Source organism: Podarcis erhardii, assembly GCF_964252035.2.
Source record: "Podarcis erhardii genome assembly, chromosome: 3".
Taxonomy (NCBI): Eukaryota; Metazoa; Chordata; class Lepidosauria; order Squamata; family Lacertidae; genus Podarcis; species Podarcis erhardii.
The window spans coordinates 97,357,749-97,429,837 of record NC_138507.1 but is presented as its reverse complement, the minus strand read 5'-3'; the positions used below and the strand labels follow the sequence as shown (position 1 = coordinate 97,429,837).

At 42.7% G+C, this 72,089-nt stretch overlaps 2 protein-coding genes across 5 annotated transcripts in view; one reads left to right on the top strand and one right to left on the bottom strand.

The window, feature by feature from the left end:
• Positions 1 to 24,738, bottom strand: part of PTPN14 (protein tyrosine phosphatase non-receptor type 14) — a 439,438-nt gene extending 414,700 nt beyond the window's left edge. For 2 of the 3 annotated variants that reach the window (XM_081854527.1, XM_081854528.1), the window contains exon 1: positions 23,980 to 24,733. The gene's annotated coding sequence lies outside the window, so the exon portion shown is untranslated. Of the gene's footprint in view, positions 1 to 23,979 lie in introns of all 3 variants that reach the window. The other variant, XM_081854529.1, reaches the window with a different exon arrangement.
• A 12,592-nt stretch (positions 24,739 to 37,330) lies between these two features.
• CENPF (centromere protein F) lies at positions 37,331 to 69,828 on the top strand. 2 transcript variants are annotated; one of them, XM_081854420.1, is made up of 17 exons: positions 37,331 to 37,487; positions 41,709 to 41,888; positions 42,509 to 42,705; positions 42,962 to 43,071; positions 44,884 to 44,981; positions 45,305 to 45,596; positions 47,011 to 47,213; positions 47,939 to 48,064; positions 49,033 to 49,131; positions 49,862 to 49,984; positions 54,966 to 55,101; positions 55,679 to 58,809; positions 59,981 to 62,143; positions 63,303 to 63,465; positions 63,999 to 64,481; positions 66,486 to 66,679; positions 69,318 to 69,828. In XM_081854420.1, the coding sequence occupies exons 2-17, from the start codon at positions 41,727 to 41,729 to the stop codon at positions 69,513 to 69,515; spliced, it is 7,878 nt and encodes a 2,625-aa protein (XP_081710546.1). In that variant the 5' UTR covers positions 37,331 to 37,487; positions 41,709 to 41,726; the 3' UTR covers positions 69,516 to 69,828. The 2 variants fall into 2 exon arrangements, with proteins under 2 accessions (XP_081710546.1, XP_081710545.1); XM_081854419.1 differs by having other exon boundaries at positions 41,693 to 41,888.
• The last annotated feature ends 2,261 nt before the right edge of the window (positions 69,829 to 72,089 follow it).

The window sequence follows — 72,089 nt, the reverse complement described above, 5'->3', positions numbered from 1 at the left end:
CCCTCCAGTAAGTCTTTAGAAAAAGTTGTATCTAAACCACATGTGACTTTTATTAGTTACAAGAATTCATTTCTATATGTTTCCCTCCCTCGTGTTCAATATGAGAGAAGTGCCATTACATGAGGACTACATGCGCTCTCTAGCACTGGTGATACACCCTTCTGAGAAGTAAACATGTTCCTAGCTGCATAGCTCCACCTTTTCATCTGCATAACCCCCCCCCGGGTCATGTTTTTTGCTAGAGTGTGGCAAAAAGATGGGAACTGTTTTTCACAGGCCTCTCTCTCTCTCTGTCCATCCACACATGCAAGGCAAGCATTTTGTTCCAAACTATACAGCTATTACATTGGAACGAATGGGAGCCATCCACTTCTATCACAGAGAGAAAAGGGCTACACAGTCATTAAGAATCAACTCCCACTCCTATCTGTGTATTTGTTGTGACCCCTAAATGCAGGAGCAATCTGGGTACAGGGTCAATGGCTGCAGAGGAGCTAGCTAAGGAGCCAAACCAGGTGCAGGGCTCTGAGCTCACTGCCAAGAATCAGGGGACCACTGTGCCTGAGGCTGTCGGATAAGAGCCCCAGAAGAACCTCCCGTAACAGGCCAAAGGCTATGCCACTTAAGGTTCTGGAAGTTCTCCACAATGGGGTGGAGCCTAGAAGAGGCTTTAGAAGACTTAAATCTGCTCTCAACCTCTGTTGGAGTTAAGTGGCTCACTCGGAACTATCCGTGGTCCTGCAACACTTGACCTGCTTTGAGGTCTTCTCCATAAGCCTGGACATCCATCCAGAACGCAACAATATTCCTATCATCAGTTCTGCTTCTTGGTCCCCCTACGGGGATTAAAAAGCTGTAATCACATTGGAGGCGTGGGGCTATGCAGACCCAGCCCTGCCCCTTCTCCCTTCTTCCTCACCCAGCCCTACCACATTCAGCAGAATCCTGAACAGAAGCACTTCTCACTGAAGCTCCCATCTATTTTATTATTTAGCAAGACTTACACACCACCACATAAAATAAAAAGTATATGTTGACAGGACAGAGTATAAATTAAATTAAATTAAATAAATAAATAAATAAATAAATAAATAATAGTATAAAATTGTCACTAAAAAATAGCAATAAAAATAGTAGACATCACAAAATATATAGATAAAAACAATAGTTTGAAAACCAAATATATATATATTTTTAAGTACAAGTCTGGATATGGTTTTCTAAACAAAAATATTTTTATCTGCTGTCAAAAACAATACAAAAAAGCACCTGCCTAATATTATAGGCAAAGAGTAGCAGAGAATATGTTCCACCACACTAAACAATCAATTTCCCACAAGTTAAATGTATAGGTAGATACCAGAGGGGAACACTAAACACACCTTGGGGATCAGTTTTTCAAGCACTGCAATCCCATCTCACACTCCACATTTTTTGTGCTTTCTTAAAACCTGAAACCTTTTTGGTTCTTTTTGCTGATATCCATATCGCAACTTTATTCCCTTTATCTACCTAAACCTGTTACCTTATAAGGGGTGGGGGATTAGACTGAGCAGGTTGCCCAATAGGAATTTCCCATGGGAATCTCTCTACATGGGAACAGTAAATATATAAAAGTAAATATTTTGTAGGAAGGAATACTTTTGTTATTCTAAAATGCAGTAACTGGTAACCAAAACAGCAACTCCGCATTACTGGAACGAAACAGAGTTTCTGCATGGCTGCTAACACTTTCCTTAATTTTCTAGCCAGATTCCACCCTGAAAAAATTAAGTCACCTAAAACAGTATATAGCTGAAATAAAGCTAGTTAACAGCCTTTTGTCTGGGGACTGAAGCTCTTTCAGGGGATGGATTTATTTATCTCTTTTACAATTAACCCGGTCATTAACAATCTCTCAGATTAGATAAGGGGCTAATTAGCAACCAAGAGCAGAGGGAGATGGATTCTTTTCCTACAGTTGGATAAATCTTTTACTTTGCCTTTGGGAGGAATGTTACAGTTCCCCACTTAAAAAACCTCAACAACACACACTGCTAATCTCTATGCATTAATTCTCTGAAGTGTGTGAAGATTTGCAACTACCCTCTAGGACCTAGCTAAGAGCGAAAGAGGCAAGGGAGACTGGTCAGTGATAAACTGGGCAGTTGGAAACTTTTCTGTCAACATTTATTTATTATGTAGCATTTAAGGAAGGGCCAGTGTTTATATATGGATCAGTGGTGGCTGTCTGGGCCGGACGGGAGTTGGTAGTCTGAAACATCTGGAGGGCTCCAGGTTGGGAAAGGTGGAGTTAGTCTAACATAATGACTAAGATATTAAGAACAGAAGAGGAAAGGTCTATTGAGTCCAGCATCCTGTTGTCAGAGGCTAACCAGATGGCTGTGGGAAGCCCCCAAAAGGACCTGAACGCAACAGTACACTCCCCACTTGTGATTCCCAGCAAATAGAATTCAAGGGCGTCCTGGCAATAATTTTACCTTCCATGAATTTGTCCTGTGCTTTTTTTTCCTGGGGGGACGCATACCCCTAAACAATTTGTGACTCTAAGTTTGGCAGTATTTCAATACGAGTAGGAAAGTGTTGTTTAGTCATTTAGTCGTGTCCGACTCTTTGTGACCCCATGGACCAGAGCACACCAGGCACTCCTGTCTTCCACTGCCTCCCGCAGATTGGTCAAACTCATGCTGGTAGCTTCAAGAACACTGTCCAACCATCTCGTCCTCTGTCGTCCCCTTCTCCTTGTGCCCTCCATCTTTCCCAACATCAGGGTCTTTTCCAGGGAAGCCACTCAAGTTGGTGGTCATCAATATGTATTGTGGGAGAGAATGCCATAGTTTAACTTCTTTGTGAAGAAGTACTTTCTTTTGTCTCTCCTGAATCTCCAACATTCAGCTTCATTGGATGGCCCCATGTTTTAGTACCGAGAGGGAGGAAAACTTGTACACCTTTTCTCTGAACTAAAAAGCCCCAAAGCTTTCCATATAAGGGAGATGTGCCAGCCCCTTGATTGTTTTAGTTGCCCTTCACTGACTCTACAGTCTCCTTTCTGAGGGAGAGGTGATCAGAATTGCACACATTATTTCAAGTGCCATCTTCTCCAGCCATTAGCCAACTTGGTGGTCTTAAGTAAGCCACTCTCTCAGCCTCATACACTATCCCTTTCCCACTTACAGTGTTTCTCAGTGGGATTCTTTTTGCTACTCAACTTAAGATGAAAAGGGAATGTTATAGAAATTTGGATGAGTTTGTCCAATAAAAGGCAGGTCTGTGGCTTTTTCAGTCTGCAGCAAATATAAAATGCTTGCAGGTCAATTCTCACACGAATCCAAAGTGCAATGAGGGCTTCTCTAACAGTGTTTCAAACCACTTCTAGGAAAGTGAACTATTCCTATAACTCAGAGGTTTTCAACCTTTCTGAGTCCACGGCATTCTTTCTGTGGCACCCCTGTGGGGCTCAGGAGCCGTTATATCACCCCTTGCTTGCAGAACTGGCAGCTTCTCACCCTTTTTCAAATACCCTCCCTTGTGGAGTATTCCCTCAGCCTCCCCTCCTCTACCCTCGCCTTGGGAGTCCTCTGGGTAGCTGTTGCTGCTGCCCCTGGTCTCTGAGCTGCTCCTACCTGCCCCAAAGAGAGGTACCTCCTCACACTGCCCCACAGGGGCCTAGGACTTGTCTGTCCATTCCCAACAGCAAGGGCTGGTGGACCGGCTGGCTGGACTCCCTGGCCTGCTTGCTTGCTTACTCTAAGGCCGCCTCAGCACCTAGCAACCAGTACCCCCTGACCAGCCCCAGAGGCACCATTCTCCTGGGGAGCTTGTAGCCAGGGCTGCTGCAACAAACAGCTGTGCAAGTCATTGGGAGGCAGAGACGCAAGAGGGCATTAAAGGAGAGAGTGAAGGAAAGAGGGATAGAGGTCAGTGTTGCCCGTGGCACCCCTGACCTTCATTCAAGGCCCCCTGGGGTGCCATGACACACTGGTTGAAAACCACTGCTATAACTGAGTTAAGCCAAAGAAAGCCCTTAATATTCAGGCCTGCTATTACATACTTTTCTTGTGTTAGACCATCTGCTTCTGGGTATTAGAACTGGAAAAGAAAGCTGATGGGACTGACCTTGGTAGGGCTTTTTCTTAAGTCGCTTGCGATGATGAAGTGGTGCCATTATTAACTTATTTGCAAAGAGCCTCTTGATTTATAAACTGTGGCCACAGTCCCCATTCCTTATCATTTACTCTCTGTATAGCAATGGCAACATCTGTCTCCACAGATGTGAACCCATGCAAATGAGACATACGGGCTTAGGCTGGCATTGGTTTGATCGTAGGAAGAGCTCCTGGCAGGGGAGCACAATATAAACTGTTCAGCAGTCTGCCCCTCTTAACCTACCGTTGGTTGGAGCCTGGGCACTGTTGGAAACCAGAAGGCTACTTTCTTGGTGGGCCCAGATCCAGCCTAACAGATGGCCAGCCAGGAAGGCATGCCAGAGAAACCAGAATGTGCATCTAATTTGATAATTAAGGGCTGCATTCCCCTCCAGACACAATGAAATGGAAGGCCACACATGACTTCTGGCTTATAGTGAGGACAACAGCCCTCTAGTTCAAAACTGAGCTACTTTTCAACTTGGGGGAGGGGGAGGGATAAGCAGTTCACTGGTCCCCAAGGAAGAATTATGAAGATTACAGCACTTCAAGAAAGGAATGATGAGTTGGGGTGGAGAGCATTAAAACATATACTTTATCCAAAAGCCCATTTTCCATCTGAGGTACCAGTGGATCTTTGCCAAGACGGCGTCTTCACTTAAATTTCATGTTGAATAAAAACATTGGCAAGAACCTAATAAACCTTTTACAGAGATCTAAATTCAGGCTTCCTGTCCAAAAAGTCATGATGCTGCTGGGTTAAAGAGAGAGAGCAAGGAAGCTTTAATATCAGGGGGAATTGCACATCAAATATAGTTTTCTAAATGTTTAAAAATAAATGTGTGTCTTTGACTTATGGTTGCAATGGCTAAAAAACCAAGTACTATGCCTTGGCTTTAATAGGTTTTGAGAGAAGATTTCCAGTGTCATATGTGTAGTGCAAATGTGTCATTCCATGGTTAATAAACCTGGGCTCATGCAGTCCCTCCCCCCCCCCAACCTTTTCAGACCTAACCACGGTGCTGTGTTGCATCTTCACCAGGGTCAGTACTAACCACAGTTAGTTTCAAAACAGAATTTGAAGTAGGTACACTGCATGTTCTAGTTAAAGCTAACCACGTTAAACAGTGCAGATATAACACTATAGCACGGTTAGCCTTAAAAAGGAGAGGAAGAAAATCAGAAGGAAGAGGAACGTGTTAAAGATTAAGAAATTTGGAGTCATTAAGTCTTTATCAGGCCAAAGAGCTTTCCTGCAGCTTAGACTACTTTCCCAGAAGTATGTTTTCAATGTGGAAAAAAACTCTGAGAAATTAAAGATCTTATGTATTCCTGCCAAACGGAAAGTGATTAAAGCAGCCACCTTAGGTTACAGCTTTTTCTCTCTGCAGCCAATGTACAGTTTCTTTCTTCTCAAATGAGCTATATGTTACAGTTTTATAGCTCATTGTTCTGAGGACCTCATTGTAAAATGGCAACTCGTCACTTGCTATTTCTTGGCTATGAAAATATTTACACCATGGAACTCTACAGGCCGCAACAGAATTGCAGCAGGACAGATTCTCATGTTACTTTCAGATATCGTACAAATCCACAGCAACTACTTTTATCGCATCAGTTTTGGGTGGAATTTCATTTGTATGCGTTCTCCTATGATGACAGTGATTAGGATCACACAATGGCAAACCATTTAAAGCCAGTGTTTGTCCTAAGTGTGGTAAATACCAGTTTTCGTCATTGGAGGGTGCTCACAGGTGTGAGCTAGCTACTAAGAAGTGGCATGCTAAAAAAAATCGATGTGGTAACTTGACCATTTCAAAAGCTAATGTAAGAATCAATTTAAAATAAGAAGCAAAACAAGTCATCTCTGAACTCGCCTCAAAGAAATCCATAGCATTTAAGAATTTCTGCTGCTATTCTAATAAAATCCCTGTTTTGTTTAAAAAGTTACAGGTTTGTACATTCTGAAGCAATGGGGGGGGAGAGAGAGAAATTAATGAAATATATAGAAAATCAGGGGTAACACCATTTAGAAGATATAGATTACGGGAGGAATTCGACATCACACTAAAACATTCTGTCAGAGCAAGCATTTCTGCTTGGCCAGTGGAACAACCTCAGCTCTCCTCTCCCCAAACAGTGTTCTGTGGGTTCTCCTGACCCCCACCAGAGCCAAGTGGATTGGGGGACATGGAAGGAAGGAGGGAGCCCCTAAACTACTTCCTTGAATCCAGCCCCATTTTTTCTATATAAAAGAGAGAGAGTGTTCAAACACTGTAGACATTTAGATTCTCTCTCTCTCTCTCTCCCTTGTTGGCATCCACTGCATGAAGAGACAATGGAGTGTGCCTCTGGGGGTGAAATCAAATCGCTGGCACCAAATTGACCTTCCTGTGGTGCAAGACTGGGCAGTGTGTATGGAGGCCCTGGGCTGCCCAGACGACAGGACCTCCCTCTTGGCCTTATTGATGTGGTCCAAAGGAAAGCAGAGAAATACGTTTGGCACCAGCTTGGCTGCAGGAATTGCCAGAAGGAGGCGTACAAGGCACCATCCAACCATCTTAGGGACTCCACTCTGGATTTGTGTAGGGTTTAGTCCTTAGCCTTTTCTTCTCCCAGAGATATCCTGCAAGGCAGCAAACGTATAACAATAACAAAACAAGCAGCCTTTGAAGTTAGTGTTTTCTGTTTATTCCATCCTGATATTCTAGAGTGACTGGATGTCTTCAGGCATGTATCTTTGAGGGCCCTTTTGATTGAAAAACGACTCATAAATTTTAATATTATTAGCATACAACAGCAGGCATAGGTGTCACTACCATTTCCATTTCGAAGTCATTACAGAATCTGAATCCAGAAAACCCTGACCTCGTTAGCACCGGGACACAAAATTTCAAAGATCCATTTCAAAGATGAATAGAGAGTCATTTGTTTTTCCCCACAGAGGTTTTTAAAATGGGAAAAGCCATGGTAAATTTCAACCAGGTTGTTTCCCCAACGTAGGTCTTTGTGAAACTGGCTCTCTCTGATAACCTGCCAGGTTTGGACGATCTTGTGGGCATAACATAAGGCTTTCTTTTATTGAAAAAGCTATCTTTGGAGGACTACAGTCACAGCAAGCATGCTCAGGTGCACAACTGACACTGGCCGTGTTTCACCAAGCTGTCCATTAGGAAAATCAAATGGCTTGTTTGTTTTTAAATGAGCTCTTTCAAATGGATCGTTTGTAAGACAAAGAGAGAGAAATCATTAGAGGCTTCAGATAGTCACAAACTAAAACATTTTCTCCTTTCTGGTTTATTTTTTTCTGAGTGGAGGGCTGAATATGCCCATAGGGAGAATGAATGCTACCTTAACACAGGAAACAACAGAAAAGCCTTAGGAGAAATCAACATTCTGCAACAAGTAATTTTGTCATCTGAAAATTGTGCATGTGAGGTTGCAGGCACATTAAATCCTACTGAAGTCTGGGAAATGAATGCTATGATCCACACTCTTCCAGCCTTAAAAATGTCCTTATCTATAGGTCAGGGAACAATGAGATTCTAGCTTAGTACATTCAAAAGTAGTGGCAATCCTAATGTTGCTATATATGGAAATGTACCAAGTTGTAAAGGCAGGCATGCATTGAAGCTAGTTAGTCTGAAAATTTCTTAAGCAATACAACTTCTCATCAAGGGTATCATAGAGCTTGGAAAAGTACAGAACTAGGGCAACCAAACCAAAATGAGAGATGTTGTACGGACTATTTTATGAGGAAAGATTCCCCCCCCCCCCAAAAAATGGGCATACTCAACATATAGGATTCACTGCCACAGGAAGTAGTGAAGGATTCATTGCCATAGGAAGTAGTGAAGATGGCTTTAAATGGGACTGGACAAGCCCATGGAGGATTAGGATATCAATGGCTACCTGTCCTGATGTCTACAGGCAACCTCCTTGATTGGGTTACAATTCCCAAAATCCCAACCACTGGCTGGAGTGGAAGCATCTGAAGGGCATCATGTTGGAGAATGCTGACCAATCAGTTTATCTCACTTGAACCCTGGTCGGTATAGGAAACATTTGAAAGCTTGGTTGTGGTTTTTCATTTATTGTAATAATTGTCTTTCAGTTGTCAACAACTTTATATGAACAACTTAAGTTAAACATTCCACAGGGCAAGAACAAGTCCATGACTATTCCTGAAGAAGGTCTTTCGAACCCGGCCCTAATTGCCAAACAATTTAAAATATCAGGCCCAGAATAATGTTTGGTGAAGTGTTTTTGATTTCATTCTTATATTTTGGGTTGCCTTGCCACAGAATGCCAAAAGCAAATACTTTGGGATATTCTACCTCTGAACACATTAATGTATACACTGATGGATTAAGAGTGCTTGTAGATATGAATAACCATGATTGCCTTTCTCTGATAGGATGCCCACCAGAAACTTTCAATAGAAACTTGCCATTTTGGAACATAAAACATTTCTTTGGATAATGTGTCGTGTGCCCCCCCCCCCGCATTTCTTTTTCCCTGGCCCATCAGGTCTGCTAACAGCTTTGCTCTTTATGCCAGTAAAAAACATAATAATGCTTTAAACATATTTGAGATGTACAATTAATATTTTGACACAATAAAATGCTTTCGTGTTTGTTGACCGTGCAGAACTATGATTATTCTTAATAGTTTTCCATGAATATTCTTCTCACATCGCACCCAAATTTTCAAAGCAGCTTATCCATGCTTGTTCTCAGAAGGCGGTTATGCATTAGTTTGCCTTTTGCATCAGAAATGAACCTCAGAGTTGTCACCAAGCTGATCATTATTCCGTTGTTGTAACTGACAAGGGGTGGAGGTAATTTGCACTGCCTTTTTGGCTTCCGTCATTAATGTTGACCTCTGTTATTGTGAATATATGCAGGATTTCCCTGGCAGACTTGCAAATGGCAATTTTGGATTTTCAAGCTATGGTGTAATTGGCTGCCATGAGTTAACAACTAGCCATGTCACCTGGTGATCCTTGAAGGTTAAGACCTCTTGACAGCTGCTATTAGCTCTGTGAAATTTGCCATTCAGTTGCTTTCACTTGAAGTTTTGAAGGGCCATGGCCAAGGGGTGGGGCACATGCTCTGGATGCAGAAGTTTCAATCCCTGGCATCTCCAAGTAGAACCCTGGAGAGTTGCTGCTAAGCCACTGTGGACAATGCTGACCCAATGGTCTGTTCTGACATATGTTTAACGTGATGTGTCAGGTTGCATGGTTGTGCTCAACAGAGCAAGAGATGCTACCTGATGCTACAAGACTGTTGAAGGTGTGGCTAACCAGAGGAAAGTGGGAACCCCAATTTAAAACCAAGATTTAAATGGGGAAAGAAGAAAAATCACACTGAAGACTAAAATCACCTGGAAAATATTATTTACCAAACAGCAATGACAGATAGGAAGAAGCTAAAAGGTGGAGAACTCAACAACAGTCATTATACAGGCATAAGAAACAGCCAAGTTTGTTTGGCCATGTTAGACTAACACGGTCCTCTTGTTTTGCTTGGGCCTGTCCAGACCTTTAGTTGAAAATAATCATAATCACTTCAAATTCTGGGCAATTTCCCCCACCACCACCACAACTCTTGTCTCCATGAAAAGGGGAGTTCTATGATAAGACCTAATCTAAGAAACTTGAAGAATGTCAAGTATTTTCCTTGGTCAAAAACACACACAGACAAGCACACAGTTTAACTGATTGCAGCTGACCTTGCTTTTTTGTGCTAGAGATAGGGTCATCACAGGTTAGAGCCCACAGCCCAATGGATAAGCCTAGGAATTCCAAAGAGGAGACAGAACTAAATGAAAACAAAATGCCTTTCATGTTTTTACAGATACCTGCATCCCCACCCAAATTCTGAAGAATAAGCGAACAACAGCCACAAACTAAGGGCCCAGGTAAATCCCAAGCTATCTTTTCTCCTTGCAAGAAAAGATTAAACTTGTATTCCAAAAAGAAGCAGAATAAGGAAATCCTTAAAAAGGAAAAGTCAAGATTAGGTCACACCTTATTTTTCCCCCAAATCTAAAGTGCTTCCTTAAAACATTACCACATGTAAAGCGAGGAGCAAATATATTAGTTGAATAGCTTTGGGACTAGATCTGTGAATCTCAGAGTACCATCAAAAGACATGCACGTGCCAAGATCTTCTCAAAGCCGATTCATCCAAATCTGATGCATCTGTACATTTCTGCTGGTACCCAGAGAGAACACACGGGGTAGTATTCAACACTGCTGCAGTGTGAGCTGTCGGGAGACCCTCCAGATTAGAGGTGGGGGCGTGTGAGGACTGCAGAGGAGGAGGAGAGGAAGAGGAAGTCCTGTTGCTCAGATGAAACTCAATGGACAACCACTGGGTCATGTGGACCCAATATCCACAAGAGCTCCTCATTTGTTTTATTCTGCATATGTGCGCTATATGTGTGCTATATTAATGTAAGGTAAAAGGTAAAGGACGCCTGGACGGTTAAGTGCAGTCAAAGCCGGCATTTGTCCACAGACAGCTTTGCAGGTCATGTGGCCAGCATGACTAAACCGCTTCTGGCGCAACGGAACACCGTGACGGAAACCAGAGTGCACAGAAACACTGTTTACCTTCCCGTCACAGCGGTACCTATTTATCTACTTGCACTGGTGTGCTTTCAAACCACTAGGTTGGCAGGAGCTGCCACAGAGCAACAGGAGCTCACCCAATTGCGGGGATTTGAACCACCAACCTTCTGATCAGCAAGTCCAAGAGGCTCAGTGGTTTAGACCACAGCGCCACCCACTTCCCACGCAGAGCAGCCCTCCCTGTTGAAAAGCCTTATGTTATTAGGGGAACCTCAGGAATGCCTTTGAAGCAGACTATAAAGAGTAGGCATATTCATATAAAGGCCTTCAGGCACCCTAGTCCCAATCCACTTAGAGCTTTAATGGAACTGATCAGTTTACACATAATACAGTAGTTGTTTTTATACTGGAATCTGAAGATTAATTATATAGGATTTGGTCCCAAAAGAGTGAACTTTAAATTAATTTATGTCATGCTCCAATTCCAATTTGGGCAATTCATCCCTTCCCCAACAACTTCCCGTATCTTATTCCACAGGGTTAATGGAGGCCCACCAACCATCCAGAGAGGTTTTTCTGGAGTGAGGGAAGGAAGAAGCAGCAGGAAACTTAAGCCATATTAAAAATAAATTTTAAAAATATTCTTTAGGACTATAGCTTCCATATTACAAAAGGCAGGGAGGGGTGGTCCACCCATTTAGATCAGTAATTTAAGGCATTCTCAAATGTATGGGAAAGAATTAAGCAAAGTTATGGTTCCTTCCCATATGACAATAATTTTCCCAGTGATGGGTCAGATTCCAAAATTAGTCATAATTGTTTTGTGGATGGTCACTTGGCTGCCAAGCATTGCCATAGTGGGCAAAGGCGGAACAAGGAGCTATAGGAAGGCATGTTGCGTGGTGAGTCAATGTAATTCTATCTAGAAGCAAACCCTCTCAACTTCAAATTTGAGGGCTGCTATGCAAGTTAAAGGCCACAATCCTATGCATCATTTATTTGGCAGAAAACCGAAGTTTCTTCCATGTTTGATCTGCTCTTATTGGTCAAGAAGTTTGGGTTTGGTGACTTGCTAGGCTCTGCTTTCCTGAGGCTTACATTCATTGCTTTTCATCCTTTGAGGGTGCTTATGGCGAGAGCTTAGCAAATTGTGGGCTACCTCTCTTCTTTCCATTGCTGCCCTGAACGTTTTGGAAAGATGGTGGGATTTTTAAAAAATGTAACGAATTTACAAAAATAGTAATCCCAGCAGCTCAAAGCAAAATGCTATTCTCCAACCATATTCAATCCCATTGCAGCAGCCCACATGAGAATCCCAAGCCTGCTCCTATTTTAAATAAAACCAACAGAGCTCTACAAATAGGAAGCGGGGGAGAATAAAATAAAAGGGGGGCTTTGGGATCTTTCAAATGGGAACCTGTCAACGCTTAACTGATTTTGTAATGCAAAAAGAAATACTACGTAAGAAAACCTGACACATCTCTCCCCCAGCATTCATCACATTTTTATATCATTTGTGCTATCCTTTTATTATTTACTACCTACTCTAAAAAAAATAGATCTCTTGCATTTCTCTTTATATCAGAGCTGTTCCAAGTGTTCTCACCATTTTCGCTGCCGATCTCTTATGGAGACTATGCCTTCCCCTCTCTGGCCACTTTGACAAGAGGATCCATTACCAAAGAGGTTTTGTTTGTTTGCTTATACCAATCAGTTCATTGCTTAGAGTGCAAATGGCCAGCCTGAGTGATTTCCAGGCATTTCCTGAGTTCTTTTCCTGAGCAGAAACTGCACAATTTGATGCAACAAGCCTGGCAGGAATGTGTCATGTAAGGAAGTGCTCTGGCTACTCAGCCTTGTAAACAGCTGCTTGCCTACTCACTTAAAGAGTTGGTGTTCTTGCAGAAGGGCAACTGCAGTGAAATTAATTGTGGAAATACTAAAGTCCTAGTTTTGGGGGAGGGGTGAAGAGGGCAAGATTGTGGGCAGGTTGTTGAAGCCAAACACCCCATTTTACCCTCCCAAGACCCTGCAAGACCTTAAGGTGGCTCTGCTCCTTCGCTGAAGTGTACGGATGATGCACATTTAAAGAGTGCATTCTCACAAATTAACAGGCAGGGACTTGTAGTTTCTGCAATTCTGTAATCATAGGCATTTTCTCAGTCTTTAGCAGCTGTTGCAGAAGATGCCTCGAGCTCTCAAGTTTCAAGCACCAAGACCCTGCAGGCCAAGCAGTTAGAGATTAATTCATTCCCCTGTTGACAGCAAGCCAGCAGAAGTAACAGCAATCATAATAAAGTCACTTTCTCCAGCCTTCCTCAATTACAAATCCTTTCACCAACGACCTCAATCTAAACCCGGGTGTTTCAAGCCTGACGACGCTTCCAAAGTTCAGAAACAAAAGCAGTTACAGAACTGGTGGCCTTAATCAGTATGGCATGCAAATCTGCATCACAGAGATCAATTTGAATATTATATTCAGAGCACAGGGTTAGACCTTCCCTACTGCACAATTCTGGAATTCTTCATTGCAGAACTCACCAAGCAAAAATCCCTGATGTGATCAGCCTGGGATCACCTCTCCGAATTACAGTGGTACCTTGGGTTACATACGCTTCAAGTTACAGACTCTGCTAACCCAGAAATAGTGCTTCAGGTTAAGAACTTTGCTTCAGGATGAGAACAGAAATCGTGCTTCGGCGGTGCGGTGGCAGCAGGAGGCCCAATTAGCTAAAGTGGTGCTTCAGGTTAAGAACAGTTTCAGGTTAAGAACGGACCTCCGGAACGAATTCAGTACTTAACCCGAGGTACCACTGTATATACAACTTTAAATCAATTCAAGACAGGAGGAGAGGAAATGCGTTATCTAGGGCAGACCATTCCCATTTGTGTTAAATATAAATTGCCCTACATAAAACAAAGGACTTCCAATGAGCGCTAAGTTGCTTAGGGCAAGGATGCAAACTTTACCTATGGATTTCAAATGAGCTCTGTATACAGCAGAGAGAAATGAGAAGGTTACCCTGAATTCATGAAATCATGCTCTTTGAGGAAGCTCCATGGTAGAACAACTGCTTTGCATGCAGAAGGTCCCAGGTGCCATCTCTGGCATCTCCAGATAGGCCTGGGAGAGAAATCGTGGAGAACCATTGCTGAATGGTCCAGTAGGGTGGACCTCCACGTTTTTATGCACATCCTGAAAAGGAGTAAAGGAAGAAAAAGCTAGGAACTCTATCTAACATCTTAGCTGGAGATATCATAACGCAGGTGTAAATGTAAAATAACCATGTCCACCGTCTCAGGGCAAAAATGTCCAAGCCATAGAATCATAGAGTTGGACAGTACCATGAAAGTAATCTAGTCCAACCCATTCAATGCAAGAATCTTTTTGCCCAACATTGGGCTCGAACTCACATCCCTGAGATTGAGTCTCATGCTCTATCGACTGTGCTGTGAAAGAAACAAAAGGTCCTTAATGCCAATAGCATTGTTGCATTCTTATTGCTTGCTTAATCCTGCTACTTCATTAACCCTAGATGCAAGTTGGTCACACTATAATGATATTGTATTCTCCTTGCTTGTCAACATCTGCTGTAACTCAAAAGGGGCTAGATGCTCTGGCCACTTCCATCAAGGAACTGTCCCCTTGTATTCGGAAAAGTACTAAAGAAAGTGTGTCTGTGTTGTAGCACAAATGACAGCGTCAAATGGGAAGGAAATGGTGTTGCAATTCGAAATGGAAACTTACCCAGCTGCACTGTTTTAAACAAAATAATTTAAGTTGCTCCAGGCTGCCCCAATACAGTTCCAGACACGTTCTACTGCAAAAACCAAAGGACATTCTTGGGGAAGAAGAGCCAGAGTTCAGATGCAGAACACATGCTATAAATGCAGAGTCTTGAGTTCCAATCCTCAGCATCTCCAAGCAGAACTGAGAAAGACCCCAGTATGAAACCCTGGAAAGCTGCTGCAGTCAATCTAGACAATGATGAGTCAGGTGGACCAACCATTTGATTCAGTAGTAGTGTATGGATGTCACACTAAACCAAGCATCCCCAAATTCAGTCCTCCAGATGTTTTGGGACTACAGTTCCCATCATCCCTGACCACTGGTCCTGTTAGCTCGGGATGATGGGAGTTGTAGTCCCAAAACATCTGAAGGACCGAGTTTGGGGATGCCTGCGCTAAACTATAGTTTAGTGATATGTAAATGAGCAGACCCTTTCCCCAGGTTTGTGTATCCTGCCCCTCTGGCGCAGTCAGGTGAAGGAGTTTGGACTCTTTCCCTTCCACTTTTTATTAACCACAGTTTGCTGCATCATCCAGACCAACAAACTACGACTAACATGATGTTTAGTGAGTTTCAAACAAAGCTAACTTCAAATAATGGTTGTTGCAGCTGCCTCGATTAAACTGTCACAGTTGCCAATAAGGAACTATAGGATACAGCTATGCGGTTAACCGAGTGAATAATAAAACATACCAGGAGGAAAAGGATGTGTGGTTTATGATTACAACAGGTTCCATGATAGCAACATGAGTATTAATACTTGACAAGGTAGGCCCTTTGATGCTGGGCCATAGTGAACCAAAAAGGTAAAAGTACCTTTTAAACAATTCGCTCTAATTTTAGCTGTTGTGCAAGGATACCTTTCTTCTGCCAGCCCAAAACCAGATCTCATTTAATTCCCAAGGTCTTAAAAGGAAGACAGCTAGTCAATCATTTTGAAAAATGTGAAAGCAGCACACAGACTGGTGCCTTCATTAAGAAATGAATCTGGGCCGCACATTGTCTCTCAGGTGGTTCAGTGTGCAGAAAAGTTTGGCAAGAATTTTAAAAATGTAGCGGTTTGAGTAACACTATACCAAGAGACGACCCCAGTTAGTTTCACAGACTGCAGGAGGGACAAAGTGCCCCCTAAAGTATGCAGGCCCAACCCAATTATGAGAAAAATGTGGCCTCCAAACCAGCGTCTGCCATGGGATCAACTTCATGGGTTCGGGTGTATTTCAAACAAGAAAAACACAACTCTGTGGATCACATTTGTGCCACATTATACCAGCCATTCCTGAGTGATGTCAGCTTAGCCAGACTGCACCAGAAAGTACTTGCCAGCCAACTATCAGAGCCAAATGTCTTTCACAATCCGACTAACCCTACAAAGCCACTGAATCATATCACAACATAGCACACTGCACAAGTTAAGTTGATTTAATCAACTCCAATCCAACACCAAAGCAAAAGTGTGACAAAACTGGCTTGGGTAAACAAATATACACTCCAAGCATGCACTGGCTTCCTGAAAACCATGGTTTGCAGAACAAAACCCAGCACGGTGGACATGCATTCCCTTTCCCTAACTTCATCCCTTCCAGAACACCTTCTCATCTGATCCCTCAGTCCAGAGTTAGGGTTAAACCAGGCATAGGCAAACTCGGCCCTCCAGATGTTTTGGGAATAAAATTCCCATCATGCCTGGCCACTGGTCCTGTTAGCTAGGGATCATGGGAGATGTAGTCCCAAAACATCTGGAGCACCGAGTTTGCCTATGCCTGGGTTGAACCCATGCTTGAAGGTTCACACATAATAGCAAGTTGAGATTAGGCTCACTCAGGCTCATTTTCGCTCAAGCACATTGTGTTAAACCATAGTTTAGTGTGATGTGCAAATGCGGCCACTATGTCTGCGATAGGCCAGGGTTTCTCCCTCCTGTCATTGGTGCTATTTATTGGTGCCACTGTTTCTCAGAAACTGCCACACCCTGCTCCACCACCACCACCACCATTTTTTAAATAAAATAAAAACCCCACAGTCCATTCCAATCCAAGCTGGTAATTATAAGTACCGTATTTTCCCCTCTATAACACGCAGATTTTTTCTCCTAAAAAGGAAGGGGAAATGTCTGTGCGTGTTATAGAGCGAATGTGTGGTCCCTGGAGCCGAAAAATCAGGCAAAAATCAAATTGCGGCACTGCACGCTGCACGGAGAAGCGAAACCTGAAAAGAGGAAGCGGCTGCTTTCCTGCATTCTGCCTCAGGGTCTTACTGCCCACCCTCCTCTGTTTCGTTGCTGTGTTTGCTGAAACGGAACAAAGAGCAGGGAAAGCCCCTCCCCTCCAGGCAAGCAGAGGGGAATTCCTCTCTGTGCTGCTGGGGGAGAGGGAGAGAGAGGGGGGAAGGGAGAGAGAGGGGGGGAGGGAGAGAGAGGGGGGAGGGAGGAAGGGAGGGAGAGGGAGGGAGAGAGAGAGAGAGAGAGAGAGAGAGAGAGAGAGAGAGAGAGGGCTGGCTTGGGTGGGGGGAAACTTTTGCCTTTCTTTCCTCCCTCCCGTTAAATCCCTCTCCTGCATTCTTAGCCAGCTGCTTCTCTGCACACCCCTCTCATGTCCCTTCTTTGTTTTTCCTTCGCTCCCCACTTAAAATGTGGTTACAAAGCATAGATCCACATGGATCCTCAGGATCTTTGCATTGGGTCACCCCAAATTCACCATCAGATCACATAGCATGTCCATGGCTACAGCCTGCCCCCCCAAATCACGCACCCACTGTTGCCTGGGGCTGCAATGGTGCAAAAATGTGGTTACAAAGCATGGATCCACAGGGATTCTCAGGATCTTTGCATTGGGTCACCCCAAATTCACCATCAGATCACATAGCATGTCCATGGCTACAGCCTGCACCAAAAAAATCACGCACCCACTGTTGCCTGGGGCTGCAATGGTGCAAAAACGTGGTTACCAAGCATGGATCCACAGGGATTCTCAGGATCTTTGCATTGGGTCACCCCAAATTCACCATCAGATCGCATAGCATGTCCATAGCTACAGCCTGCACCAAAAAAATCACGCACCGACTGTTGCCTGGGGCTGCAATGGTGCAAAAACATGGTTACAAAGCATGGATCCACAGGGATTCTCAGGATCTTTGCAATGGGTCACCCCAAATTCACCATCAGATCACATAGCATGTCCATGGCTACAGCCTGCACCAAAAAAATCACGCACCCACTGTTGCCTGGGGCTGCAATGGTGCAAAAGGATCCACAGGAATTCTCAGGATTTTTGCATTGGGTCACCCCAAATTCACCATCAGATCACATGTCTGTGGCCACAGCATAAAGCCCAAAAATGATACATCCACTGTTTCATTCAGAATGTTTTTTCCCTTGTTTTCCTCCTCTAAAAACGATGTGCGTGTTATGGTCAGGTGCGTCTTATAGAGCGAAAAATACGGTACCTTGCAATGTCAAGAATTTGAGGTTTGTTTGTTTGTTTGTTTTCCTCTTTTGTTTTCCTCTTTTCCTCTTTTGCTTCTGAGCGATGACTTTTTAGGTTCTGTATCTGAGGGCAGGGACTGTCCTGCATTATTTTATTCATTTGTAAACTGCTCTAGAAGCTTTTCCAGCATGAACGCTTTGAACAAACAAGCAAAATTCATGCACATAGTTCCTTTCTGTTTCGGATTTGTCTATGCCTCTTAGTTATGCCCGGTTTAGACACTTGTGGCTTATGCAACACTGTATATGACCAGATCTGTTTCACAGGAGCCTGTCCCACATTTAAGCAACAACAGTAGAAGAAGCGCATAGCATCTGCTGCCAATTAATGGCCAGCTGAGAAGAGCATTGAGACACATCAACACCAGCTGCCTATTAATTGCTCCCATGAACAATGTTGCGCCTAGGCTATCACTGCTACTATACATGATCAATGAAACAACAGTTTCCTCATTTTAGATTACTTTTTTAAAAAAATGAAACCTCATCACAATCATCACTAAGGCTGTCCTCATTTTTCTGGCATGCTTTAATTCCGCAATCAGGCATTTACTGCAGAATCCAATACATGTTTAAACTTGGAAATAAGTCACACTGTGTTCAATGGAGCTTGCTTCCCAGTAAGTTTACAAAGGATTAAAGCTTTAGCATTGAAGCTCCCATAAGTCTACACAATCTTAAGGATCAGCTTGAATAAGATGTCCAGTTAATTAATTTATTAAATTTATATCCTGCCCTTCCTCCCCCAAGGAGCTCAGGGTAGCAAACAGAAAGTAATGAAACAATAAGGCTGCTTGGACAAGTGAAACCAACCACCTGACTCCTTGATCCTTGCCCATCCTGGTTCATCAAAGCAAGCCGGGAAGTGCTGGGTGATGGTTAAAGAAGCAGTTATTAAACTGCTTCTTTAAAAACCATCTTTGGACCCGGCCAATATGGCCAACTATTGCCCAGTCTCAAATCTTCCACTCTTGGGCAAGGTGATGGAGCGGGTGAACAACTCCAGGCATGCCTGGAAGATACGGACCATTTGGATCCCTTCCAATTGGGATTCAGGCCTCATCATGGGACTGAAACTGCCTTGGTTGTCCTGGTCGATGATCTCCAGCGGACCAGGGACCACAGTGAAAGCTGTTCCCTGCTCCTGCTGGATCTCTCAGCAGCCATTGATACCATCGACAATGACATCCTTCTGGACTGTCTAGAGTAGCTGGGAGCACTGTTATACAGTGATTCTGCTCCTTCCTCCTGGGCTCTGTGCAGAAAGTGGTGTTGGGGAATGAGTGTTCAGACCCCTGGGCTCTCACTTGTGGGGTGCCTCAGAGCTCCGTCTTCTCCCCCATGCTTTTTAACATCTATATGAAGTCGCTGGGAGAGATCATCAGGGAGTTTGGGCTGGGCATTCACCAGTATGTGGATGATACCCAGCTCTACCTCTCCTTCAAATCTGAACCAGTTAAGGCAGTGAAGGTCCTGTGTGAGTGTCTGGAGGCAGTTGGATGATGGATGGCAGATTGAGGTTGAATCCTGACGGGACAGAAGTACTGTTTTGGGGGGACAGGGTGTGGACAAGTGTGGGGGATTCCCTGGTCCTGAACTGTGCCCCTGAACTGTGATGCCCTCCCTGTGGAACACCCTCCCTTCAGATGTCAAGGAAATAAACTGACTTTTAGAATACATCTGAAGGCAGCCCTGTATCGGGAAGTTTTTCATGTTTGATGTTTTAGTACGTTCTGATATATGCTGTGAGCCACCCAGAGTGGCTGGGGAAACCAAGCCAGATGAGCAGGGTATAAAAAATTATTATTATTACTATTATTATTATTATACAACAGCTTTCAATGCCAACACAGCTGCACACTGGGAAGGATCTAAATTTAAAAGGCTTGTTGGAAGAGGGAGGTCTGAAAAGTAAGGCACCAAAAAGACAACAGAGTCTGCATCTGACTAATATTCAAGAGGAGGGAATTCCAAAAGGTAGGTACCACAATACCAAAGTTGCTATTTGGTGATTAGATTATACATCTCAGTTTCTATCATTGCCATCATCCCATAGATATAAATTTATGTTTAACGACTGTTCTGAAATAGGAGACATGGGCCGTAATAGACAAGTCAGAAGAAAATCCTCTTTTATTAAAGCCATCCAGGTTGGCTACCCTCATCACTGCCTCCGGAGAGAGCAAGTTTCACAGTTTAACTACACAAAGAAGTACTTTCTTTTGTCTTCTAAGATTCATCTTCATTGGATGTCCATGAGTTTTAGTGTCTTGATATAGAGAGAAACTTCCCTCTATCCACTTTCTCCAAACAATACATAATTTGATAAAAACTTAGATTATGTTGCCTCTCACTTTTGTGCTAAACTGAAAAGTCCCAAACACCGCAAGCTTTCTTCATAGGGAAGGCGTTCCGTCCCCTTGATTGTTTTGGCTGCCCTTTTCTGAACCTTCCCCAACTCCAGAATATCCTCGTAGATGTGAGATGACGGAACTGTACACAGTCTTCCAAATGCAGTCGCACCTTTGCACTTTTGAGGGGCGGAGGGGGGCCTTGGATTGGGCAAAAGTGTCCTACCACGCAGCCCTGCCCATCTCCATTAGCTGCCCCCCCCCAGTTAGGTGTCATCTGCAAATCTGATGAGCATTCCGTCAATTTGTAACAGTATTTGATGGGAAATTGTGGGAAGAGGAGGTAAATAAACGTAAAAAGAGCCAATATGTAGTGACCGGTGTGTGCAAAGTAGCTGAAGAAAGAGTCTAAGCTGATTTGGATGGAAAAATTGTTGGCTGACTACCCAGCTGTTGTTGGACTACAACTACAACTCCCATCATAGAATCTTAACAGTTGGAAGGAACCCAAGGGTCATCTAGTCCAACCCACTGCTATGCAGAAATCTCAGCTAAAGCATCCATGACAGATGGCCATCCAACCTCTGCTTAAAAACCGCCAAGGGAAGAGAGTCCACAACCTCTCCTGGGGGGGTCTGTTGTTGGACCACAACTCCCATCATCCCCGACCACTGATCCTGCTAGCTAGGGATGATGGGAGTTGTAGTCCAACAACAGCTGAGGACCCAAGTCTGAGAAACAGTGTTCTAAATTTTATTTAAACACACAGATAAGCATATGCAGATGTTATGCACATTTGTGCCTATGGGCCCATTCCCCCAAATCCTTTAAGAGCCAAGCAACTGCTACCCACTAAATTCAATGGGATTTACTTTTGCATATGTGAGCATCAGATTATTGCCTAATATTTATTGAATCCTGTTGATAGGCCTACTTAAAGCCTAATCAAGTATTGCAACTTAATTGGATTGTGAATTGCACTGCCCTCTCTTCTAACACCACTAATTAGCATCCTCATTCAAGTGCTTACTACACAGTGATATCTTGAGATGTTTTGGTCAGGCACTGCATGCTCATTCATGCTCCTCTTGGTATGAAAAGAGCTTCCTCTGCCAGCCACAACACAGAAGTACGTGGGCTTTCAAGCCTCTTCAGAAAATATTTAATTATGTCCATAAAACATGCCTAACCCCGGCCATTTGTTTGTAAGGCCACCAAACCCTGACTTTTCATTTGACCCAAAATTATATTAACATCACTATCATCATCAACAAAATACTTTTTCCGTCTTGCAAAGTAAATAACACAATCCATGTTGTCAGAGTTCAAAAAGATTCACAATTTAGACTGCAATCCTAACTCCACTTGCCAGGGAATAAGCCCCAATGAATAGAACTTTCCTCTGAGTAGCATTGCACTATTAAGACTCCCATAATACACAAGATGGTTTAGCATTCACTCAGAAGTAAGTCCACCTGAGATCAGTGAGACAAATATTACTTATTAATCATTATGACAAGGATGCCTATGAGTACCGGTTGCTGAGAAGCACAAGTGAGAGAGTGCATTTGCACTTGTGCCATGTTTGTGAGTTTTCCATACATGTCTGGCTAACAGAAGAACGTAAGAAGAGCCTGTCCAGCATCCTGTTATCACAGCGGCCAACCAGATGCTTGTGAAAAGCCTGCAAGGAGGGTATTAGCGCAAAAGCACTTTTCCCAGCAGCAGGTATGCAGGGTCATACAGTACTGCTTTGGACAGTGGAGGTAGAATATAGTCATCAGTGTTAATGGCCTTAGCTGGACTAGATGGGCCTGTGGTCTCATATGGCAGAGTTCTTCTTATGTTCTTAAAGCACACTGGAAAACAACGCTATAAATGGGAGCTGGGAGAAGACGCTTACAAAAGGCACCCAGGCCCTCATCCACCATGCCCACAAGCCAGATCCAAAAATCCGTAATGATGGACAATATATTGGGCTTAGTTGCCAGAGACCCCAAAGTTGAGTGATCAGCTTCGGGTAAGTCACCACCCCCTTGCCCAAGTGACCTTACCACACAGCTTGTCTGGTTCACACATCCCTGGCTATCATAGGATGACTACAATATCAAGTGGCGCCTGTATGTATGAGCCATCACTATCATGTTGGCCCAGACACACTGCTTTTCACTTAAACCAGTTCACACATTCCGCAGTCAGGCATCTCTTGCACAATTATCAGTCTCACAATCCAGTGATCCGCATTTATGTGCAAACCAAAAAAAGTCCAGATCTAGACATTCTTTCCAAGGCTACTGCTAAGCATGGCCTGAATACAGTAGATCCACCTCTCATATCCACTAGGGAAATCCAGATGGTGGAGACCACATTATATACATTAGCAACGCAAGTTGTGGACAAAACATTCCAGCATGCAAATGTATGAACTGCCAGCATCAAGCAACAAGTGAAGCTACCTTTGTGCCTTTACTGGTTTCCCTGATGCATCTAGGTGGCCACAATTGAACTAGGTAGACTCTAGGTTTGGTCCACCAAGGCTTTCCTTGCATTCCTAATGGCTAGCGAGCATCTAAGCACGCCAGCTTAGAGCTTGTAAAAGTCCACGCATGACTAGGATCTACAGTGTGTGTGCTTTATTTCTAAAATAAACATTGCAAATATAAAACAAGTCTTCCTATTACATAAACTTTTCGGCATGCACATTTCACAGGAATAAAGACATCACAGGGCGAAATATTTAAAGCAAGACATTCCGTATCTGACACCTTCCCTTCATTATGCGCACCTTTCATTATCCACATTCCAAGAGACTACAAAGAAAGAAACTTGTAATCAAAAGGGCCCTTTTGCCCACAGAGTTCAAAACTAGCAAACCTCATCCCATTTACAATGTTTAAGTGCACACACAGAGAGACCTTATTCTGTGTATATACTGGACCGCCAGTGACTCATCCCTTAAAAGATAGCTTTTAGAAACTTTTTTTTTTTTAGATTAATAGATTTTGTCAGACAAGGAACACAAGCAGACGCCACCACATTCCTTGCTTCTTGACACCGCAGTTTGCCAGCGCTGGGTGACCAGTATAGACTTGACTGGTAACTAACAAAGAGCAAGAAGGTAAATTCACCCAGCAGAGAGTGGGAGGGGAGCTGGCTGAAAGTTGAGCAAAAGATCCACGGAGCAGAGAAGTTCGTTCATCTGTTTACCGGCTTCAAAACAAACAACAGAAAGAAGCAAAGGAATGCGATCCAAACCTGCTTACCTGGGAGCAAGTTCCACTGAACCTAATGAGACTTACTTTCGAGTAGGCATGCACTGTAGGTTACAAAAGTGGTGTTTTGTCTAAAAGGCCCTTTGAGTTTCAGGACTCCCTCTAAATGCAAAGCGTGCACATTAGACAACCCTATTTAAAATCGGGGCGGGGTGGAAGGGGGGAGAGTAAAAGAAGTAGAAGCTTGTCTCAGAAACTGCATGCCAACTGCTCCCACATTTTATAGGCAGACTTTTTCCCCTAACACAAAACACACAGCATCGTCTTATCACAAGATTCCAGCTTCCTGTTTAACGCTATAAACTGCGTCCAAACTCTTCAATTTCGCCCCCCCCCCGCTCCGATCCCTGCACTTACCTGTTTCTTGGGTCACCCAAAAGCAGCTTCTTCTCCCCAACGCGCCTCGTCCGCTGGGATCCCTTCCTTTCTCCGCCTCCAAGAGAAAAAGTAAAGCTTTTATGCAAAGCACACACGCACGCATACAAAACTCCGCGAGGAAGATCCAGCGATGGATGCGCAAAGTTTCCTTCTTCGCCAAAAAATATCCACGCAGCAAGGGGAAGAAAGTTTTAAGTTGATCGCTGCGATAACACTAATAACAATAATTGGAGACGCGGGGGGGGGGCGGTGCTGTGAGAAAAGGGAGAATCTGGATGGTGGCGAAGTTTTGTTGGGGAGTAGCAAACAGAGAGAAAAAGAGAAGGAAAACCGACTCCGCCTTCTCCTCCCCCTTCGCTAAGAAACACACTCGTGCGTCCCAGCGGCGCTGGGGAAAGTTTGGAGAAGTTTGAGAGAGGAGGCATAAAATTCGGGAAGGAGGGCAGGACGGGCGCTGGGACAGGGGGCGGTTAGGGAGCCAGGAGGGTGGGGAAAGGACGTGAGGGAGGAGGGGATTGGAGTCTGGATTATAAAGCGAGGAGGAGCCGGAGTGGCGGTGGGGAAGCGCGCGCGCGCACGGCGCTCTTTCTCTGGCGCGTAACGCGGAGCTGCTTGGAGGAGCAGCCGCCGACCTCGGAGTCACGGCCCAGGAATGCCAAGAATGCGGAGCGGCCGCTGCCACGGCAGGGCAGGAGACGTCGGCGGGGACTTGGCTTTCTTTCCTTCCTTCTTTCTTTCTTTCTTTCTTTCGTCCTCTTTCTTTCTTTCTTTCTCACCTCTTTTCCCTCCCTCCTTTTTATTTTACACAGCTCACACTATACATATATATATATATTCTATACATACATACATACACACATATATATATATATTCTTTCTTTCTTTCTTTCTTTCTTCCTTCCTTCCTTCCTTCCTCTTTCTTTCTTTCTTTCTCACCTCTTTTCCCTCCCTCCTTTTTATTTTACACGGCTCACACTATACATATATATGGCAAATGAATGGAAGAGAGGAGTGTGGAAAGGGGAATTTTTTTAAAAAATGGGCTGCTCTTCCAGCCCAAGCCAAGGATGATGCCTTCCAAGTGCGTCTCTCCCCCGAGGAGGGCAGAGCAGATGCCAAGGGAGGGAGGAGGAGAAGGGAGGCGCCGAGGTGGATCGCGACGCGGGTGGGGATTGCTCTGCAGGGAGGCGCGCTGCAACCGCGGGCACCGTGGGGGAGAGGAGAGCAAAGACCCGATCGCTGGCGAATAAGCCTGGGGTGGAGGGGCGGGGGGGGGGACACACGCACTTCGGATCTGTAAGGGTCCTCCTGCCGCCAAGCAAAAGAACCGGGAAAGTCGCGCTGTGTGTTTTGTGCGTCGCAGACATGGGGAGGGAGGCGCTTCGCTGACTCTTAAGGAAGTTGGGCTTGGAGAAGAGGCGGCCTGGGGGGAAAAGAAGCCGAAAGGGAAGGTGGCGGCTTTTCCCCTCCGCGGGTGGGAGCGAAGTTTGAGAGCTGTGATGGGACTTGGCGGACGAAGCCAGGCTTCGTCTCTCCCCTTTTATGAAAGAGTTCCTTTGAAAACCGCCTCGCAGGCCTGGTTGCAGGGAAAGGCCTTCCCAGTTCTGTCCTTAGCTTGCATTTTAAAAAGGATAGCTTCCAACTCCGGGGAAGGAACTTAAGGCTCCATCTGCACTTTGCATTTAAAGCAGGAGCAGCCGTGGGTGCTGGGAGGTGTTCGGAGACTTCCCAGTCCCCCCACAGAGCTGCGGAGGTGGATCCTTCTTCCCAAGAAACTCGGAGATATTGCCACATGCCCACAAGCTTTTCACAGAAGACATTGGGATATACTTGAAACGCCATTATGTCACATCAATTGCCACTCCGGCCTTTACGTATTGTCAAGGCCTGCTCTGCTTCCTATATACCACGTGGTGGACCATCAACCCACAGGCCTGATCCTGTCCTAGTGGTCTGCTAGCCAGCCTGATGCAATTTGGTGGCAGCCGCCAGGGGTTTAAAAACGGCCCGCCATTTGGACTCTTAATTTCTTCTACTTTAGATAGCCTCAAAAGCTTTTCAGTTGCTTGTCCTTCAGAGGGTTGCAGAGGAAGTTGCCTGTTCATTGTTGTTTCCTCATGAAAATCAAATTTTTTTAAAAAAAGTTTTGTTTTGTTTTGGAACGCAAAATGCTAGCAGAGATGGAATATTTTTTCATCATCATATTGGCTTTTCAACCTCTCTGCCAAGTCCAATGCCACAATAAGGATTTGAATTGCCCATCCCACATTGATTGTGCTATGTTTATTTGCTTTACATGAGCCTGCCCTCAATTCACTTCAAAGTCAAACACAATGGTATTTGTTGCTAGAGAGAAAAACAATTGTATTACAATATGTTAACTGCTCAAAATATACCCCTGCCTGAATGTGCATGATGCTTTAGTGTAGAATTCACATGTTGATATGCACTTACATACATTTCTATGTATGTGCACTTTGGACAAGATGCATCATACACTCACTTACAGTCAGAGAGTTGACTTCTAGAAATTCTGGGGAAGGAGATGAACCTTGAATATTGTTTGTGGTACCCCACCCCCATCCATCCTCCCTCTCCCCACCCCCCACCCCTTTCTTTTTTCTTTCTGTTTTCTTCTCCCCCTAATGCCTCAACAAATGAAACGGATTTGTAAAAATGTTACATGGAAGAAGAAGGAAAAAAAAAAAAATACGAGGCACTACACTTCTGTAAAACAAGAAAATCCTTAATAATAAAAAAAAAGAATATTGTTTGTGGTCACAAGTTTCAGATGCAATTGTAGGCATATACACATGAAAGAAAGCCCTGTTGAAAGTATCGCTACCAAGTGAATATGGTTAGAACAAGAAGTTAGAATCAATAATAGTAGTGCTTTATAGTTACATTAAAGCTATGATGCAGGGTTGAGGAACCACTGGCCATAGCTGTCAACTTACAGATTTGAAAATAAGGGACCAGCAGCCAAAATAAGGGATATTCCGGGCACAGGTATGTTCAACTTCTGAACCCTTCCGAGCCAAAGGCAGAAAGCCCAGCCAGCAGCAAAATGAAGCCTCATCAATAAGGTACAGCAGCGGGACATGGCTCTGGGATAAGGGACTGTCCTGCCAAATAAAGGATGCTTGACAGCTATGCTACTGATCCTCCAGATGTTTGGCCACAACTCTGAAACGGTAATGTGGAATGCCTTGGTATGGTGAGAAGTTTGAGGTGTACATACAGCAATGGCGACTCATACCCAGACCATTCTTTTGGAGGGGGACTGGGACCCTTTAGTTAGCAGCTGCATCTCTTATCGTGGGTTTGGACACCTGCTGATAAGGTGGCTGATGTCTTGTCTAACAGCAGGGCTTCAAGATCAGCCACCAGTTAAAGGAGCGCTGGTGTCTAGTCACTTAGTCCCTGAGAATGTTTAAGTTTGCAAAAAAAATAAAAGGGCCTTGGAAACGCCATGAATCTTAGCATAGATCAAGACTATGGAAGATGGCTATTTCAGGAACCTGCCCATTGTTTCCAGGGCTTCCCAGTGACTAAAGGGATGTAAATTATTAGTTTTTTTGCTTTCCCCTTTGTTCCTTGTTTTCACATCCTACCTGTAAATAAAATATTATCAAGGAACAAACCTGGCATGCTTATTGGTTTGTCCAAATCCAAAAATAATATCTATTCTTGGCAGAACAAACCCCCATTGACCACTGGCTGGAACAAATAGGAGCTGGATTCCAACAATTACCAGAGGACCACAGGTTCACCACCCCTGCCATAATTCATGAAAGTAGTTGTAAACTGGCCTTTGCAGATGTTGCACCAACCATGTTCTTAGAAACCTCATCCCGTACAGTAGATTGAGAGTAAATGAGAGCCACCATTGAGAAAAATTCACAACTGTACTTTATTTTATTTTTAATAATTTTCTTTTTTATAATAATTTTTATTAAGTTTTCCATTTAATAATCCAATCATATCACATTAATTATTCCAAATTATACCAATAGAAGTTAGAATACCAGATATATTGTAAAGAGTTCTCATTCTTTTTTTCAAAGTCACTATTGTCCTTTTCACGCAGTTTGTCCATTAACTTTGCTAACTCTGCATAGTTCATCAACTTTTCTTTCCATTGTACTTTTGATGGTACTTCTCCAGTCTTCCAACTGTACTTTAAAACATACAAAAATTAAAATACCAAGACAAGATTAAAATTAACTCAACTTTCTAAGCATCTGGGTAGGCCACATGTGATAAAACATTTGGCTGTTAACTTATGCCCCCTATGGTCACATCTACACTGTACATTTAAAGCACTTGTATACCACTTTTAACAGTCATGGATTCCCCAAAGAATCCTGGGAGCTGTAGTTTGTTAAGGGTGCTGGTATTTGTAGCTCTGTGAGGGTCCTACATTGCATGGTGTGGATGTACTTTCCTTACCTTGCAAAAACAAATAAATGCTGCTAAAAGCTACAGCAGCTCTGCAGTAATTGTTATATGCATACCTGGTGTTATGTACTTTGCTGAATCCTAGAACAATAGGATCTAGAATACAGCAGTCTGATTGGTCTGCAGGAGCCACCCAATCCAGCTCCAGGTGGAAGTGAATCAGTGACCTGATTGGCCTGCTGGAACAGCCAATCAGGCTCCTGGATGAAGTGAATCAGCAACCTGATTGGCCTACAGGAGCACCCCGGAATTAGCCAATCATGTGGGGCCCATTGTGTAAATAATGTATATATAGCTAGACGTTCTGGGGAAAGCTTCATTCATTGCTACTATGAGTTGAATGAAGAACATGAAATTCACACTCTACTCTGAGAATATTTCACCTGGAATGTACTGAAATCTAGAATGGCCACATGCTCTACCCTTTGTAGAAAATCGCTGGCTGGAAGTGTAATTCAACCACTGTCATGTGTTTAAATGGGACTGTAGAGATTTAATGCCTCCGTGGCATTAAATTCTGGATAACCTTCAGTATACATATTGAAATCTCTCTATGCAGATGGAAACTTTTGAAAAAGGTTCCAAGGTAATATTAACCAGGTTATACTATTTGTTGTGCTGCATAGCACAATGCCCTGGGGAACTTTGCATGTCACACCCTGAGTTGGTAAAAGGAAGGAAGGAAAAGAAGAAACATTCCAGATTTGGGCTGGAACTCCTGCAAGGAACACAGATAAGAAGATAAGACCTGGATAAGCAGGTCTAAGTGTGTGTGAAGCCATCTATCATCTATCTATCTATCTATCTATCTATCTATCTATCTATCTATCTACATCATCTATCTATTCCTAAAGTTCTTTTTTTAATTCAAAAGCAAAAAAATACTATATAAAACATAGAAAAGGGAAAACAAAAAACCCATGCAATATAGAAGGCACAGCAAAGAATAAACAGTCCCAGAGTTCAATTTATATACACTGAAGTTGCCAAAAGTCCATAACTGCCGGTGTGTGTGTTTTTGTAGGTCTTTGCTGGATGCACGTGAAATAAAGTCATGCCAGGTGACGTAAAATTATAGTGGCTTTTCTTTTCCTTATGAAGCTCAGATATTATGTGTAATTTTCTCCACTATTGGTAAAGTCTTAATCGTTCTGTACTTTGTTGGTAAATTATGGCTGTCCAGAGTTTTTTCACTGCCAAGTTTTTGCACAATTTGAAAGTGTGAAATTAAGTCCTTAGACTTGATATCCTTATTATGTCCCATAAGCATAGAAAGCAAAAATAATGCTAGAGTAAATTCACTATTATCACCTGTAATACTAATCAATTCATTTTGTACATAAGAGCAAGCCCTCATACCAGAGTGCATTCACACCAGAGGTGATGATATGTACCTTTAACCCCACATCCCCTCCAAAACACAACTGATCGTGGAGGTAATGAGAACCCATTGCATGTGCGGCCTTTACCACTGATGTAATATTTTTTGAGTGGCCTCTTTAATATTAGCAGAAACCATCTCAGGGTTGCTTGACCTCAATTTGTCCCAATCTTTGTCTTTGATAACGCTTCCCAGATCTTTTCCCCATAGTTTTTTAAACCACCATTTTGGATATTTAACAAGATTTTATATACCGGTAAACCAAAAGCATAATTTGCTCAAGGCTCACCAGTGTTCAAGTGCTCATGTTTTTGTATTGGTATCCTTCAGAATGCAGATGATACAACCTTGATGGCAGAAAGTGAGGAGGAATTAAAGAACCTTTTAATGAGGGTGAAAGAGGAGAGCGCAAAATATGATCTGAAGCTCAACATCAAAAAAACGAAGATCATGGCCACTGGTCCCATCACCTCCTGGCAAATAGAAGGGGAAGAAATGGAGGCAGTGAGAGATTTTACTTTCTTGGGCTCCATGATCACTGCAGATGGCGACAGCAGTCACGAAATTAAAAGACGCCTGCTCCTTGGGAGAAAAGCAATGACAAACCTAGACAGCATCTTAAAAAGCAGAGACATCACCTTGCCAACAAAGGCCTGTATAATTAAAACTATGGTTTTCCCAGTAGTGATGTATGGAAGTGAGAGCTGGACCATAAAGAAGGCTGATCGCCGAAGAATTGATGCTTTTGAACTATGGTGCTGGAGGAGACTCTTGAGAGTCCCATGGACTGCAAGAAGATCAAACCTATCCATTCTGAAGGAAATCAGCCCTGAGTGCTCACTGGAAGGACAGATCGTGAAGCTGAGGCTCCAGTACTTTGACTACCTCATGAGAAGAGAAGACTCCCTGGAAAAGACCCTGATGTTGGGAAAGATTGAGGGCACAAGAAGAAGGGGATGACAGAGGACGAGATGGTTGGACAGTGTTCTCGAAGCTACAAACATGAGTTTGGCCAAACTGCAGGAGGCAGTGGAAGACAGGAGTGCCTGGCGTGCTCTGGTCCATGGGGTTATGAAGAGTCGGACACGACTAAACGACTAAACAACAACAACAACAAAATCCTTCAGAATATGGGAGAGATGGTGCATTTTTAAAAAGGTAATCTTTTTATAGCTGCACAACAACATGTTCTAGAGTGGTAACTGTGTTATTCTGTTGCAGTGAAAATAACACTTTTGCCGAAGCTTAAAGACCAGCCCATTTCTTTATTTATGCCATCATTTACAGTGCTAGAAGTATATATATATTTTTGTTTTTTTATCAATATGTGGCATTTCAAATGCCTACGTATCAGATAAAAAGCATAACAATTTGACTCCGATTTTGTTTTTTTACTTGATACACCGGAGTTTCAAATGTCGCATGTTGATGCAAAAACAAACAAAATTGGTTTGTAGTACTGTAAATTATGGCATAAGCCACAAAACTGGAGGCGGATGCCTACATTTCTATACATGGTCTTTTCACTCTGAAATAAAATCTATCATATATATATATATATATATATATATATATACACACACACACACACACACACACACACACACACACATAGACATATACACTTTCATTTAGCTTTGATTTCCTTGGTAATGGATTGAGAAATGCTGGTATGGGATTTTGAACCAAAACTATCAAATTTTGGTATCTGAAGAAGTGTGCATGCACACGAAAGCTCATACCAAGAACTGACTTAGTTGGTCTTTAAGGTGCTACTGGAAGGAATTTATTTTGTTTTGACTATGGCAGACCAACACGGCTACCTATCTGTATCAAATTTTTAAATGAACAGAGCTTGAGAAAGTAAGGGCTGCTTAATAACACAATTCCCTTGGCATCTTCTGAAGATGCACACCCTTTTATGAGTTAGGGTATGCATCTAAAACTGCAAATTTAAGTGTGTTTCCAATGATGGCTGCAAAACCTATGGGGATATTGGGCATAAATTTCACATCGAGATAAATCCTGCATATTTATGTTATAGATATGGCTCTTAAAAGTGGTTATTTAATCCTGGTGATGTGTGGAATATATAGTGCTTGAAGTAAACATATGAATTATATAAATGTACAAGGCCTTTAATAATTAACTTGATTAATAAATAACTGGATCAGGCTTGGGTACTCTGCATCTCGACTTTGGGTGCAGCAAAAGGTCTTAAACCCGAAAAATTTACTAAGGTCTGGTCCACATAGAGTTGCCAGACCTCCCAGGTTGAGCAGAAGTTTTCATGTTTGCCTGGGTGGCAAGGGGAAGGCTTGAATCTCTAGGTAGATGAGAGCAGCTTCAGTCCCTGCCTTATCCAATGAACACTTAAATGTCTTTGGGGGTTGAAATATACTCCGAGTCGAGAGTGGATTTCATGCTCTTTATTCAGCTCATAGTGGTGAGGAGGAATGGAAGTTCCCCCAGAATGTCTGCTTTATGTACATTATTTATACAATGGGCCCAACGTGATTGGCTAATTCTGGGATTCACCTGTAGCCCAATCGGGTTGCGGATTCACTTCCACCTGCAGCTGGATTGGGTGGCTCCTGTGGACCAATCAGACTGCTGCATTCTGGACCCTATTGTTCTAGGACCAATCAGACTGCTGCCTTTTGGATCCTATTCAACTCAGTACATAACAGGGGTTTTTCTGAACAAGCAGTAATGTATTGTGGCACCTTAAAAAGTACCCAATTGCATAATGGCATACGAACTGGTGAAGAGGAATACAGTGGTACCTTAGGTTAAGAACTTTGCTTCAGGATGAGAACAGAAATCGTGCTCCGGCGGCGCGCCAGCAGCGGGAGGCCACATTAGCTAAAGTGGTGCTTCAGGTTAAGAATAGTTTCAGGTTAAGAACGGACTTCCGGAACGAATTAAGTACTTAACCCAAGGTACCACTGTATAGAGAGTAAGGTCAGAGGAAATTAAATGCACACTTTGGCAATTGCATCATTAATCCACAACAGCAGTTCACAACAAGCATAGGTTGCAAGGTCCTCCGCTCTGCCTTCTCATGTGTTGTACTGCAGTTAATGCTTTAACATGTCATGCTTAATGACATCAGCAGGACCCGCCAACTAGCACTTGTGAGACCCAATGAGATAATGATGTTGCCATTGGCTATGGACCATCTGTGATCACAAAAGTACATGGCAGGTGAGCAGCTATAAAGGTGGGCCTTTTCCTCTTTCCCAACAGAACGTACCAGGCTACAGTTGTGACCTTTCACATTGCCCAGTCTTCTTCCACTTGAAGGAGAGGAAATGGCAGATAGACAGAGGCAATCACCTGGCTGTGGAAAGCAACCTGACAAGGTGAAATACAAGACATAAAGGCAATTTAAAACCAGAAAAAAGTAAAATGATGAACAGTACAAAATACATAAAATGCTCATCCAGCAACATATTAGTAAAGACAAGGCCTACCCACTAAAAGATGAGTACCACTGCTAATTAACCAAAGGCCTAGAAAGGTATTTGCCTGCTGCTGAAACACAAGGATGGTGCCAGGCATATCTCCCTAAGGAGAGCGTTCTACAGACACGGGGGAGCCACAGAAAAGGCCTGTTCTCATGTGGCCACCCTCCACATCACTCTCAGGTGGAGCATATGGAAATAGCCTCTGATGAAGAGTACAGACTGGATCATATGGTTCAAACTACAGTGGTACCTTGGGTTACATATGCTTCAGGTTACATACACTTCAGGTTACAGACTCCGATAACCCAGAAATAGTACCTCGGGTTAAGAACTTTGCTTCAGGATGAGAACAGAAATCGTGCTCTGGCAGCATGGCAGCAGCAGGAGGCCCCATTAGCTAAAGTGGTGCTTCAGATTAAGAACAGTTTCAGGTTAAGAACGGACCTCCAGATTGAATTAAGTTCTAAACCCAAGGTACCACTGTATATGTGTAGGAAGACATAGAATCTCAAGGCACACTTCTCATGTACAGCCATCTTGGGACCAATGTCATGTGTACAAATTCTGGGTGTTGCACAGGCACCAAATATCCTTTCAGAACTCTTAATACACAACATGTACATTAGCAGAAGCTACAGTCAATGGCATTCATGCTGCGCAAGACGGTACCTTTTAAATTTTGTGATGTGACCATAATTAATAAGTAAGTTTATTTTTCCAATGTCTGATGTGCCAACTAATAGTTACATTTAGTAATTGCTCTTTTCTTTTTTTTCTTTTGGAAAAGGAATTTGGATTACACAATGCTGGAAAACAAACCTGTTGTCATGAAGCATGAGCTAACATGTTTTAATACTTTATGGCTTACAGTTGCTAAAGCAGCACACTGAGCCAAATAGTTTTCACTAGGTTATCAACCATAAAAATAAAAAAGACATCAAGCAAGATAACAGACTCAAGTTGTAGACTAAAAGCACCATTGTTTTTTCTCAACATTTTGGAATTTTCTCTCATTTATCCCTGGAGACCGAGATGCTGATGTGTTCTTATTTATAGAGCCATGTTTCCTATTTTTGATTATAATTTTCCCAATAATTCAAGAAAAGTGCTCCAGGCGAGAATTCTCAGACTCCATAGCAGCAGGGCAGGGCCAGTGTGTGTGCGCGTGTGTTTGTGTTATTTAAATCAAAGTTACTTGGAGTGCAATTCTACACATGCCTAATCAGAAGGAAGCACCATTGAGTTCCATGGGCTTTATTCTCAGGTAAGTGGGTATAGAGCACAGATGGAAAATCTCAGGTTCAAAGGGCTAAATGCAGCCTGCCAGCCTCTTTATCTGGTTCTCAAAACTCTATCCGAGCCACGTTCCTTAGACCACAACTCTCACTGGCCCTGCTCTGTGCAGTGGTGGACTTTGGGCTCTCAGATTTCAGCAGCGCCCTGTGTGACGCTAGAATCTGGCGCGCCCCACCTCTCTCACTCCATTCCACAGCATTGTTGTGGTGCCCCCTGCAGCACAGCACTCAGTGTGGCTGCACCGATTGCACTACCCTAAAACCGCCTCTGCTCCTTGGCCTCCTCTAGTGATTTCACCCAGCTAGAATGTGCCCTTGAACTGTGATAACATATATTCCTTGCCTGGATGGAGGCTGGAGAGTGATGAATGTCTGGGCACACCCACCACTGGAATGTGGCCCCTGGAAGGCTATCCACAAAGGAATGTGGCCCTTGACCTGAAAAAGGTTCCCAGCCCCAGGCAAATGAAATAAAATATCTCACGTAATGGTTTCTGATTCTTAGGTGATATAACCCCGCCGCGACCTACACATCCGAAAAAGAAAAAGGCATGAGGTCATTGCTTTTGAAATTATTGCCTTGACTAGCTTACAGACTCAGGTCTTGCAAGTTGGCACTTAAGAGTGCGAACATAAGCAGTTGCTTTTTCAACAGTGATGGGAATACTGATCTTCTGCCTGAGCTGAAGCCTGTTAAGTTCCGTTTAATATATTTTAATGGGATGCTAGCATGGATAATGGGGAAAGGGTCAGTGTAAGAGGTCTGAAGGCCAGTCACAAACTGAAGGGTGAAGGGAAACATAATAACCATTTGCATCTGCCTAAATGTCTATTCAAAAATGAGGATACGTTCACATGAAATGAAAATATGTGTTTAAAAATGTATGTTTGTCAGGGCTGAGGAATGGCCCATACTTCATCATTAGCATTTTGCTTGCATGAATCCTTTTCCTTCCGCAGAGGTGGATAGGATTGATTAAGTGCAGGAATAAGGATTGTAGCCTTATTGCTACACTGATGCCAAAAAGCAAACTATTCCAAACACCATGCTAGAGATGTTCCAGAATGCGGTAATCTTTCAAAACAAGATCTAATATCAGTCATCTGACAAACCTGGTACAGCTAGAGTCCTGATTATACAGCACTCCTAACATTTTTTTATCTAATAAACCCCCCACTGTAGACAGATTTCTGCTTTTCCTGTATAAAAGCAAACAGAATTGTTTTGCCTTTTCCTGTGGAAAAGGGAATCACCTAGTGGCAAGAACAGATAAGGTATTCTGATCTTTGTATTTCAAAAAATCAGGCAAAGCTCATAAATGAAAGGAGCACATTATCAGTTACAGAATAGTTAACATCTTTATTATTGCATACATCCTGGACTTAATTTTAAGTTGAATGACCTGAGAACAGTTGCTTTCAAATATATATGTGCCCCATCTATTCCACCTCCCTGCTCTTGCAGTGGCCAGCCAGATGCCTATGAAAAGCCCATAAGAAGGACCAATAACAACAGCATTCTCCCCATTTCAAAGCACTTATTTCTTCAACTTTAACAATCCCATGACAAGCACAGTTTTAAATCGGGACTTCATATTTCAATCTTACGCATGTTTACTTAGAAGAAGCAAATCCACAATATCTTCATCCTATGCCGAAACCAAACTTAATTACATGTAACTGAACTGAGCCCATCATCTTCCCATTTGCCTCTATATTTATTCATTTCTTATCTACGTTTCCACTTATTTTACGAATTCCTATGCCCCACAAATAACCCAGAGATGCATTTTAAATACAGTGGTACCTCAAGTTAAGTACTTAATTCGTTCCGGAGGTCTGTTCTTAACCTGAAACTGTTCTTAACCTGAAGCACCACTTTAGCTAATGGGGCCTCCTGCTGCCGCCGCGCTGCCGGAGCACGATTTCTGTTCTCATCCTGAAGCAAAGTTCTTAACCCAAGGTACTATTTCTGGGTTAGCGGAGTCTGTAACCTGAAGCGTATGTAACCCGAGGTACCACTGTAAAAGGACACATTCTACTCATGTAAAAACATGCTGATTCCCGGACCGTCTGCGGGCCGGATTGAGAAGGTGATTGGGCCGCATCCAGCCCCGGTCCTTAGGTTGCCTACCTCTGAACTAAATAAAGAAAACAAATCTCTCTGGGTGACACATCACAAAAAAACAACCCTGTGCTCCCCAGTCTCCACTGCTGGTCTCTTCAGCAGTGAGGACTGGGCATAGCAGATCCGCCCAGGCATAAAGAGCAAACAAAGGGGGTTCCAGATTCCGCACAGCCTTTTCGTGATTACTGTCTCTAATCCACGAGAGTTCCTGCCATGCTAAACTGGTTAGTCTTTATTGCTGTGGTGGCTCATCTCTCACCACGCCTCATGTTGTGGACTACAACTCCCATTACCCCTGACCATTCCCCATGCTCGCGGGGGCTGATAGGAGTTGTAGTCCAGAAGGTTTGGCGGGAACCCGCGACGCGGGCTACCCTCGCTTTACAATAACTCCTTTGTTGCCTTTTGTGACACGACTCTGAAAGGAACTCTTGGCGCGTTCGCTGTTGGATAAAAAGAAAGCGCAACGTCGCCTCCCGCCTTTATTTTCCGCCCTCCCAGCCAATGAGGTTTGAAGAGGAAACCCAAACTCGCCACTCAGAAGCGAGGTGTCGTCACACCCGCCGGTGATTCCCTATTGGCTCAACTGAAGAACGCAGGAAAGAGATTGACATTCGGGGCTGGCCAATCGGTGTCCCGGCTTGTCCTCCGCTAACCGCCTGCGTCGGGGAGATGGTGGCAGGTTTGAATCCTCTGTAAGCCCTGAACGAGGAGCGAAGGCGAGATCCTGGGTGTTGCAGCGGGAAACGAAGGTAGGAGAGCGGATCTTCCCGTGGGAGGTGAAGGATGGACTCAGAGAAGAATATATGTCTTGCATTATTATTTTTATATTATGCACAGCTTTCATTGTATAGTTTATGTATCTGTTTATCGTGTGTATGCATGTATGTATAGATATTTATCTATTTGATGTGATGTTCAGAAGTTTAAGCCTCATGAAGTTCCATAGGGCTTACTCCCCAGTAGAAGTTGCATACGTTTGCACTGACGTCCTTCAATAGATTTCTAAAAAGAAAGAAAGAAGGTTGCAGGGAAGACTTAACCATGCAATTCAATACATGTCTGCTCATAAGAAACTCTGGTTGCATCCAGTGGGGCTTCCTCTCAAGTAAGCGGGGGAATAGAATTGCAGCCTTACTTCCAGGTAGGTGTAAAATCTTAAATGAATGGAAATTTTGAAGCGGTGGGAAACTGCTCCCCGCCCCTCTCCACCTGTCTGGGACACACAGTTTTTGGAGGGTTCAAAATGTTGCATTTTGCAGTACTTGTGGGTTTTGTTTTGTTTTTTGTAAGTGCTCTTTACATATCAAAATAATAATATGGCTGAGTCTCCCCAGCCACTCTGGGCGGCTCCCAATGAAGTATTAAAAACTTCCCTGAACAGGGCTGCCTTCAGATGTCTTTTAAAGATAGGATAGCTACTTACTGGTATTTCCTTCACATCTGAAGGGAGGGTGTTCTACAGGGTGGGTGCCACTACCAAGAAGGCCCTCTGTCTGGTTCCCTGTAACCTTACTTCAAAAGCCACTTTGTCATTCCAGGAACATCAAACTAGCTTCCGGGCCCAATTCAAAGTGCTGATTTTGACTATAAGCCTTAAATGGCTCAGGACCGCAATGCCTCAAGGTCCACCTTCTCTCCATATAAACCGTCCCAGACTCTGCATTCATCATCTGAGGCCCTTCTTCATGTGCCTCCTCCATAAGAGGTTTGGATGGTGGCAACACAAGAACAGACCTTCTCTGTAGTGGCTCTTCATCTCTGGAATGCTCTCCCCAGGGAGAAGCCCGACACCTTCATTATATATTTTTACATTAAGGGTTCTGCCTTCTAATACAGTGGTACCTCTGGTTGTGAACGGGATCCGTTCTGGAGGCCTGTTCGCAACATGAAAAGAGCGCAGCCCGCAGCAGCGCATCTGCGGGTTGCGATTCGCCGCTTCTGCGAGTGACGTCATTTTGCGTGAGCGACGAAACCCGGAAGTAACCCTTTCCAGTACTTCCGGGTTGCTGCGGCACGTAACCTGAAAGAACGTAACATGAAGCGGACGTAACATGAGGTATGACTGTAACTGTTTGGCTGGTTACCATAGGTTACCAGAAAAGTGAGTGCTGGTAGAAAGGGAACCTATCTGTTTGTCCAGTCTCCTTAGAGACTGGTATTGAGAGTCATACTGCCTCTGATCCTGGGTGAACCATGTAGACATCATGCCTACTAGAAGCCATTGATAGGCTGATCTCCCATGAATTGGTCAAATCCCCTTTTAGAAGTTGCCTAAGGGACCATTGGTTAGTGGGTCATGCTGCCTTACTCAGAAGAAAAGAAGCATCAGCTTCTTTTTACAGTGTGTTGAGTCCCTCATAGGGAGAATGGCCCTGGGCACCTTTGGAATGAAGGGCAGGTTATAATTGTAATTAATATTAATCATAATACTGAAAAAAGATACAGTGACATACATAATCAAAACAAGATAAGATCATTAAAACATAGTGCCTGGCAATGGCGTACCTGCATAGTGGATCAGCCAAAATATGATGGCGATCGACTCACCTAGGACTGTCTCAGTCATCACAGTCACTGCATCCTTTGCAAGTTAAGCTGCATCTTAGCTGTTCCTGGCCAGGGGATAGGGGTTGTAAGGAGCACTGTAAACCTTAATTTTCTGCCCTTCTGTCAATTCCTTTGGGATGAGTGTTAATTATGCCTGCATTTTTGGTGGTGTAAATTACACTGAGCTCTGTGAACGGGGCCAGTGAAATTGCAGCACAACTTTATTTATCCCTCCGCTTGCCCCCAACACGCTCACTCCCTGCCTTGACAATCCCCCCCCTTTTTGCCCTCCTAATAAGAGGGGCAGCAGAGCTTTCCTTCAGGCTCCATCAATAGATTTGCCAGGGTAGGTCATCCATGCTAGCTTGAGGCCTCTTCAGCTGGGGAGGTACACCACATCATTAAAAAAGAAAATATTTTACCACTTTTCCAATTTTTCTTTCTTTCTTTTTAAAAAAATATTTATTAGAGTTTCCAATTTAGTACAAACATAAAAACCACAAAAAACAAGTAATGCACAGAAAAAATACCAAAATACCAAAAATACACAATTAAAACAAAACAAAACAAAACAAATATAATTCCCATCACTTATTTCCATTACCTTATATCTCGGACCTCCTCTCACCTCCCCCTTTTGTATTCCAGTTCAGATCTTATTTCAGCAAATCCTTATTGTAACTTAATATAACTTATTTTAGCTTATTACTCAACCTTTGCATTACAGCTGGTAACCACTTAATTTCAGTCCAACATCATTCTAGCATTCATTAATTTTACAATATTTCTGTAAGTAGTCTTTAAATTTCCTCCAGTCCTCTTCCGCCGACTCTTTTCCCTGGTCTCGGATTCTGCCGGTCATTTCTGCCAATCCCATGTAATCGATCATCTTCATCTGCCATTCTTCCAGAGTGGGTAAATCTTGTGTCTTCCAGTATTTTCCAATTTTTCACAATCAATAGCCTTGCGGCTACTGTGGTACTATACCGACAAAAATAGAGTGGCTTGCCAAATTATTGGAGTACTACAATATATCCAAAACAATGGGAGAAATTGGAAGGATCTCATAAGAGAAGATAGACAGGGACTGGAAGGTGTTTAAAGGATACTTGCAAAACCATATTGAAAAATCAGAACTCCTGTTAGAATAAACAAGTTCCGTTTTAAATACTGGAATACTAAATAAGATGGATAACAATGTGTAATAGAAAAAGAAGCATGAAATTAGGTTAAAGGTGTGTGAAAGAAAGTAATAGAAGTGGAAAGAAATTGCAATTGAGTAGATTTGAAGTCTAACACAAAGGTGGGGTGAGCGGTGGTGGATGGTGATGGTGGTGGGAAAAGGAATTATCTGTGGGAATAAAAAAGTTCAAAAAAAGGAAAAATAGAAAATAAAATATTTTATTAAGATTTTCCTATAATAAAACTGCAATTACAGGAAATGCAAATGGAATAAGTAAAGTATGGAGTGCTCTTTTAAAAGTCATTTATTGCCCTTACCACCCACAGAGGACAGTAGTTCTTCCCAGCTCCCACCTGAGATCTTTCCTTTCTTCTCCCAGCCTCTCACCCAGGGAGACTAACCTTTCCCTGTCTCTCACTCAGGGTCCTCCATAAACCAACTACTACCTCAATGAGTATGCAGTCTATGGACCTTAATAAAGGCCACAGACATAGGACTCCAAAGGGAGAAGAAAAACAAAAAGTGAAAGAAAAAACAAAAAGTGAAATAGAGAAGAATAAAATAAAAAGAAGAAAATAACAACAACAATTAGTAAAAAAATAAAAATAAAACACACAACCACATCCTGATCTCCCCCATATGGCCCATCTGAAGGTTAGGATTGCAGCATGACTCAAAAATGTTTGCGTACTTGGTTTTTATTTGTATAAACCACTTAAAAATTGGCTTTGACGTTAAGTGGCATATAAATTAGTAATAATAACAGGGCTCAACCCAGGCACCACCTTTCACCTCAGCCTTCAGCTCTGTAGTCTCTGTAGTGAACAAGTAAGACCCCTGCCCCATGTCACCAGCCCACTTTATTTTACACACACACACATACACGTGTATAGCCAGTCAACAGTATAACAAAACAAATAAAAGAAAACATTTCTATATGTAAAAAATTACTTCCACCTATAATGACTTCTCCCCACTTTCTAAATTAGTACATAACTGAGGAATAAGACTCATAGACAAAAAATCTATCCTTTATTTCAATCATATGGACCAGTTTTCCCCAACCTGGTGCCCTTCCAATAATTTGGGCTGATAGGAGTTGTAATCCGAAACATTTAGAGGGCACCAGCTTGGCAAAGGCTAGCAGAGAAATATTTGTGGACGCTCAAAAGGGCAATGCCTTTAAGGTCATTATTTTTCTTTTCTTCCCCCCTTTTTGTGAAGCCTCCTGTTCCTTAAGGGGTCGGAATCTGACGAGATGAGCTGGGCTGTGGAAGAGTGGAAGGAAGGCCTTTCCACAAGAGCCCTTCACAAGATTCAAGAACTTGAAAGTCAACTTGAGAAGCTGAAAAAAGAGCGGCAGCAAAGGCAGTTTCAGCTGGAGTCTCTGGAGGCTGCTTTGCAAAAGCAGAAGCAGAAGGTAGTATAACTATATAGATATAAATATAGCACCAATTTAGGGGACAATCTGATATTGCTAGTATATTCTCATAATTTTTTCATTGCTTCAATTAAAAAGGCACATACTGGAAATATGTAGTATTTCTGCTTCTAGCAGGTTTTTACTTTTCGACCAGTTTAATGACTAGAAGCTGAGAGGGGAAGAGCCACAGTGGCCAGAATCACAATGGATGTCATATATTATCCTTGGGCGCAACTTAAAAAGGACAACACTATAATTTATGTACAAGGACACTACACTGGCTAGCTTTGGTTTAACACTTAGATTAGACTTTTCATATTCCACTCCAATGTTATGTTGATATCCCATTGATAAACAGTCCAGAGAAAAATAGTAACTCTTCTCCAGAACTGATTGACGTGGTTTTTCACAGAACAGCAGTGAAAATCATCTTCATCACTTTTAATTTGTATAACGTCTTTCTAACTTACAATACTCAATTTATAAGCTGAAAAAACAAAGAATGTACACCTTATAACAATCTACTGCAATACAAAAAAGTGATAATAAAACATAGCTTTAAAATAAGCAACCTACATCAAGTCATACCGGGTGTGGCTGTGTACTCTTCCGATTAGGTGGAAAATGAAAAAAACGAAGGAGCGACGCTGAAGAGAGAAAACCAGAACCTGATGGAACTCTGTGACAGCCTAGAGAAAACCAGGCAGAAACTTTCTCATGAACTTCAGGTGAAAGAAACACAAATCAGCGTTCAAGAAGGGCAACTCCTCTTGAGCAAGAAACAAACTGAAAGGCTTGAACAAGAACTTAAAAGGTGAGGTTCTACGAGCCAAGTTCCTCCCAACCAGGCGTTAGCCATCTTTGCTCTATTAGATGCAAGGTAATTTGCTTCTAAGTGAGTATGTAAGTAAGTTATTTGAGCTTGGATCACAATGAAATCATGGTTCACTTGTCCCAACGATTTTAATGTGACCTAAGTTCAACTAATTTAGTCTGAATCGAAACTTACATTTCTTATTATTAAGGTAACTTTCTATGCCTTTATTTATTTATTTTTTATTAAAAAATAGATACAAATACGAACTAGAAAAAAGCCAGAAAACCTTTGCTGCTGCAGATATATCTTTCAATAGTACACCACAGAAGAACTTCACTGCTCCTTCAACACCAAGTCACAATGGTATGCTTTGTTTTTATCTTAAGAACTTTATGGATAGAATTCCTACATGTGCCCGTATGTTTTTAAAAGTTAACAATGATGCAGTCCTGCCCACATGGCCAACTGTCATCCATATTGTGTCCTGTTCATTTTGAGGGCAAAGTGCCCAGACAGTGACTGTGTTCACATGTAGTGGTAAACCGAGGTTCTTAAAAAGCAAACCCTTTATTATTAAAATATATATATATAATTGTGCATATACCTAAGCATTTTCAAACTTCCTGGAAAATCAAAAAGCCATTTACAGTAATATTGCGGATTTTATCAAAATGCCACATGAATAAAACCAACCTTATTAATGTAACAAATAATGCTTAAAACTTAGATTTTATCTTTAGTTTCTTCATATCAACATATAATATAATCTATCCCAGTATCTTACGTTTTGAATGCTCTTTTTATGTACAGTATTGCCCAACCGGCCTCCAGACTCCAGTTTTTCTCTATAATTTCCTTGTTTCCTCAACATTATGTCCAGCTTAACAACTGCTTTTTGCTGTCAAATATTTCCATCTTTCCTCGTTTCCAACTATCCTTCCTCACTTTTGCATGCATAATTCTGACGATCATTAAATGTGCAACACTTGGATACCAATGTTCTTCGTTACTCTTTTTCCTTAACACAGTTCAACAAACATAAAATTAGTAAGCCAGGGCTCTTGGCTTAATACACCATATTGTGCTGGTGCATATAAACAGTTGCTCCTGATTTGTTCCTCCTCTGGTGCAAGTGGATGAACAAGCCAGAAGAGGACAGCTTAGCCTTATGCCTGTACAGTGGTACCTTGGGTTAAGAACTTAATTTGTTCTGGAGGTCCGTTCTTAACCTGAAACTGTTCTTAACCTGAGGTACCACTTTAGTTAATGGGGCCTCCTGCTGCCGCCGCACCTCCAGAGCACAATTTCTGTTCGCATCCTGAAGCAAAGTTCTTAACCCGAGGTACTATTTCTGGGTTAGCGGAGTCTGTAACCTGATGCGTCTGTAACCTGAGGTACCACTGTACTTGGGACAAAAGTTTGTTTCACACTAACAAACCATACTTGTTAGCCAGCCTTAACTCATGGTTGGTTTCTTATGGAAAAACAAACCACAACCCCAGGTTCAGACATAACACTAGACTGTCCTCTATACAGTGGTACATCGAGTTACAAACGCCTCAGGTTACAAACTCCGCTAACCTGGAAGAGTTACCTCGAGTTGAGAACTTTGCCCCAGGATGAGAATGGAAATCGTGTGTCGGCAGCGCAGCAGCAGCAAGAGCCCCCATTATGAAAGCACGCCTCTAGTTAAGAACAGTTTCAGGTTTCAGGTTAAGAACGGATTATGTTCGTAACTAGAGGTACCACCTGGTTTGTTTGCCCTAGGGATGGCGAATCTGCAGCCTTCTAGAAATTGTTTGACTGTACCTTCCATCAGTCCTAGCCAGAATGACTAACGGTCAGGGATGAGAGGAATTGTAGTCCAGCAATATTTGGAGGGCCACACATTCTGAACTTCTGGTTTACAAGATGCCATTCTTCTAGTCGTCAGGAAGCTCTTCCTTTTTGCACGCTCTGGTTTCTTAATCCAAGTCCTTTAGCTTGTGTCTGTATGCAGACAGAGCCATTATGTATTGTAAAGGATGCTCCTTACATCAGAATGGCATGATTTGCTAGTATGCCATGTTGAGAAACATCACACTTCAGTATCTTTGTTCTTTTTATAAGGACACACAGAGACGTATAACATTTGCTTCATAAGCTTATTGAGATGTTTATTTTTTGCACGAACAGATTCAAAGTTTGAGGAGCTTCAAGTAAAATACAACAAAGAAACAGAAGAAAGGAGGAGGTTGGAAGCTGAACTGAAGAGCATGAAGTGTCAAGTAATGGTATGAAACAAGGCTTAGAATGCTGTTAACACAAAGAATTGGTTCAGAATAGGAAAGGTGGAGTTTCTCAACCAAAAGAAAGCTAAACAAAATAGTGAAGCAGCCCACAGTTGACTTTCAGATAGCAAAACTGTCATACAGGCTGAAGAATGATGAATGGGTAGAGGTTTTCATTCTCCTCATAAAGAACAGTATGCTAGAGAGTGACCTCTGTTGTTTGTTCCAGCTCTCAGTAGTCAATTCTTTTTCTCTGAAGAATCTTCTGTATTGAGGCCAGTCCAATTAGGTAAGCATTTTTCCCTCTCTTCTTTTGTTTTTAAAAGAAAACAATCCCCTCGCATCCTGAAAGTACTATAAGTCGCAGAGAAATTGCCCGGCAACAGGCTTCCTCCTCTGTGTTCTCATGGCAACAAGAGAAAACGCCAAGCCGGCCTTTATCCAGTAGTCAAGAAACTCCTGTGAGCAGCGGGTCAATGCCATCGCATTTTCCTTGGGAATCTGGGACAACTCCTAGTGACAAAGACCGGAGATCGGCAAAGAAAGAGTTCACCAGCAGCGTCTCAGACAGTTGTAAGGACTCTTCATTCGTTGACAAGATGAAAATCCAGAACCAAGGTATCTCGCAAATATCGTAACAAACTTGAACTCATTCTTGAACTTTGTAGTTAGTTAGCCTCCTGCAACACAATGCAACTGATGTCCTTGCAATGCTGGCACTACAGTAGTATAGTAGTGCTCATTCCAGATTGCAAATGCTGGCCCTCCGGATGTTGGATTCCTGTGGCCCTCCAGATGTTGGATTCCATTTGCCCAGCCACGAGTTGGATATGATGGGAGCTGGAGTCCAACTATATCTGGGGGTCTACTTGTTCTGCATCCCTGAGTTACATGCTTGCACAAGATCAGGACATTAAAAGGTGTCCTGCAAACATTATTATTATTTTTATTATTCTATCTAGAGAACTCCAAAGAATTTAAGTCCCCCCCCCATTTTGTTATAAATATCAATACATTACAAAACAATATATACTTAACATTACCTTACATATATTACATACGAAACATAGAATACATACCTCACCTTCAGAACCCCTTCTACCTACCTACCAACCAAGATGCAAACATACTGTGATTATTGACTTCCAGCCAGTCTCACTGTGTAATTTTGTCACTCATTAAATCTCTGCACATTTCATATTGCTTATTTTGTTTTTCTTTTGTAATAATTACATCTTTTCTCTCGTCTAACTTCTCTATTTATTAGATTTATTTATATATCTGTCAGGAGATTTGTATTTTCTATATAAATTTTGAGATAGTCTTTAAATATTGACCAATCTTTACTGACTCTTTGTATGGTGTTTCCTCTTAATCTCCTAGCTAATTTGCAAGCTATGAGTACTCCATCATTTTTACTAACCAGTCCATTTTTGTGGGAATGTTATTGCTTTTCCAATTTTTGGCTATTAGAATCCTAGCTGCGGTGGTTGCCTATATAAATATGGGTTGGGCAGTTCTTTAAATTTCTCGTGGCATAATACCAAGTAAAAGAGCCTCAGGTTTTTTGTTAATGGAGAATTTAAACATTTTTTAAAATTTCATTTTAAATAACCTCCCAAAATTCTCTTATTTTCTTGCACTCCCAACACATGTGGATAAACGTGCCTATTCCTTCTTTACACCTCCAACACATATTCATGTTATTTTTATATATCTTTGGCAATTTGACCGGGGTTAAGTACTACCTGTATTGCATTTTCATATTTTCTCTTAAATTATTACATAAAAGTGTACCTAATATCTTCCCCCCATAATCCTTCCAAATTACTCATAGGTATATTATGCCAGAATTTAAGTATGATTTTTAAGAGGGTTTCATGGCACATGTGTTTACAAAGCTAAGCTAACAATGCATTTTACAAAATCGTATGCAGAGATGATTTCGATATCTCCCTGTAGAGAAGCAAGCAAACTCTGTCCAAGGTATATGAAGCAACGCTATATTATTCAAACTTTTGTGTATATACAGAGTTAAGATCCAGAATTCAAGAACTGGAACGTAATCTGCAGATTCAAACACAGGATTTGAAATCAACCACGGCTAAACTTCAGGAAACTAAGCTGCAGCTGGAACATATGAAAATGGAGTCGACAGAAAAAGATAAAATTCTGAACAAGAGTAGAAACGAAGTAACTAGAATTAACGCACAACTTGACCAGACCATGAATCTGGTAAGGTTCTTTCCTAAATATTAGACTTTTAAAGAGGCATTTCCCACATGCATGCACAACACTCATTGTATACTTTTGTGGATCTGATATTGGGGAGACATTCATATAATCTGATATCTGCTGAAGCAATGCTTTTCAGTGGACTTCAGTAGTGGTTGATGTGGAGCAGAACCATGGAACCACCCTCCCGACGTTACCTATGCAAGCCTGATGTAGTGGAATTCAACTCTGTTATCCATTATACCATCTAATTAATCTAGTTTGCTGCTTAATATGATTTTAAATTTGGGATTGACTGGCCAACTCTCTTTCTCTTTCTCTTTCTCTCTCCCTCTCCCTCTCTCTCCCCCTCTCCCCCCAACCAACCAACCAAAAAATAAAATAAAATCCTGGCCCTAATTTTAAGTCTTCCATTATGCCATATACTGAAATAAGTTATGGCTATATCTGTTGAGTTGTTGTCTTTGCTAGCAAGAACTGGGAAAAAAAGCATTTTAACAGCAATCCTACCTGAGCAGGTGAAACGTAGTCTTTCCCATTGCTCTGTGAGGGTGACAACTTCCTTACCTCATGCTTCACAATTATTCATCTATAAATCATTCATTCTTATTTGTTTTATTCTAAGATGCTCTACTGTTCCCCCCTTTCCAGCTATAATTTAATTCAGCTCATATTAGTTCCAGATAATTCTAATCCTTGTGATATTGAAATTACTCGTTTTATAGCACACCGCATCCGAGGAAAAGGTGAAAAGGCTTTCAGAGGAGCTGAACTGCCAGAGACAAAATTTTGAAAGAGCCCAACACTCTTTGCAACAGAAAATGAAAGAGAAAGAGAAAGAGTACCAGGAGGTAAAGCCAGGGAAGGGGGAAATTTTCACAAGTGAAAGGGGGGTTGGGGGAGCCCATGGGTCCCTGGAAGGATCCCGCTAATGTTCAGTCCTGCATCGCACTTCCATCAGCCCACAGCCACAGGTGAACAGCCTGTTTATCGGCTTGTTTCTTGATGTCTTGGGCATCTTTCAAAATACCAGGACTATCAAGGTTTAACGAAGATTTGCATTTCTTTTAAGAATGAAGACCAGCAGTAAATCTAAAAATATATATTCCCATTTCAGTCCATGGAAAAAATGCTTCTTTTTACCTTCCAAATAAGCGTGCATAGGATTGCAGCTTTAATCTGCCCTGCTCCTTAATATTTCTTTCGTTCCTGCCACAAGTTGCATACCAGCAGATACATTTGATTTCTCTCCTATGTCCGCCAACGTTGCCTACTTAGGCTAGGATCCACACACCTACGTAAGCTAACATGCAGGGTGTGCAATTTCAGTGGAGTTTTTGCCTTCCCCCCTTTTTTCCCTTTGAACTCCTAACCTTCATGCCATGTCACAAGCTGCTTTTGAAACTCTTCTGGTTTCCAAAGCAATTTGCCATAGGAGGGCAGCTGTTCAAGAAAAACTAAGTCTCTAAAGCCCCACTGGGCTGATGGTACTAGTTTTACAGGCCATAGATGCGATTCAGTGAATTGTATATGCAATTGAATCCTTCCCACCCTTCTTGTCAACAGAATCATAATGAAAAAGACTGAAGTGGAGCAGTAGAAAATATCTATTTATATATTCCAGTTTCCTCATTGTTCCCTTCTTAGTAAAAGGCTCACCAGCAAAAAGACATGCAGGCCTTCAGGGTGCATAGCAACTGGGAAGTTTCACCCATTTTTTCCCCTTTTCCTTCACCACCTGAGATCAGGTCAGGAATATCTGAGAATTTACCACATTCCTGGTTTATAATCATTTTGGTTTTCCCTAACGTTGTTTTAGGAAGCATCTCTCCAGCTCAATCAGGTGAAAATGAAATTGCAAGGGGAACTGCATCAAGCCAAGAACAACTACAATCTTCTTCAAGCAGAACTCGAGAAAGTAGGTAGTTTTAAAACATGGCTGGTAAGGGGGAGGGATCCTAGAACTTTATAGAGTCGGATGGGATCTTGGAGGTGATCTTGTGCAGCTCCCTCAGCGCATGAATCTTTCAAGTCAATGACATTTTTTAAATAATAAAAAAACAAAAAACCATCCAGCCATTGCTGAAATAACTCCAGTAAGGGACAGCTCACCACTTCCTGAGGCTGTTTGGTTCACCAAGAGCTCTTTAATTAATTAATTATTTTTAATTTAGTATTTTTATTACATTTATATCCCACTTTTTTTCTCCAGGGAGCTCAAGGTGGCGCACATACCCCCCCTCTGCATTTTTTCCTCACAGCAACCCTGTGAGGTAGGCTAGGCTGAGAGATAGTGAGTGGCCTGAGGTCACCCAATGAACTTTATGGCCGAGTGGGGATTTGAACCCTGGTCTCCCAGGTCCTGGGCACTAGACCACTCTGGCTCTCTTAATGCTGAGCAGAAATCTGCCTTGGTTCTAGGCCTGTTATCTTAAGCAACAAGTCGGCTCTGTCTTCTGTCTTCTCCCCTTAGTCTTCTCCAGGCTCAACAAACGTTCCTCATAGGTTTCTAGACCTCCTCATCATCCCAGTCACTGACCTCCAAAAACATGCTTCTAAGTGGCCTCTTCTGTGAATCCCCAGCTGCACTGAGAATATTTCCGTCACACGTGGCTGCAAAGTAAAACGTGCCATCTTTCCCCCTTTAGACCAAGTCTGCAAAGCAGCAATTGGAAAAAAAGGTTGATGATTTTTCACACAAGTTGAGTCGAGCGGACCAGGCTACTCAGGCAATGCAGCTGAAGGAAAGCGAACTGAAAAAAGCCTGTGAGGTAAACAGAATTACAGGAATAATTGCATATTTACGACCCATGGCCTGGTGTCGCTGATGTGAATCCCACTTGCCCTTTCAGTTCTGGCAAAGAAGAGATATATTTAGGAGCAGGACAGTGCATGACCCATCGACTGCACAGTTAACAATATCACTGTGACCTGGCCCAGAGCAGTCAGAATGGCTGCCAGCCGCGATCTGCAAGCCAGAGAGAGCACAAGTGTTAGTGGCGAGAGATAATGGAGGTTTTTGCCTTATGACCGTGTATTGACCATCAGCCGATATGTATTTGAACTTGCAAGCTGCAGCGAAGGACTTGGTTAGGTGAAGTGTTCCGTTCCTGCAAACTTGAAATTATTTAGCCACTCCCACTATAGTCCCGTGAAACACAGCCCACAGTTTTCTGTAGGAATCCCCTCCAAACCTCTGGAGAGACTTCGAAAGGTGGCATCCAAGAGGCTTTTGTGAGGTATCTTCTTCCCTCGTTACTGGTGCATTCAGCCAAACGGGGCAAGTTGCAGATCCGTCTGGAAACGCCTGTGACTGCTTCCCATCCAGTGAAATGCAGCAGACTTCATTGCTGCTGCAGAGCCTCCGGTCCACACAATGCCCAGGCTCCCAGACTGGCTGAGGTTTTGCCAGACCCCCGGCTACTTAAGCTGTTATTGGGGAGGGGCTCACTGCAGGGCCCCATCATTAATAAGAGGCTCCGGCAAACGTTAACGGAGCCTACAGCTCCTTGCACCTGTCATCTCAAAAGAGTGATATGCATAGCTGTCAACTTTTCCTTTTTCTTGTGAGGAATCCTATTCGGAATCAGGGAAATTCCCTTTAAAAAAGGGAAACGTTGACAGTTATGGTGATGTGCCTGCTGGTAGCATCACTGGGAGAACTGGGATGTGGGAGGAGAAAAGCCAAGCTGGGGGGGGGGGGGCGGATAAAAGAGTATCTCGTTGCGTCCTTGCGCACAGTTTGATGATGAAGGCCAGAGCTCATGTCTTCTGTCAAAGTCCCATGAGCTTATTGGTCCGGCCCCTAATGATAATCACACAGGATGCAAAGCCCCATTGCTCTCTGCATCCATTTAAGCCACTTGACCGTGATCGTATTCCAGCAGCGCTTTTTAAATCGCCGGCTAATGGTCCTTATGCTTGTGCTTAAAACTGTTAAGGAGCCTTTAACTGCAGGATGCTCATTATGCGCTGCGCATCAAAAAAAAAAAAGTCAGAAAAACCCTGAGCTTTTGCATTTGGGCACTTGTGTGGGAAACGTTGGCGCTGCAGTTTGCCTCTTCTCTTTCTTATGGGAGCTGAGCGGGGGTTGCGGCACGGGGTGTGCGGGGAGGACGGGCGATGAGCAGAAGCAACAACAAGTTTAATCTTGCTCTCGGGCTGATTTGCTTAAATAGCTGGAAATACAGACCTGCTTTGCCAGCAAATTTCCAGCTTATGCTTCCCATCCTGGTTGTCCCTTCTCTTAAATTTGGCTTTGGTGCGTTTGGTGCCCATCTGCTAGTAGTAACTAGATGGATAATTGAGGGCTCGAGACCAACAAAGCCCTGCCAATGCCATCTGTTATCTTAGCGGCTCAGGAGTGGGCGGTATGTGTTTGTACGTGCCATTTTCTTTAGGAACTGGCTTTTTATTTTTGCTTCCCAAGAGAGAGTGAGTTATGATGACAGGGGCCAGTTCTTTTTTCTTCTAATGCTTTCAAGGTTCAGTGCAGAGTGCTCCAAATTGTTTCACACTCCTTCCTGGGGAAGAGTTTAGATGCAAGGCGATCGTGTGTTTAGGATCTACTGTGCAGGAGGGCAGCTAGCTTTTGATTTATCTATCCGCGAGATACCTGCTTTCTGCCGAAAGGACCTGGCCCCGAAGCCTCCATGAGTTCTAACCCTGTCTCTGATAGCAGTTTTAACTCAGAGACCTTTGGCTGCCGAGTTTCCCTCTTCCATTAAGCACTAAAGGGGCCGTGATTGAGTTGTGGTTCTCTGATACGCCCCCCCCCCCTTTTTGACCTGCAAAACCCCCTTGTCCTGGCATAATTTATAACAGGCTAGAGGTTTCCTTACTTAGCATATGCCGCTTGGCAGCTGCTTAGAGTGCACTGCCTGTCAGCTGTAGCCTGCCAGTGTGATAATATTTCTGCTGCCGTTCTCTTGGTGTATAAGAAATGATAGGGCAGTTGTCAACTGATAACTCTCGCTTGATGGAGGAGAAGGTTATTTGCGTTTGTGGAAAAGTGTGGTGGAATTGGGCTACTGGACCAAACATGGCTTCTTTTCAGAAGCCTTCTAAGCCAGAAAGTACATAGCATAAAATGCGTTTTTTGTTTCCCACAGCTGAATTGCTCAGATGTGTGCAGAACCTCTAGATGTCAGGAAGTCGTCATTCTCTTTTGCATCTTTTTTATCTACTTAGTTCAGATAGGGAGAGAGTAGAGGTAAAGGGACCCCTGACAATTAAGTCCAGTCACAAATGACTCTGGGGTTGCAGTTCTCATCTCGCTTTAAAGGCTGTGGGAGCCGGCGTTTGTCCGCAGACAGTTTTTCCGGGTCATATGGCCATACTTGCACTTTGATGTTCTTATCCCATCGCGGGGATTCAAACCGCTGACCTTTCAATTGGCAAGCCCAAGCAGCACAGTGGTTTAACCCACAGGGAGAAGCCTTATATTTCAGTGAATACTGTCTTGAACTATTTGTAAAATTATGGTCCCAATGTTGTGCAGTTGTCTTTGTATTATATATGTAACATTTTTGTGGTTTTTTTCCTGTCTAAAATAATAATAATAATAATAATAATAATAATAATAATAATAATAATAATTATTATTTATTATTTGTACCCGCCCATCTGGCTGGGTTTCCCCAGCCACTCTGGGCGGCTTCCAACAAAGATGAAAAATACACCACATTGAGGACTATAAACCTTTAAATGATTCTAAGCACATTTCAGGGTAACTCTTCTCTCTTTTTTTCTTGGAATACACTGAGGGACATCACTGCATCTGGCAGACATTAGTTGGGATTTACATTTAGAATGGGTGTGTCTTAAGCGGCTAGTGTAGCTTCAAGTTCCTTTCGCATTTTAGAGACGTTAGCCCTACAGACCAGCTTGATACAGTCCAAAGCATGTAGACCATGTCTGGACTGGTAAGGTTTACTCCAATAATTATTTACTTATTATTTAAATAATTTCTGTACTGCTTTGTATTTAAAAAACAAACAAAAGATACCCCCAAAGCGCTACACAACCTAACTTAAAGCATCAAATGAAGCACTGCAAAAGCATCAACATAAAACCTTACAGATGAACGTCAAATACAAAATACAGTGGTGCCTCGCAAGACGAAAATAATCCGTTCCGCGAGTCTCTTCGTCTAGCGGTTTTTTCGCCTTGCGAAGCATCCCTATTAGTAGCTTAGCGGATTAGCGCTCTTAGCGGCTTAGCGGCTTAGCGGCTTAGAAAAAGGGGGGGGGAGGGAAAAGACTCGCAAGACTCGCCCATAGGGAAATTCGTCTTGCAAAGCGCCTCGAAAAACGGAAAACCCTTTCGTCTAGCGGGTTTTTCGTCTTGCGAGGCATTCGTCTTGCGGGGCACCACTGTAACGCATTTCAACCAATGTATTATCAGGAAAAGAAAGCATTTTCTTAAATATGAAAAATACAGTAAAACTCCACTAAACAGCATCATTGGCAACTAAATGAAATAACTGGAATAGAAGCTGTGCCTACACTCCTAACCACCCCTCACACCGTGGCAACCTCTCCAAAATACACCCTTAGCAGTCCTCCTAGTCTCACTCATGTATTCCCACCAGGCATACAGATAACAAAGCTAATTCCCAGCCAACCATTTATTACAAAGCAAACATCTGGTCTACAAAAATACATAGCAGCATTAAGCATAATTGACAACCAGCTCATTCACCCACCTCAGACTAAGGCCATATAGTATATAAAGAGCAACACTTCCACCCCTCCTTCTTGTCTCTCTCCAGTGCAGGGTTCGGTTCAGTCTCTCACGCTGAACGGTATTAAGCAGCTCTGAAACGCACAAGTGCATGAGAATCGAGACAGTTGCTCGGGGCGGCAAAAATGCAGTTCTAGCTACTGCCCAATAATAATACATCACACACTTACTCCTACCGGATAATGCATTCAACAATTCAAAATTAAAGGGGTTGGCGCCCTCACGGCGATCCCTAAAGGCCTTCATTTCAGCAGCCCTCTTATCTTGGTCTGTGGGCTGGGAGGCAAGTCAATTAGCCACAGCCGTTTCCACTCTTCTCCTGATGATGGGACTGTGTGGGCCAGACGACCTGAAAAGGTATAGCCGGCTAGATAATTGCAACGTTCTTACATGTAAAATGCCTGAATTATATGTTTGGGCTTGGATGGTAGGCTATACATCCAGAAAGAAAAGAAAGTATGGTTCAAGGTCACTGTTGTGCCTGGAATCACATTGGAGACTTCATCTCCCTTGATATTTTTCCTAGTAAAGCCTTCTCAGCAGTTGTTTTTGTTTTATTTCTTACTGGACCCTCTATTTGCAATTTAATAGTTCCCTGCAAGCAGTGGCTATACTTTAGCAAGCTGGAGTTGTCTATGCATGCTCTCCTCCTTTTCTCAGCACATTGATCCTACTTCCATTATGTCTGAAAGCAAGGAACTGTGGTTTGAAGGTCAGCTTATTAACCAGGATCTTAAACAATGGGTAGTAAACCGACATTAAACCATAGTCCCCCATTTTGGGCATAATGGGGGAAGTGTGGTTTAAGCTTCTGAGAACTAGTACAAAAGGAAGGGATTGGCTACCCAAGATTGCTGAGCAAGGGGAGAAGACCCGCTGCTAGTTCCTGGCTTGGTAAACTATGGTTTAGCAAACTCGGAATGTCTCAGCTGGCCCAGTGAGTCAAAGAACCTTAGCCAAAGGTAGCCAATTCTTTAACTGTCACTTGTTTAATTCTTTCTGTCCAAGGAAACAAAGAAGCAAAATGGCCTCCTTCACTGCCAGTCGGCTCAACAGTTGCAAGAAATCTGTCAGTTAAAAGAAGAGCTCTGTGTAACCAAACGACTTCTGCAGCAGAATCAAAACGTCATTGAAGATATGAAAAGTGAGTCACCAATTTTTATTGGTTTCCTTCCCATTCCAAACCTTATTTTGTGTTTTGAGGTCCCTCTGTATAGCATATACTGAGTTAAATCTTGTTTAGCATGTTGTAAGCAGCTTGGGCGACCATTGTAGTTTTCGATAACTGGATAAAATAATAATAATAATAATAATAATAATAATAATAATAATAATAATAATAATAATTTTTATTTATATCCCACCCTCCCCAGCCAAAGCCGGGCTGAGAGCGGCTAACAACAATAAAAGTAACACAGTTTACATAAAATCAAAATCAATTAATTGAAATGCATTCTAAAGTCAATTCATTCTAAAATCAATTCAAAATCAAATTAATGGCAACCATTGGGCTAGAGTTCTATGCAATATGCATTATGTTTTGCAGTGTACAGGGAAAAAGATAAGATCCAGGTGTGTCTGTGTAAACTTTAATTCACCAGATGAGAACAAGTGGGATAAAATAGATAAAATAAACGAATAACACTAATAAAGAGAATAAAGGAATCTTACTTTTTGCAAATTAAATACTTCCCCTTTTCTTTCAATCACTTGGATTGCAGAAAAAAATTGCTCTCTGGAAAAAGAGTTAAAACTACTTGAAGAGAATCTGAGCAAACAAGAGAATCCTCTCACTTTGGAGAAAATGAAACTTGCTATTTCTGAATTGGAAAACCAACGAGATTCTCTCCAGCAGCTTCTGAAGCACAAAGAAAACACCATTGAAGAGCTCACTATAAAACTGGAAGATCTGGAAGCTTTGCAGAAAGTTCTTACAGAGTGTGAAGAACTTAAAAAAGAGGTTGAGGTTCTTTCCCAGTGGAAAAAAGAAAGTGGGCAAGTCATAAATGAACTTGTTTTAGAAAAAGAAGATTTGATGAGCAAGATTTGCAGCCTGGAAAGTGCCTTAATGACCGAACAACTTAAAAGTAACGAGAGAGTAAAAGCTTTAGAAGGTACGAATGAAAACCTTTGTGTGGAGATTAGAAATCTCAAAGCTATGGTGGAAGACAAAACAGCAGAGCTAGAAGCAGAAAGAAAAGCCCACAATGACCTTCAGGATAAAACAGCAGCATCTGAGGAAAAACACAGGAAAGAGAGAGAGAACAATTCGCTGAAATTATCTGAGTTCACCAAACAAGTGGATGTTCTACAGAAAACACTGGAGACGGTAGCAGATGAAATGTTGGAAAAGGACAGATGTATGGCCTCTTTGGAAACATCCTTAGCTTCCCACGTGCAGTTAAAATCCAGCCTCCAGAAACAATGTGAGGAGCTGGTCCAAGCCAGAGATGAGACAGAAAGAAAACTGGCTGCAGCAGAGCAAAGGCATAAAGATTTTGTTAGGGAGAAGGAAAAGCGCATAAGTGAGTTGGAAGCAGCTGTTTCTGAAAAGCAGGACTTGGTCACTAGGACTTTACAGGCTCTCGAGGAGAAAAGCAAGACATTGCAAGCACTGATCGCAGAATCAGATAGGCAGCAAGCAGAGATTCTGGATTTAAGAAGCAGTAACTCTTTCCTTGAGGATACAGTGCAGCAGCTGAAAGTTACACCTCAAACAGTTAGCCACAAGGAACCAGATGCGTTGGCACCAATATCCTTAAATAAAAAGCTAATTGAAGGAGTTAGTGATGAAAATCTCAGCCTTAAGATTGATATCAGTGCCCTAGAGCAAAGAAATCTAGACTTAATGCAGACAAACTTCCATCCGTCCAGAAGCCAGAAGGAGAGGGAGGAAAGCCTCTTGGAGCTGTCAGAAAGACATAGAGAGAAAAGCTTGTTGCTGTCTAAAGCCGAAGAAGAATCAAAAAGGAAATGTGGATCAGTGGAAGCAGAGAATAAGAACTTAGAATGTGCTTTAAAGGAGCAAGCATGCCATTCTGAAGTGGAGAAAGCCACATTTGAAGAGCGGGAGAAGCAGCTCATGAACAAACACGAGGAGCTGAAGTGTAAGGTCATGTCCTTGGAGAAGAAAAATAACGCTTTGCTTCAGCAGCTTGAAAAAATCCAGGCAGTACCTGAAGAACCTGAGATTCTAGGACAGGAAAGGGCAGCACTTAATAAAATGCAGCGTCATAACGATGTGTTGCTGCAAGAGAACGAGGAACTTGTCAAGGAACTGAAAATAAGGGACGAACGTGCAGCTGGTGGCTTTCCTGTGGAGAAGACTTCGCTGGGACAGCTGAGAGGATCTGCGGAAGAAAAGGAGGAGGAACTGAATAAATATCAGGTTCAGCTAGAGCTGCTTCAGATGGACCTTGAGGATAGAGAGGCCTCAGTAGAGAACTATGCTGATCAAGTAAAGCAGCTGGAGAGTGCTCTGAGAACTATGGAAATAAAACTGGAAGAAAACGAAATGGAGAGAGAGAGGCTGAACCACGAACTGCAAGCTCTTAAAGATGTGGAAAATCCGTATTTTGAGCTTACAGAAGGGGTAGGGAACGAGCAATCAGCAACCCATTTCAATGCTGTTTCCAAGGACAACTTTAGCGGACAGATAGATGCCAAGTGTTCGTCAGTCCCTCATGATCTGACGCCCAGCCAAAGTGATTATGTCCGATTAGTAGCCTCCCTACACATGACAATGAGCAAGCTCAATGAGTTGGAGAAAATGTTCGAACACCTGCAGATTGAAAAGTCAACATTAGCATCACAGCTGAAAGACTCTCAATTGAAATGCATCACAGGCGCAATGGCAGAAGAGCTCATCGGCAGAATTAATAATGGAACAGAAGAGAGTGCCGCTTTTTCTGGTGGCTTAATAGATCACAGTAAAATAGCAGCACAATCTGATATTGAGCGAATGCCCTTAATAGCTCTGGAATGTTGTGGTGGACTTGACTGCAAAGGTTTGAAGCCTTCCAGCAAAGAAATTAAAATGCACTTTGACGGGGTCAAGGAAAAAATCTTCTCTTTGAAAAATGAATATAGCAGCTTGCAAGAGCAGCACTCGGGTATGGCCGCCAAAATATCAGAGCTGCAAAGCTATGTTGACATGCTCAAGGAAGAAAATGCTGCACTATCAACCAGCCTCGACCAAGTCACTAATTCTTCCTTCACAATGCAGGTAACCCCTCTTCTAATGAATGAAGAATTTGATTCAGATGGAAAGTTCCCCATGAGATTTCCTTCTTGCAGCAAAATCTCCTCGTGTACAAGTTCAATTCTTATGGAATCTGATATCGACTCTGATCAGTACAGACTGTCAAATGAAATAAGTGACCTAAATAGTAACAAACAGGCTGATCTAGAAAGTACCCCTGAGGAACACAGCCACTTTCTTTCAGAAGGGAATGACAGTGACACATGGGCCTGTATCATGAAGAAGGGGCGTGCCATGCCTGAAAGACGTCATTTAAAAAAGAAAGTCGAACACCTCCTACGTGAGGCTTATGAGAAGTCCTTCAGGATGCTTGAAGACTCATTTGAGTCGCATAAAAATCTTGAAGACGAAGAGATACAAAAGATACAAGAGCTGCTCCTTTCTGTAAGGAAGGAAGTTGATGGTCTCCAAAAGCAAAATATATCGGAAAGCAAACAGTGGCAACAAAAACTTAATGATGTGGTCTTGCAGGTGGCATCTAAATTGCCAGCCGAGAAGAAACATCCTGACCTGTTGCCTCAGGAACTAGAGGAACCACTGCAAGGCCTTGATTTAGGTTCTCAGTCTCTGCTTTGTGTTGACACCGAACACGTAAGTGTGCCTAATTTCTTATCATGCAGTTTTGCATGTATGTTCAATAGATTACTCATGTGTACTGTTTTGGGAGGGAAGGGAGGAAGTCTCTTTAGACTGGGAGCAAAGGCTGTTTAAAAAGCACAGTGACTAACTTCAGATGTTTTGTTGGACTTCAGCTCCCATCATCCCTGACCCTTGGCCATATTGGCTGGGGCTGATGGGAGTTGTAGTTTAACAACATCTGGAGGGCACCATGTTAACTATCCCTGTTTTAAAACTTATTTCTTTCACACATGCACCCAATTTGAAACTATTTTGATAACTTTGAAATGTTGTAGTTCTTATGCTAAGAAATAGTGTGAATCAAGGTACATAAAGATTTGGTTTTGTATCTAAATTCTGAAAGAAGAGCTCATCAACTTACTAATTTTAAAAGCCTCAATTTATGGCCATTATTGCCAGTTAAATTCTGTCCCTCCCTGGCTCCAGCCAAGAGATATGCTCAGAGGGAAAAAGAGTATGCAAAAAAGCAATCTTGTTGAGAATGCCAAGGTTGCTAAATATTAGTTTTTCAGTTCCAGGTTCTTTCATATATTAAATCTAGCAACAACAGCTATGTGTGATTATAACTACAGAGGGCCAATTTATGCATTAGGGAATGACATCAGTAAGTGGGAAGAGCTATGGTGAAATGTTACATAACAGACGAGGTGTCTTCAAGCATTTGCCTGAAAACGTAGCCAGCGGGGCCCACATGCAAGTCCTGCCCCCAATGTCATCATGTGCTCTGCCCCCACCTGCCCAAATTCCCCAGCCTTCCCTGTGTTGGACTAGGAAGGTCTGTGCAGCAATTACATTTGCATTTCTCTGAAAGTGAGTAGAGCTCTCCACACAGTCAGAGCACCCTGCAGAAAACAATTTTCCCAGGTGATCAACAGGAGGGCCCATATTAGAATATTAAGTGTGTTCTTTATCTACCAAAACATTACAAATCGGTTCCCATTTTATTCAGCAGAGGTCATTGGCATTGTTTTTGAAGATGTGTTTATTTATTTTTTTACCACCCTGTACTCCTTTGGGGAGGAAGTATCACAGTTAAATGCAATAAATAAAAGAATAAATAAATAAGTTTGGTAAAAGTGGCTTATTAATTAAAATGACTCTCTTTTTTTCCATCTACTTCTAGCAAGTCCAGATTCCTGCTAAGCAAGCAATTGATCCCTTGGGTCAACTGGAACTGTATGGCATGTCTGCTGAAAGCACAACGTTTGAAGTTGAAAATAGTAAAATATCAGCAAGGGCAGGTGAAGCAAATAGAACAGAAGATGAAGAATCTATTTGCCAAGCAATCGGCATGAAATTTAGAGAAACAGGCCTTCTGGACTTAGACACAGAATCCAGAAATGCAACAGATATATCCATAAGTTCTCCAAACTATCCTTGTGAGTTATCGTTTCTTCCTTCTCAAAACACTGATGCGATGCCTGTGAACACCTTGGAAAGCCAAAGGGCCCCTGAAAAGCCTCTGCTAGAAGTAGAGCAGAGATGTAATAAAATCTCCAAGTCCTTCCCTGACGTGGAGGAAAGCAGTAAAAGAACTGATATTCTACTAATGGAGATCCAAAACCTAAAGTCAGGCCTAGATTCAAAGGACAAAGAGCTGGCTGCAGAGAGAACTGCTTGTGCAGAGTTGGACAAAACAGTTGTAGCACTCAAAAAAGAAAAAGGAGACTTAAATGAGTCATTTAAGTCTGTTACTTTTGATAACCAGCAGTTGTCTTATAGCCTTATGGCTCTTGGAATAGAACTTGAGAAGGTAAAATCTGATATGGAAATGTACAAGGCAAGACTGTCCAATACAACAGAGACTCTGGAAGATTTGGAAATGGACAAGGCCGACTGGACTGAGAGGCTTCTTGAAACTGAAAATGAGCTGAGGAGGATAAAATCTGAGAAAGCAAATATTGAGAACCATGCCTTATCCATGGAGACCGACATTGAGGAGCTTCAGTTAAAGAATGGGCACTTGGAAAAAGAAAACGAAAATAAACTGAAAAGCATTTTTGGCCTTCAAGAGCAGCTTCATATACTCATCACTGAGAGAAACCAATTTAGTCAAGATCTGAGTGCTTTGTTGAAGGATAAAGAAGAATCGGATCAAATGTGCCAGAAAATGCAAGAGACTATCAAAGAACTTGAGTCAAGTAAAAGAGATTCTGCTGAATTTATCAGGATATTAGAAGCCGAAGCTAATACTCAGGCAAAATTGCTTCAGGCCGTGAAGGCCGATACTCATCGGTTATCAACAGAAAAGGACAGACTTCTGCTGCAGTTACAGAATCTGGATCAGGTGATGAGGGCTCTTGTGTTAGAAAAAGAGGCAGCGCAAAGCCAAATAGAGCATCTGAATGAGGAAAAAGAAGTGAGCCTTAGGGAATATGAAACTTTACACAGCAAGTTAAGTATCTCTGAAATGGAATATGCCAAGATATCAAAGTCTCTGGAAGGGTCGCTAATAGAAAAGGGTGAACTTGCAACTAGGCTGAACTCAGCACAGGAGGAGTTGTCTCAGCTGCGTCGGGGCATCGAGAAGCTCAAAATAAAAATAGAATCTGACGAAAAGAAAAGGTGTCACCTTGCGGGAAAACTGAAAGAAAGCGAGCGGAAAGCTGACTCCCTCTTAGACAGAATTGAGGATCTCGAAAGAGAATTGCAGATGTCTGAGGACAATTTGGAAGATGCAATTCTTCGGGCAGAGACGGCGAAAGCAGAGACAGAAACAGCCACTGCGGAGATAGAAATGATGCGTGCGACTTTGCAAAGCTTGGAATGTGAGGTGAATGCCTTAAAGTTAGAAAAAGGATCTCTAGAGAGAGAGCTGAAAGAAAATCAGGATAAAGTATCTGAATTAGAAGGTCTTGATTCCGTGCTTGTGAAGCAGCTAGAAGAAAGGGAGAAGGAGAAGGTGCAAATTAGAGGTGAATTTGAAAACGCACTTGTGTCGGTGGAATCCCAGTTGAAACTGGCCCGTGAAGAAGTTAAACTTTCTCATTGCGAAGAAGAGAAATTCAAGACAAAAGAACAGGATCTGATGGATGAAGTTGCTAGTGTCAAAGAAGAGAATGGACGGTTGGCTCATCATCTACAGGAAGCCAAAAGCAAACATTCTGAAATGGAGCGTTTACTAGAGGTCCTCGCCCAGCAATTCCAAGACCTCATACAAAAGCTGAATGACAGCGATCCTTTTCTGGAGCAGTTGCCAAAAAAGGAAACTCTGCCATCTAGTCTTGAGGCTACAGAGGTGGAATTGGAAGCTGCAACTTCTGAAAAACCTGCCTTCCTTCAAAAGGTACAGCATATGGTTGACATCATGGGTAGAATATCTTGTAGGTTAATAGGTTCCTTCTGAAATTAAAGGCTGATGGGGGGGGGTTATATTGGGGGATGTTTCTAGAATTTGCATGTATAGATTAAATACATTTTACCTGACGCCAAATAACAAAGTAACATTGAGTGACTGCAGATGTGGTTCTCAAAAGCCACTTTATTTGAAGAAGACAAGCTGATATTTAAGTTTATAGTTCTATTGCAATCATAACTGTAAAGCATGTTATCTGTAAGTATAACATATATGTAGAGCAGGCATAGGCAAACTCGGCCCTCCAGATGTTTTTGGCCTACAACTCCCATGATCCCTAACTGTCAGGGCCAGTGGTCAGGGATGAGGGGAATTGTAGTCCCAAAACATCTGGAGGGCCGAGTTTGCCTATGCCTGATGTAGAGCATAATCTTATGGATGTTTTCTCAGAAATAGTACTCAGTGTTCAGTGGGAGTTACTCCTAGATAAGCGTGCATAGGATAGTAGCCGTAGTCTATTACTGTGCTACTTACAGCGTACATAGTAAAGAGTTGCTGTGATGTGCAACATAGCAGCAGTGTTTGCACATTACAGTAAGCCGTAGTAATGCTTTACTGCTAACACGCAGAAATCTTCCCTTTTACCCATCTAATCTAGATGGCAGGAAGAACAAACCATAATCCCTGGCTTAGTGTTATGTCCGAACTAGGGAGTGTGGTTTGTTTTATTCCGAACAAACCGAGGTTTCCTCAAACACCCTGCAGTTGGTAAGCTGAAAAGCTTCTGGCCACATGGGAGGATTGCATTGGGAGCCTTCTGCATGCTTGCAGTGAACTATTAACTGCATGTGCAAACTGGACTCTGCTTTTGGATCTCTGGCATAGACAGCTAGGGCCTGTCTGGTACAAACCAAAGGACATCAGTAGACGTTTGTTTCGTTTTATGGAATTCATCAGATACTCTAGTTAACAGGCCCTGTTAAGAAATGGCATAGTTGCCCCAACAATGTGGGTGTTATGGAAGGAAAGCATCCATTTACTTTACTTTGAATTAATGAGAAGTCCTGTTTTGCATTTGGCTGGGTAATTATTTCTTCTGCAGCAATAATTGCATGAATATTTACCGGTTTATTTTTATTTTATTTTGCAGGCAAATAGCCACCAGGAAATAGTGCAACTCAGGACAGAATTTGATTCCTTCCATCATAGATTTCAGCACTGGCTGAAAGCCTACACAGAACTAAAGCAGGAGAGAAAGGTGATGGTGAAGCAGATTCATGAACTTGAGATTCAAGTGAAGAAGATGGATCCAGGTATGTAGCGCAGGCGCGGGGAGCCTTTTCCATCCTGCAGGCAGGCCTCCTCCATCAACCCTGCCTGGCAACAGCAGAGAGGAGGTCCCTACCTCTCATTTTTCCTATGAAGCTTCTGGCAATTTCATAGTAGTTAGGTAGTTGCTAAAATATTTTAATTCATCATTAGGTGCAGATGGCCCATAGCATGCATGGCCCACAGATTACATCTTTTAAAAAAACAAATTAAAGCAATTATAGCATTCTCTGAAAAGCCACATTGGAAAACCATCAGAGAAACTAAAGACAGGAAATGAAATAGATATCCAATGGGTGGGAGTTTCACAACATTGGCGCCACTGCAGAAAGGGCCATGGTCCAGGAGGACTGAGGAAGATCTTTAGGTCTTAAGATGAACTACATATCTAAAGGAGTCGATTGTGTTTGGTGTCCACTGCTGCTGAAATGCTCTTTACAATATTTTCAGGTAAAGTATATTGAAAGTCTCTGTTGCTAATCCTTCATTTATTAATGACTGTTCGTTCATTGCATAGGTTCTGATAGGAATGCCACTGCAGAAGAGATAAGGTTGGAGCTGGAAGAACTGAAGAAACTGGTTGAAGAGAAAACTGCAGAAGCTGATCAAAACCTGGATAAGTACTGTACCCTGATAATTGATTATGATAAATTAGAGGAAGAAAACGAGATGCTAAAGACACAAGTCTCTCTTCTGAACACTCGGCTCAAACAGTCATCAGACTCTTCCAGTTCCCCTCTACAAAGTCCAGGAAGCCAAACAAAAATCACTAATGGGCTGCTTGTGGAAAAGGACTTATCTGAAGATATTACTAAGATTACTGTGAGGAGGCAAAGTTGTCATGAAAACAGAAACAATGGTGAAAGTGCTACATCTCCTTTTCCAGAGGCTGCCTCAAAACAAACTAAAAGAAGAACCACATTTCAACAGCACAGCCCAAAAGTGCCCCTAGAAAATGCAGAATTTGAGTCAGATGGTTCCACAGAGGTGGGAGGCAAAGGTAATCACTTTCACAACATTATTGATGTTTGTTTAATAACATTCCTGTTATAGCTTGATACAGAGGCATGATAGAGGTAACTGACTCTGTCCCCCTATGTTTGCCCTTTACCATTTTGTATTCTCAATATGACCAGTGGAATAAAATTTAAGGTTGCCATTACAGGGCATAACAGTGTAAAATTCTGCATGTAAAGTGATAATCTTTGGCAATCACTCATAGCCGAGTAAGATTGTCTTCCATGAACACGGTCTTAACAGTGAGTCTGTAAGTGACTGTGGAAGCTGATTCTGGATCCACACCTACCTTCCACAGTAGGGACATAGGTTTCCGGATGGGAGTTGATCATGGTGAGGGTTTGCCGAACGTGCCTTCCTCTTAACACGTTTTTCCCTTTTGTCCTGAGTTTGAGTGTCTTTAAAGCCCATGACAGCTTTAGTAAAGGCTGTTCTCCAGTTGGAGCGCTCACAGGACAGTGTTTCCCAATTGTCGGCATTTATACTGCATTTTTAGAGATTTGTCTTTAAACCTGTTGCGTTTTTAAGTAGTTGCTTTGGAAGATGTTGATCAGGCATCTGAACAACATGACCAGTCCAACAAAGTTGATGTTGAAGAATAATTGCTTCAACACTGGCGATCTTTGCTTCTCCCAGTACACTGGCATTAGTTTACCTGTCTTCCCAAGAGTTGTGTAGAATTTTTTGGAGAAACAGTTGATGGAATCTTTCAAGGAGTTGGAGATGGCATTTATAAAGTGAAGAGAGAGTCGTCTAACACTATTGCCAAACCTTTACAACCACAGAAGTATAATATACCCAAACAGTTTCCTGCAAACTACTTTTTTCTGCAATCCCTGTAAAGGCAGATGTTCATGTGGAAGGCTTTTCTCCAATCGACATTCTCAGAAAAGGCTCAGCTGGATTTAGGATTGTTGCCAACAACAGGAGTGGGGGCAGCAAGATACAGAGTGGGCGCATTCTGGTGAGGGCAAGAGAGGCCTTTGTGGCCATTGGAGCTGCAGCTTGCAAACCACTTGACCGCTGATGAAATTGCTAATGATATCATGGGACTACTCAAGGACGCAACTCTGTGGGCTCAGTTCCATGAATGCTTGACTCCTTAATAGCCTTGGGGCCAGTGGCCCCACATTATGCAGATACTAACTAGCAAAAGGAAACCATTATCTTTCAAGCTGAAAGCACCCACCTGGGAGACTGCAGAAACACTTTACCTGTAGTACTTGAAATGAAAATAAGTATATGTTCCTGTTGTAAGGATTTATGTCAGGGAAGGGCTGTGGATCAGTGGTAGATCATCCGCTTAGCATGCAGTAGATCCAGGTTCAGCCCTTGGCATTTCCAGGTAGATCTAGGAGCATCTCCTGTGTGAACCCTTGAAGATCCACTGACAGTTCATAGCTAGGTGGACCAATGGTCTGACTGTAGAAGAGAACTTCCTATATGGCTCAGTAGGTTAGAGCATGGTGCTGATAATGCCAAGATTGCAGGTTCGATCCCCCTAGAGAACAGCTGCATATTCCTGCACTGCAGGGGGTTGGACTAGATTATCCTCAGGGTCCCATCCAGCTCTACAATGCTATGATAATCCTAATTGACAAACAACACACCTCTGTAAAACATTGCATAGTCTTCAGATGTTGCAGGGCCGGAATGCATACTGTACAGCAACAAAATACCCTTGCTATTATTTATTTCTTCTTTTGGGTATCTTACCCATCCTTCAGCACGTTGCAACAATATAGAAACACAAGATTAAAATCAATTTATACAATTTACTGTCAGAAGAATAAAGTGGTACATGGGCCCTAACTTGTTTAGGGATTTAAACACTAATATGAGCACCTTGATTTGGACCCAAAAAGCAAGCTGGCAACCGTTTTTAAACAGTTGGTTGTTGTTTTCCTTTTTATTTTATTTTTTGTTTTTATTCCTGTTATAGTTTTTAAAATGTAACAAACAATGATCACACACTTTCTTCCCTCAGGATCTTCTGATGTTCCTCCAGGAAATGGCAGCTCTTGCATTTCCCACGGGGCATATCTAATTCCCAGAGTGAGCCCCTGTCTTGTCCGTCCAAGCCTGAGATCGCCACCGTTTACTGATCACTCCCAAACAACTGAGAGCGACTGCTTGCTTGAAAACCAAAAAGCAACACCAGAGGGCAGCAAACTACAGAAGGTAACTTGCGCTTATTATTAAACATGAGTTTGAACGTACCAAAGCACAAGAAATTCGGACTGTGAATGTATCCGAGCAAGTGGTTATGGGAGTGTCACGTTCTACTTATACAAGTTGTGAGCAAATCAGCGTGAAGATGGGAAAAGTGAATATAGGAGGAAGTGACTATAAATTAGCAGCAGAGATCTTGTATGGCTCCCCCCCCCCACCCCCAATTATAAAATCTGAAGAGAACTTTGTTGTGTAGATTTGACTTACAAATCATGAAGTCTGTATGGAATAATGGCACATGTACAAGAACTTAAAAGGGATGTTGGTGTGTTTTGTGTCTTCAAAACACTTAATTGAGTACCTACCTGGAGTGCGTACTAAATGCATAGGTGTATAGTTACAGGTAGGTAGCTGTGTTGGTCTGCCGTAGTCGAAACAAAATAAAAAAATTCCTTCCAGTAGCACCTTAGAGACCAACTAAGTTTGTTATTGGTATGAGCTTTCGTGTGCATGCACACTTCTTCAGATACCTGGTGTATAGGTGTATAGTTAAGGTCTAGTTTTCTTGTTCTGAAAGCTTTGGGTCTGACTATTAAATCTACCCAGAAAGCTTATAGAATAACACAGAAAAGAGGTCTGCTGAATCTTGCCAAAGGCCCATCCTTGGTCAATTGGTTACTGTCAGGGAACTGACATCAGAGCGAGAGGCGGAGGCAGGGCTCCAGAGCGATGCCGGAGAGGGGACCAGCAGGGGGGAAGGAATTCAGCGTAACACCAGTAGAGAAGAGAGGGAGATGGGGGAATTGGTGACAGGGCTCCGAGACCCTTCACCAGAAACTAGTGAAGAGAGCGCTGGCACGCCCCAGCCTTCCCCTTACTTGCGCAGACGTGTTCCACGCAGGGAACATAGGCGGAGACTTGGCGTCAAACAGCTTTTATGCTGGAAGAGGTTCAAGAAACGCCCACTGACGGATTCTGCAAGTGACTAACAGGTCACGGAGGGCGAGCTGTGAGCCTAAGCATGGTTGGGCAAGCAATCAAACTAAACCGAAGGCAATTTACGCACAAGTAACCCCCTTACAACCATTACAGTTACCTATGAGAAGCCTGCAAGCAGGGCATGAGCACAATAGCACAGTCCTAACTTGCAATTCTCAGCTACTGATTGACAGGTACACTGCCTCTAACACTGGAGATAGTACACAGCCATCATGCCTAGTGGTTTTGATAGTCTTATCCCCCATGAACCGAATCTTGCCGTCTGTGCAAAACCCTGCACCCGTCCCATTTAATGCTGGATTTCTATACCTGTGGTTCCTGGCACTGGATACCCAAACCAGCTGCTTGGAGCTGTGTATGCAATTTCCAGCACTGGGCATTTATGCATGCAGTACCCAAAGTGGTGGCTGATGTTCTCAGTTCTGGTCCCTTTTTGCATGATGCTGAGTGGAATTGAAGAACTAAATTCGTCCTCACCCCTTTCCCTTTAGGAATGGGAGTGTTGCATTCATGTCCTCTAGTTATCTCAAAAGTGGAGATTTACTGTTCTCAAAGCTTTCACACCAACTTGGCCTGGGCCTACTGCTGTTTGTAGATCTCTCTGAATCAAGGCTGTTGGTCGCTGTACTGCTTCCAGACTTTGAATCTCCCTTCCTAGAGAATTTAGACTGGCTCCCTCCTTGTTGTGTCTCTGCCATTGGCCTTTTTATTCCATCAGGCCTTTGGAAACTGACTTTTTAAGGCAAGGGCGAGTATTGCCATGGTTTTCTTGTTGTTACAATCAGTATTTTTAATTGATTATATTGTTTTCATTCCATTAGTGTTTAATTAATCGTTAATGGCTAACTTTTCGATGTTTTTTGCTTTTTCTGTTTTGCCTGCTTTTTTGTATGTTATCTGTAAGCCGTCTTGAGTCTCAATCTGAGAAAAAGGCGGGGTATAAATACATATAACAATAATTTAACCTAATAATAATATAATGTACAGTGGTACCTCGGGTTAAGTACTTAATTCGTTCTGGAGGTCTGTTCTTAACCTGAAGCACCACTTTAGCTAATGGGGCCTCCCACTGCTGCCGTGCCGCCGCCACGTGATTTCTGTTCTCATCCTGAAGCAAAGTTCTTAACCTGAGGTACTATTTCTTGGTTAGCGGAGTCTGTAACCTGACGCGTATGGAACCCGAGGTACCACTGTAATATAATATAATATAATATAATATAATATAATATAATATAATATAATATAATATAATATAATATAATAATATAACCACATAAACAAAACACAGAATCCTTTGCTAATTTCATCATACATCTAGAAAATTAGGATGCCAAATTCTAAAACCAGCAGTTAAATTTTGCACTTCCTTCTACAAGTTGTTGTTGGCATCTGTCTCAAGAGACAATGGAGTGTGCCTCTAGGGGTGAAGTCAAACCACTGGAGAATCACAGCGCCTGCTGTGGCTGTAAAGACCGGCAACTTGCAACTGCTGCCTCCCACATTCTACATTCTGACAAAGGTCTTGTTTGAGACACCTTCAACTCCGCTACTAGACTCAGAAATGCGAAAAGTAGTCCTCGCCATTGGAATCAATAAATGTCTTCCTTGCGTGGATTGATACACGTATACTTTTTCTGTGTGTTCCCAGATAAATGATGTGCGGCTGCAAGAAATCTTAGCTGCTGGTTCGCCCTTGGACTTTGCTCCCAGGTCTCCCCTTTCAGCTTGCAACCAGTCAGCCCAAGCAGTTGATGGAAGATCTGCTAGGACCCCCAGTGCAATCGAAACGAAAAGCCCTCAAAGTACTGAAGAAAACGAGCTGGACAAAGCCTGCCACGTGCAGTAAATCTGGATTCTGGACTTGAAATGGTGAGAGCAAAGGGTTGTTTAGGAACTGAAAATCCAGAGAGCAGATTTCATTTGGCTGGTTGACATCCGATGCTCTTTTAAATGTGTTGTGGGAGGAGGAGATTACTGGGTTGTTTTTGTTCTTATCTTTATTATGTATTTTGCATTTTTTATATTGCAATTTTACATTGTGAACCGCCCTGAGATCTATGGATGAGGGGCAATATACACATTTAATGAATAATAATTTTGTCCATTTAGTTTTTTCATCCACCTCCCCCCTCCCAAAATGTAATAAAAACCTAAACAAACTATTGCTTTTGTGTAACTTCTTTCCTGATAGTTTTAGAAACTCAAAAGCTTACCCCTTTTTTCGACATTTTGGTTTGTCCCGATAAAGGTATTGCTCTTCTGGAGATTTTCTCTTCTTATGAACCAACACAGTTTGTGCGCAACTTAGAAAATAGTTGTCTTGAAAAGGAAAAGGGGGAAGCAAACTACAAGGAAATGGTTATGTACAATAGGTCTGCTCTGACATCATTTAAAGTAAACCTTTTTGGAACAGTAATTTTCAAATAGGAACACACTGCCTCAAGGACACTCATGCTCCCATCAAGGTTACAAAGTACCTGAGTGATACAGATTAAAGACTTTAGGGAACAGAAATAGCTTGCTACCTGTACAATCCTGCTAAGTGGATACCACCCCCTCACCCCTGCTTTTTTGCTCTCTTTTTTTTGAAACCGACTTTTCCTGGAATCGGTGCTTCATGTAATAGTGGCAGTACATAGCTTTCCAATGCTTTAAATCTGTCAGTGGCTGGGTTTGCACAATTAACCATAGTTTATAAGCCAATTTAGGGCGCTGTGGGTTAAACCACAGAGCCTAGGACTTGCCGATCAGAAGGTTGGCGGTTCGAATCCCCACAACTGGGTGAGCTCCCGTTGCTTGGTCCCTGCTCCTGCCAACCTAGCAGTTTGAAAGCACGTCAAAGTGCAAGTAGATAAATAGGTACCACTCCGGCGGGAAGGTAAATGGCGTTTCCGTGCGCTGCTCTGGTTCGCCAGAAGCGGCTTAGTCATGACCCAGAAGCTGTACGCCGGCTCCCTTGGCAAATAAAGCGAGATGAGTGCCGCAACCCCAGAGTCGGCCACGACTGGACCTAATGGTCAGGGGTCCCTTTACCAATAAGCCAACTGTGAATCCAGCATGGTTTGGTGGTAGTTAATAACCCATGGTTAAGCTGCTGTGCTGGGTTTGGAGGATGAAAACCATGGTTTAATAAACCATGGTATGGTAGGGTTCGTTGAATTTTTCAAATTTCAAAAATGGGTGCCAAAGTGTTATGACATGACTTGGTAATTCTAAAGATATTTTGGCTAAATTAATATAATTCAGTTTTGCCCTCTAAAATGGTATGCCCTAATGCAGGGGTCAGCAACCTTTTTCAGCCATGGGCCGGTCCACCGTCCCTCAGACCATGTGGTGGGCCGGACTATATTTTTTTTTGGGGGGGAGAATGAACGAATTCCTATGCCCCACAAATAACCCAGAGATGCATTTTAAATAAAAGGATACATTCTACTCATGTAAAAACACCAGGCAGGCCCCACAAATAACCCAGAGATGCATTTTAAATAAAAGGACACTTTCTACTCATGTAAAAACACCAGGCAGGCCCCACAAATAACCCAGAGGTGCATTTTAAATAAAAGGACACATTCTACTCATGTAAAAACACGGTGATTCCCGGACCGTCCATGGGCTGGATTGAGAAGGCATTTGGGCCACATCCAGCCCACAGGCCTTAGGTTGCCTACCGCTGCCCTAACAGTAAAGTGTTGCATGTGAACCAGGCCTGTTTCTCCCAAATCAATTCATACAAGCATCAAAAAACCGGTAAACTCTAGGGTTGCCATTAGTCCAGAATTTCCCAGACATAGCTCTCGTGAACAGCTTTTGGCGAGTTTTTTGAGAGGGAGAATTTGGCAAAAAAGCTCAACAACCTGTGTCTGGATTTTCACTTTTTGAAATATGGCAACTCTAAGGTAAACAGTTCTGCCTACCTAGGAGTTCACTTTGGTGTTTCAAACAGCTCCCACACCAAGCACACACACCGATCCTCCAGTTCATTCTAGAAATCCAGCCCATTTTAAGCCTTGGAAAGCCGAATGCACCAAGCTCACACCTCTCTCCCTCTCTGTGTTTTCTCTTTCAAAAGCAGGAGCCAAGGAGGAACAGCAGCATTGCCCACAGCCAGAGGTGCTTTATTCATTTGGGGTGGGGGGTGGGGAGCCTCTTAGCAGGCGTTTTGAGCTGTTCCCTCCCTTGTCCAGAAGCAGGAGGAGCAGCTTGGAGCGGCAAAAGACTCTGCAAGAAGTAGGAAACGCCATCATAGAATTGTAGAGTTGGAGGGGGTTCTGAGGGTCATCTAGTCCAACCCCCTGCTATGCAGGAATCTCAACTAAAGCATCCATGGCAGATGGCTTTCCAACTTTCTGTTCAAAAAACCTCATAGGACGAAGAGTGTGCCATTACTTGTGGGAATCTGTTCCACTGTAGGAACAGTGCT

What these genes read in the sequence shown, in the direction of transcription:
- CENPF (XM_081854420.1), top strand. Translation starts at nt 41,727, where the DNA reads ATGAGCTGGGCTGTGGAAGAGTGGAAGGAAGGCCTTTCCACAAGAGCC. An exon ending in GATGAAAATCCAGAACCAAG is followed by an intron (nt 45,597 to 47,010) that starts GTATCTCGCAAA and finishes GTGTATATACAG; the next exon opens with AGTTAAGATCCAGAATTCAA. An exon ending in TTCAAGCAGAACTCGAGAAA is followed by an intron (nt 49,132 to 49,861) that starts GTAGGTAGTTTT and finishes TTCCCCCTTTAG; the next exon opens with ACCAAGTCTGCAAAGCAGCA.